At 43.3% G+C, this 57875-nt stretch overlaps 2 protein-coding genes across 2 annotated transcripts; one reads left to right on the plus strand and one right to left on the minus strand.

Annotated features, from left to right (window-relative positions):
- Window positions 1-9777: 9777 nt before the first annotated feature.
- Window positions 9778-43290, plus strand: ASB2 (ankyrin repeat and SOCS box containing 2). Its single transcript, XM_050336770.1, has 10 exons — window positions 9778-9888; window positions 15963-16227; window positions 17803-17907; window positions 22639-22805; window positions 23464-23619; window positions 25663-25908; window positions 28461-28632; window positions 33382-33943; window positions 37654-37807; window positions 38544-43290. Exons 2-10 carry the CDS (start codon window positions 15983-15985, stop codon window positions 38678-38680), a joined length of 1944 nt encoding a protein of 647 aa, XP_050192727.1. The 5' UTR covers window positions 9778-9888; window positions 15963-15982; the 3' UTR covers window positions 38681-43290.
- Window positions 43291-44148: 858 nt separating this feature from the next.
- Window positions 44149-46189, minus strand: FAM181A (family with sequence similarity 181 member A). Its single transcript, XM_050336769.1, has 2 exons — window positions 46055-46189; window positions 44149-45737 (listed from the first exon to the last, which is right to left on the minus strand). Exon 2 carries the CDS (start codon window positions 45664-45666, stop codon window positions 44797-44799), a length of 870 nt encoding a protein of 289 aa, XP_050192726.1. The 5' UTR covers window positions 45667-45737; window positions 46055-46189; the 3' UTR covers window positions 44149-44796.
- Window positions 46190-57875: the final 11686 nt, after the last annotated feature.

Consider the following 57875-nt stretch of genomic DNA (forward strand, 5'->3'; position numbering starts at 1 on the left):
AGCCCCATTTGTTTTAATTGTACCACACTATGATTTAGAGAAATATAAATTTCAAGATGGATGCAAATCTCCTGCCAATATCTGCAGAGCAGAGGGGAGCAGTGGAGGGCCGTGTTCCTGGCCACACCTGTAAACCCTGTTCCCCCAGAAGCCTTAGCCATGTCCAGGCAGAGGTGGTAGGCCAGGTTATCAGGCTTTCCCTGGCAGATATTTTTTCTGCTTGCCACTATTGCAGAGATCTGCCAAGTCATGTTAACAACCTTATTTGTGCAAACGTTCCTTCTTTGCCACATGTAACACCTTGGGGAAATTTTCAACCTGAAAGCTTCAAAATCAACTGCAAAAAATTCAGTATAAACAGTTCCCAGCATAGCGTCAAAATACAAATGTTACAAACAGAATTGGAGGGTTGGGATTAAATTTCTTTAATTTTTCAGAAGCTGTTAGGCTTTCTTGGTGCTGTCCTTTTTTCACATGGTTCCTAGTCCTCTCTTTGCCTCTGTGGTGCATCTGTGCATATTTACTGCAGAATGTGCAGAGGTACACAAATTTTATCTTTTCTTTTTAATCTTCCTCCAAATGGCAGTTTTCTCAGCAGTGTTTTCTTACGTTTGCACAGCAAAGTGTGGTTTTCCTCTATGAAACAAGCAAGAGGTGCAGATTCTCATGCTTATATCTGGGTTAAGCCATTTTAGTTATACGTAATTGCAGATTTATTTTTTCATAATTTCTTTTGGTTCTGTGCTAATATGCATCCTGTGCTGCTAACTTTCATAATGATTTTTTTCCAGAAGGATGTTTATCCAGTACAGAACTCTGACCTGTACACCCAGGATGGTAAAGACATCTATTTCCTACAATAAACTCTTTTTTCTGCTTACTCCAATTCAGCCTAACCACCTGCAGAATGCATACCCATTTTTTATGTTTTGTTGATGCTCTGCTCAGACAGAGTCGTAGACTCTGTTCATCAGATCCTTTCCAGGTCTATGTGCAATTGTGGTTGTCAGTAAATTACCCTGAACCCTGTGGAAACAGCGGAGACTTTTTCTTTCTCCATAGAGCTTGAAGTCTTACTCTCTGTTTCTATCAGACATAGGATATTGATCTGGAGCTCAAAAAGGATAAGTGTTCCTGTGCCATGAGAACTTCATGTAGGAAGTCAATGTGTGCCATTTGTGTATGACTTTGTTTCACAGATTTGAGGCAGAGTTCTAAAAATCTCTTGATGGAACATACCGCCTCTCCCTGAAGTGATTTTTGTGGTCCTACTTTGGAAACAATTAAGCATAGTTCCACTAAAATAATCATAAATGTACTGATTTACAGTACCTAAAAATCTGCTTGTTCTGGACATGAATAAATGCAAAAGTCTGCATTGCCTGTCCTCGTTTGTCAGTTTTCCTGCATTCAGTAGGAAAGTAAGGACAGATGGAAATTGTCTGCAAGTACCAAGTACACAAAATTTTCAGTAACATATCTGTTCATATGCACATATACATATGAAGAGAGAGACAGAGTCCTATTCATGAGTGTACTTTGCATGACAGGAGAGTCAGAAGAGAAAAACAAAGTTTTTCATAAGTAAAAAATATAATTTTGAAAGAAAAAGAAAGAAAGAAAAGTTATAATGCCTGGTTGATCTATTCTTTCTTTACATATTTATTTATTTCTAGTGTGTTATAAGACCCTAGGGTATTTTGACTCCTTACTTACTCCAGTGTGACTCCATCTTCTTCTCTGTTACTGAACCAATATACCAGAACATACCACCAAACTGATATTAGTTCCCATGCTTTGTTACACAGATGGGATGCAGAGCAGAAACAAAGCAATCCTGAGGCCAGACATGTGGTATGGATTGTGATTACAAAGATCAGTAATGAGGACAGCACCCTACACTTACTCCAGTGGTTTCTGGTAAATCTTCCCTTTTTTTCTCCCAAAAAAAAAAAAAAAAAAAATTAATAACATGATTATGAAACACTCCTTTCCTCCTCATATCCTGAGCAGCGAACCAATTGCCAGAAACATTTCATAGCACTGGTGAGAATATACACTATCAATCATTTTCTTTGAGATAGGAGAGTTTTGGCTCTTTCCAGACACAAATTGTGTCTCAAGCTCTGCTGCTGCCACGTGCTGCACAGACTGCCCCAGTGTGTCGCCTGACACATTCACTAAGAGCTGCTGCCTGCAAAAGCGAAGCCTTGGTGCGTGTATTAGGTTTTGGATTTCTTTTTCTTTGTGTTTTAAAGCTAGCCACAGTTTCCTGTGCAGCCTGAACTCTGTGTCTCCGGCATGCACCCCAGTGTCATTTCCGTGTGACTCAATGTGTCAAAGGTAGGTTGGTGCCTGCAGCCTGGATTTTCCTTGGAACCTGACTTACAGTGCCAGCATACACTGGGGAGTGAGGTCCCTGCTTCTGGTGGTCAAACCACTTGTGGGTCTTCGCTCATGCACAGTAAGAGGTTGTCAGAAGTTGAACAACATTAGCACAACAATGTGCTATTTGCAGCTCTGGTACACGTGGCTTCAAAATGTCATGGAGATAAAGACTTGAACAAGATTCAAATCTGGGTGCAGTGGTATATGAAAACGGAGGAGTAAATAATCAAAAAATGTTTTGAAAGATTGCAAAGTGCCAAGTTTTGAAGATTTAAACCAGTCATCATGAACTGGCAGAATGTCTCTGAGGGAAACTTTATTCTGACCAAAGTTTTTTGCAAATGCTCCTAAACTACCACTATCAGGGTCAACCTATGGGGTCAACCTAAGCTGACCATGATTGATTTTTAGGTGCCAAGCAACAGAAAATAAGATTATATCAGAGCTTAATCCATCATACTTAACAGTGACCACAACTAATGTGACAGACATGATGTACAATTGCAGCAGAGAAAGCAAAACCATTTTCATGAAAAATAGAATGTGCCAACCGAGAAATGACTCAGTCTTTGCAGCATTTCAAGAAAAATATCTTTGAAACTCTGTATGCACTAACCTCACTCATATATAGTGTGAATAGTTTGGCACGTTATCTTGTCTCACAATCTCAGGTCAAAAGGAAATCACTCGTTAGAGGAAAAACAGTAAACATGATTTAAGCACTTTTGAAAGGTGTTATGCTGGCATGCCCTCACAGCAAAGTGCTTTTGTATCTGAAGAGCAAGCACAAAGTAGATGGATACATTTCCTACACTGTCATGGTACTATGCCTTGCTCTCCTCCCAGAAGACTGTCCCACCTAAGGGTGAGATGTTTTTGCTGAGGGTACCCGGCAGTATCTGCTGTAGCCCATGATGTGATTGATCATCCTGCCCCCACAAGTGAGCCTGCACAGGCTCCCATCAGCCACGAGGCAACTCTCAGATACCAACCCCCTCCATTTGGGCTGGAACAGCTTTCCCCTAGTGACCCAGGGAACTGCTTGTATCCCATTTCTACTGCCTTGAAACAAAACCCTCTCCTTGCTCAGCCGCCACAGGCACTCCCCTAGTGCTTGCTCGGCAGCCCCGCAAGCTGCCCTGCTGCTCTCAGAGCACCTTGATAACTGACTGGTTTGCTCATTACACCTGTTGGCCCCTCCATTTGATGGTCATCAGTATTCAACACTTACTGTCTCATCTTGGTGACCTTCCCTCTGCCAGGCTGTAGCTCCAGGGACACAAGTGGAGCTGGAGAGCTATAAGGATGTTTTCACAGCAAGGAACCATGGAGGCTGCCAGCTCCTCTAACCCAAGAACTCGATATTGATGGCTATCACACCCACATGGCTGAAGCACCCACAACCCCACCATCCAAGGCCTGGTGAAAACACCCTGACCTTTCCTTATCAGCAAGGTGGGTCGAGATAAATGCCAAAGGACAGCAGCATGGCAGCAGCTCATATAGAGAAAATAAATTCTTCTTATTGTTACAGCTCTCAGTGACATCAAGGCAGCTTGGCTGAAGTTCAGCTCTTTACTCCATCATTAATCTGTGCTGTTCTCATCTTATCTGAAAAGGTGTTAAACAGATTTTCCATCTCCTTTTGTAGTTTTGACATTCGTACAACAGGTATGTTTTTCCTGTGCTTAGGTTTTTCCTGGAGCTATTATCTCCAAACACAGCTCAGGAAGCTAATGATGCTTAGTTTGGAGACCTGAGTCTCCCTGACTCAGCCACATTAATTGGTGTTATCTTGTAGCTGAGGAAACCAGGTAGTAGCAAGCTAATTCTTTACTGTGAAAGAATCTGTCCTCTTCTAGACTTAGAGTGGGAGCTTTAACAGCCATTTAACTCTGTCCTTAAGGAAGGAGATCTCTCTCTTCAATGGGAACAAACTCTTTTCTCAATTCCTCTTAAATTACTTATTCACATCAATTTTTAAGATAATGTGAATGTAATACTCCTATTACTATGGGACAGTACTTGTTACTTGACACACAAAAAAAGAGAGAACAGAAACAGAAGAATATTTTTTGTCTTCTTGCTTTTAGAGGTGTCTCTTCCCACAGTATACTTGTGACTCTTAATATTACCCTGTCTGCTTACCAGCTCAGTAGACAAAGTCCAGAAGTCTGCTGAATTAGGTAAGTGTATGGTTATTTTTAACTGAGTTGAACATTACATGTTCATATGGCATGTTGTGCAACAGATATACACTGGTGTCATGACATTCTGTCCAGACACTTGTCCTAAATTTAGCTCTGAATTTAACCTGAGATGTAGGGCAAATAATTAAATGTCAGTCCCACAAAACAAACCTGTTGCTTTCTGTTTTGAACTTAAAGGAGGCATAAACCTCTGATCCTCTCTCCTGCACGCTCAGTCAGTGCAGGATAATGAAGCTTTCTCCTTGGCAATAGAAAGGAGTTCATTTGACAAGGGCTTCAGATATGGTATCTATCACATATGAATTTGACCACACAGAAAACCAGCGCTGGTTAAATAGAGGTGGTGGTGCAGTGTCTTTTAGCACAGTCTGTTCTGGTTCCTCCACTGCTCTTGTCTGCGTAGCAACCAGCAACGTCCCAGGCCTGGATATCTCATAAGGGTAGTGGGCCAGCCTAACATGGCAGGAGTCAATGTAGATGACAGCTTGCCCCTCTGTTTTGAGCTTCTGAGCACCATGGCAGTGAACTCACTTCCATTGGGGTTGGTCAGAAGCTTGGAGGTTCACTCCAAGCATATAGAAAGTCATAATTCCTTGAACTTCCTTGTGTTAAAAGTTATGGACATTTCTGCAAGCTGCGGAATGAAGGTGTTTTGTTTTTCGAGGTCTGTTTGTCTGTGGCATGTAAAGCAAAGACAGATCCATACATAGTAAGCCTGTTGTTCTCACATCATTGCAGGAAGGGGAGCTGTGAAATAAGCCTTATTGCATACAGCAGACACAATAGTTAGAAACAAATCAGTCTTAATGGAATTAGAGAGTACCAGAGAAAAGCTTCAAAAGACACTTTGTTCATAAACTAGCCTAAGGGACCAAATGGAGAGGTAAAAAGCCATTGTATATTTCCAATGACTGCCTTAAAAAAACCCTATGGAAATGTTTTCCATAAAAATTAATTTCATCTTTCCATCAATGCTGGTTTGGAGTCACTGTTTTTTCCAGGACCTTTGCTATTCATGGCAGCCTGTGCCTTGGGCTGCCATTCTCATCCCCCTGTTCCCCTCCAGGAGCCTCAGAGCAATGGGGTTGCAGCAATATCTCTGAATTTTGTGGATTTTGTAAAGGTCAAGGAAAAGCGAGTCTTTCATCAGAATTCTTACTAACATGCATTATAACATAAGATAAATGATATTTGCACAGCAAAGAGAACTAAATGATAATGTTTATGATTTCCCTCTTCCTCCAAGGTTCATATATTTGTTTATATAGTCTTTGAGTTGTGCTCACTTCATATTAGCATTTCGTGTTCCCTCTGAGTGATTCTTCTTTCAGTTTGAGTCAGTGGATGTGACCTTATGGTGACATTTGCAGAGAGGCAGTGACTGTAGTAGCTGCACAGTCTTCCAAAGCTCACTGGCAGGGCTGAGTCATAAGATATCTGAAATGGGGCTTAGGACCCTGGATACTGGCTGTTCCCCTTGGTGTTCATGTCATATTTCCATAGGATTGAAGACTTCATTTTGGTTGCATTTGAAGGGGAAAAATTTTCTGTGAGGAGCCACTGTGCAGAAGTGGAAATTGTATACTGAGCCTAAGTCCACTCTGACATGGGGGATGTGTCAGCAGCCATTAAAGTGGGATAAATTCCTCATGAAAGGGGAATTATATTCTTAGTAGAGTGATCTCAAAACACCTACATCCTTCTAGCAATGAAGTATTTAGGCAGCAAAGTCAGCAAGGAATAATATCTATCATATTCATTCCCCCTGGGCACTTGTGTCATCCTGCACCTTTTCCCATACAAGTGCCTCTGGCTCCTCACCACTCTTGGGATACTGTGGCCAAAGCAATCATTAGTTCTTGCAAAGGAAACTGAAACCATCTTCCCCTGTGGGAGTTTCTATATTCTTGTAATTTGAATTGGACTTGTGTAGCAGGAGGCACAGGAGAGTTCCCTGTGGTTCTGGTGGTTGCATTTGAACTTTGGGAGTGTCAGATGGAAGCATAACATGGCAGCACTGAATGCAAAGCTCTGCTCACTGGAATACGATGGTAAAATATGTGTGCCCTAGCTCTACACTCTCAGTGAAATATGCCACTGAAAACATCTTGCTGTCTTTCTGTAATAAAAAAGTTTAGCCCAGATCTAAGTAACAAGGGAACAGTTCCAAGTAATTGGTGCACAAAGAGGTATGCTGTTCTGAGGCAAAGTATTATGAGGATTTTCTGTCTAGGAACTGTTACTGTCAAAACTAATCACCATTTTCTTACTTTCAGAACAGCCACACATGAGTGTTTGGATGCAGTTGAGTTAGTCACCACTGGCAGATACAGTCTATGGAATACAGTTTGTGGTAATGTCCATTTTCATATGCATTTCATCATCTGATGGCACATCTGTGGCAGCTCTGCACACAGCACAGATCGGTAAGAAGCTCACCAGTCCCCTGGGATGCACAAATCAACTTTGTTTTTTCTCAAGCCTCAGCTGCCTGATTCGGCTGTGTAGCTTAGTAGAGATCAAGCACTACTTAATTCAGCTAAAGGAGGAGAGACCCTGAACAAATCCAAAAATTAAAGAAGTGTTAAATGTGTTATGCTAACCTTACTTCTGCTGGCTGTTTTGAGGAAACATGAAGAATAAACTATCTTGCTGTTCATTTTGCTATTCATTTTGACATGGTCATCCTTTTCTTCTCACAGATTCAAATCTCTTCCACTGTTTGTGAGATCCTAGCTGACTCCCCCATCAGCATGAGTCAGCCATTTCCATCACTCCTATTTAAAGATAAAGCAAATGGATCTAATACGCAGTATCTGAGTCTGAAATTTGTCCCAGAAAATAGTGTAAATATACATATTTATTTTTGCAGGTGACATTTGTAATCTATTGGAACGTCTTGGGGTTAAGCTGAAAATGCAGATCTGTAACTTTGCATGCCCCAGGGGAAATATTAAATATGATGCAATGCTAATAAGTCATAATAATTGTTATTATTATGTTTTGGATGTGTTGTAATAAAGACACAACACAGTTTTATTGGAAAAAAAATCAGTCCCCAAATCAATGATTTCATTTCTGTATAGTATTATTTCTGTAATTAAAATTTCAAACTTCTATGAGGTCTTCCTCTGAGGATTTCACAGATACTAATTATATAAGGTCTTATTCAGCAAACTCTATCCATATAAGTAGTCCTCTTGGCTTCCCATCTGCAAGGAATTTTGGACTGTTGTCTGAAGTTAATGCATTTGGTTATTTACACTTCACTAATGTAGAAAATGATACCCAGAGGAGTTAAATGATTTACTCAAGACAAAAGGAAGAGTTAGTGGTATCTGAAAATAGATCTTCCGAAGCAGAGTCCTATGCTTTTATTGGAAAATTGTGCATCAGCATTTATAGCAGCTTTGAGAACATCAAGGGGGTGCACAGAGCTCTGCAAGGGAGCTGAGGAGTGTGCTTGCTTCGAATGACAAGGGAACCACCTGCAACGTTCATGGCCAATGGGACCTTGAGCCCCAGTATCTTTGTGCTAATCAGTAAGCCCATTCTGGAAGACACAGACACCCTTGCTTGCACAAAATGTGAATCTGCATCACAGTATCAGCATTTTTTCTTGAGTTCGGTGGTCAAGCAGACCGTAACAGGGGCATGAATTTGGTGAGAGATTGGACAAAAAGCCAGCAGAAGGGTTAAATGTGGGACATATTCAGTCTTGGTTTTAAGCCAAGGCTAGTTTCAATCTTGAAGTAGTATTAGGGTAAAAAAAGCACTGGGTATTGTTTAAAAGTCACAGAGGGTTGGCTGACATCTTGTCAAGGGCGTAAGAATTTCACACACTTTCGGTGATGACATCCAGGGCTCCTTTGCCTGTCCCAGTAACTGCTGAATGACCTTAACTTTGGACAAAACAACAGCCCCAGCTCTAGTTATGAGGGACAGATAGCTTTTTGGACAGCAGGGAAAGGAGATGTGTCATGTACTGGCCATCCTCTCATGCAGGAGCACAACAGATTGAGGAGCAAGCATGGAGAGGGAATGATGCTGGTCCTGAAAGCCTCTACAAAAGAAATAAATGAGTTGGAAGGACTTGCATATTATTGGATGATATGGTTTGGCTACATTTTTTTCCTTCAAGCTTGTTCCTGCTAAACTTTAGATGGGGTGTTTATGCATTGACTGGGAATGTACAGGTAGTCTGAGGCTTCACAAGGTATTCAGAAAGGATTGCAGACCCACTGCAATCTAGGCTTTATTCTATCTAGATGCAACATTTTGCCGTGGCAATCACTAAAACAGAAGCTGAAGGAAAAAGCATAGGCATCATTTTGATATTGTATTATCAAAATAGTTTCCCTTCATTCATTGCATTAGCTGGACAAACACATGGAAATGTTCCCAGACTGAGTATTATTATCCCAATGTTCCAGCTGATCCAAGTGTGAGTTCTCCTATATGTGCCTGACTCTTTTCTTCTAACTTGCCAGCTTGCCCTCTTCCAGATGTGGGGAAGATGGCTACCACTTTCCTTTTATGGTCTCAAGGACTCTGAGAGAGGGTCTGCTGTTCACATTTAGGTGGTACAAGAGCAGTTCTTTTCTGCTAGTATGCTCTTACAAATACTACTTGGAACAGATTCACAACTGCTTTTGTCATCTTTTGGAATCCTGAAGTCTCCAACTTGCAGTCTTAAAAATATATGAGCAACTCTAAAACATCAGTAAATACCCATGTAATGTTTGGCTAATTTGTTTAACAAGCACCAGCTAAAAGAAAAGTAAAGGGAGCTCACTCCCCCCCAAGTAAATAAAACTCTCCAGGACAGCATATTTTACTTCAAAGTTATATGGCAATTTTTTTTTTTCTTCTTTAAGTTCCAGAAACATGTCCATATATGGTCTACTTGTCAGGGACAATAAATAATGATGTAATAAAAAGGTCAGCTTTGTGTCATTTAGCTACAGGATGCTTAATTAAGTGAAGTTCATCAGATAATGCAATAAGGAAGAACTTCAGGATCAGTAAAAGTTTCTGCCGTGCATCTTCAAACAGGAAATCTGAGATTCAGAACAACTTATATTTTGGCTTGTATTCGCTGATCATGGGGTGATCCAGAAATAAACTCCAGGCTTCAAAGCGAGAGTGTTTCAAAGCTGTCCTGCAGTTGATCGAAACATCCAGGCAAAGCAGGGAGACAAATACCAGCAAGGATTTTCTGAATTAAGACTTATTCAAGGAGATAACCCATTTCAAGAGCATTTTTACCCTTTTATTTCAGAACAAAAAGGTAATGCAAATATGCATGTTTTGAACTTAATTAGTATTTTCAACTTCTTGGTTTACTATGTCTATGTAAATATTTATTCCTACAACAGTTTGTAACCTAACACCCTAATACAGTCTTGAAAAGTTTTGTGATTTGCTTTTGTTTGTTTTGGGGTTTGTTTTTTTCAAATATGCCCTAAAACATTGTCTGATATTAAACAGAACAGTAGCTCTGTCTTTTCCTTACTTTTTTTTTTACTTGCAGGTGATGCTTTGTCCCTAGAATATCTTGCTCAGAAATCAGTGCTGTAGATACAATATGCTAAGGGGGAATGTAGCATGCAAGGCACAGTTTGAAGGAGAAAAATGCCTTGGGCAAATGATTTCTTTAATTTATAAATTTTTAATTGGTTTGAAATGAAGCTAATATTGCTCTGATTGCTGTGTGAATTAGTGTGTTCTGAGAAGAAATAAAAGCTTGCAGGTGTATCATTTCCAGTAAAGAATTTGCACAGAACCATGATTTGGTGGCATCAGAGCATATGCCAGGCTGATAGGTGACCTGTTTTGACAGCTGGGGCTGAACAAGAGGATTTGTTTGCTCAGAGGATTCCTTCGGGAAGCCTGTCTTTGCTCCTTCAGCACTGGGCTAGAACTTGAGCCGTCTGCATAAGCTGTCACTACAGAGAATCCTTGCCTGTTGCTGCAGCCGGACAGCGTGAGGTGTCATTCTTCTGATGTTTCAGCTCTGGCAGACCTGATGGGCACTGAAATATTTCTGGTTTTAAAAATTCATTTGCTTTCCTGTAGTAGTTATCCAGCATAATATCCTTAGACAACTGCAAGGATTTATCTGGAAACTGACTAAAATGCACCAAAAATCTGAGTACTTTGAATGCTGCAAGTTGATCTGGTTTCCATTGCCCACAGAGGACCTGTCCTGAAAAGTGCCACAGTAAGAAATGAAGTGGAGGCTTGGTTTGCTGTGAAGACATCCAACCGTGTTAGCCTTCCCCCACGTGCTCCTGCTGCTTTCAGAAGTAATGAAAAACACGTGGAAAGGCAAACATATCTGCAGAGGATGGGGCTCAATCATTCCTTGCAAAAGGCAAAACTATGAAGCTGCTCTTCTCCTCTCTCTTTTTCAGCCTCCACAGACTTGGCTATGTTTTTAGAAATATGGTTTATCACGCCTTGAGCCATAAATACCAAGGTCCTGTATTGACTTACCAGCTGACTGGGATAAACTCAGCGCAAAGGCAGGCAAAGTCTGGCTCTGTTCCCTTAATGACCTTGTCAGTCACCTGCCACCCTCCTCTGACAGAAATAAGTAATTCTGCTAATTCTGCTGCCTGGAATCTATTAAGGGAGGACAGGCAGCCCCCCTAAGCTTTTCTTTAAGGAAGTGCTATCAATGGAGACCAGTTGTTTCAGATGCTAATGGTATTGAATTGCATGTTCAAAGCCAGCTGTAATCCTTGTTTATTTATGTTGCATCAGGGATAAGAGGCCCATTCTTTCAAACACTGTATGTTGACAGAGCTTGTCACCCAAATATAACAGCAACCTGTGTTTGTCTGTGGCTTTTGCCATCAAGCAGGTGGTTTGTAGTAGCCACCTTGGTGAGTTAATACCTTTGGTTTTAGAAAGCTGCCAGGTACAGCTGCCCATGAACCCAGGACAGAGTGCTGCAGCGTGGCCCTGGCACAGGCATTTCATTTCTAACCTTGCTTTCTGGTCACTGGATGCACCTTAGTTATCCCTGTATAGCACAGGTCTGGTTCCTACATCTAAATAAACAAACTCTCTCTGAAATCAGGACAGCAAAATTAAAAATAAGTATCAGACTCTATGTGGAAATGGTGGTAAGTCTAGATTCCAGAAGATCTTGTCAGACAGAACTACTAAGTGGTAGCATAGAGAGAAGCATCTTAAGACATGTCTCTGCCAAGAGAGATCACTAGTGAAGCCATCCAGACCTGAAGGCAAAGCATTCTCTAAGGAATAATAAGGGCACTACACCCACAGCTTTAAAAATCAGGTTCTTCTGTCCCAATAGATGCAATGCCATGTGCTACCTGCATGTGAGGATGGGGTCTTGGGCTGTCAGGGAAATGCAGGGTACAGCCAAGCATTAAAACATCCCCCCAAAACCTGAAGTTAGGCTGAACAGTAAACCCAGTATTTAACTTATAAATCTGATTCCAATACTGTAAACCTATGCTAAGCAGGTTTAGGACAAGCAAATAGATTCAAGCTGCATTTAGAAAGACCACTTTGGCCAGATCTCACTATTCCGAACCGGCTCAAACATTTCTAGCAACAGAGACTGATTTTTTTTTTTCACACCTTAGTTACAGGATGGGGAAAATATTTACCTTATAGTGCATTAATCTAGTGAGCTTTCATAAGACTGTGGTTGGCAGTTCACTGATGGCCTCAGAAGGGGTAACCTTAACCCTGCTGTGTCAGCTGAGCCAGGCCAGTGCCAGGCATTACCACCAAGCTCAACCACAGGGAAAGAAGGGTAAACTGAGCCAGGTCCCAGTGCATTTAGCCTCCAGCCAAGGGCATGTGATTGGCCTGTCATTGCAGCTCAGCTGGATCACTGTGACTTCTTACAGACATAACTTAGACCAGTGCTGGTGCCCTGTGGTCCCTCAACTTCAAACAAAAGCATCCCCAGGTGGAAGGTGAGGGTGGTAGCCCTGCTTTGCTCCACTCCACTCAGGGCCATCGCACAGGGAGCTGTGGGGAGAAGGCACGTGTTGTGCCTCCTGCCAAACTCAGTCACAGCACAGAGGTCAGTCTGAGCAAAGGGACACAGGCAGGGATGTGCAAGAACGGCTTCAAACCCAACTATAACAGTCTCTGCCAGGGTTCAGGGCAGCCAAGGCTGTCTCTGGCTCTCAGTAAGGGCCCAAAGGCTCCTGCAGCCCCAGGATATGACCCTCACACTGTCATCATATTTGTGCAGTTCAGCAAGCAGAAGTGAAAGCTTTATTTTGAGCCCTGCAAAGTTTCTCCCTGCAGGATGAGTCAGTGGCGTGAGCTGCAGCTCACAACACTGTTGTTTCTGCACTCTGTGGAACTCTTGTCAAAATATTTATATTAGTGAGGCTCACCAACATGCAGGAGACGTTCTCCCTTTGCTGTGCAAGTGGATTGGACCCAGCTAACCCCTACAAAGAATAAAAGGGTGAAATAGGAATCATCCCTGCAAACTTGAAATCTCCCTATCACTCTCTGTGCATTAACAAAGTGTGAAGCAAAAGGAGGGAGGGGAAGATGTACAGAAATGGCCTTTATACCTTGGTCCATTGGGAATTTAGAGAGGTAGCTAAATCAGTTAGCTCCTCTGTGCCAGGGTGTGACATCATGTTGGCAGTGGTCTCCTGCACACTCCTCAAAGCCCTGACTGCCCCTGAAAGTACTGCAACACCCAGCTCAGAAGCGCAGTGAGGATGGATTCACTGCCTGCCCTGCCTCCTGTGGCATAAGGATGCCAGTGATGGGATTGGGCAGGATACAGAGGAGGGATCTGTGTCCCAGGTTGCACTGGTGCAGGCTGCCCTCAGAGAGGAGCAGTTTCATCTCCATTCATGCCTCCTCCAAAGAGTCACTGTGCATCACCTCCATTAGGAGCTTAGGATCAGATCCTGCCCTCTCCAGTGACAGCTTTGTTAAGGTCTCTGAGTCACCACTGGGGCCAGGTCAGTACATTTAGGCATTGCAGTGCTGGATGCAGTGCTGGATGCTGCAGACAAGCCCTCTGACTCCAGCCCGTGGATTCCACACTCTGCCATTTACCAGTTACTACGTGAGTACCTACGTGAGTTACTACGTGAGGCTGGGCAGCTATGCAAGTGCTGCCCAGCATTTCAGGAGCTGAGAGAGCCAAACAGCAGCAGAAGCTGCTGGAAAAACAAAGTTGTGTCATGGTTCTTGGCCAGACACTTGCTGGAGAACAGCCAAAGACAGGTATTGGAGCAGCTGGGGTGCAGGACAGGTAGCAGCTCCATACAAGAGCTATCCGCGGCTTGATGTCTGGGCTTTTATCTTTGGGACAGCAAGGGTCATAGCAGACCTGAGGCATACCAGCTCCCAATGGAGAAGGGAACTACAACCATGAGAGATCTGGTTGAAAATAAAGATAAAAAATAAAATAAATTAAAAAAAAAAAAAAAAGAAAGAGAAAACCATCAAAATTGGGTAGCATTGTTTAGAGCCAATTGAAGGTTTTAATTTGGCATTTTCCATGGATGTAAAATACATCCTTTGTTATTAAATGTTATAATGTCAGTCTGAAATCTGCTAGGCTTCCCTTTACCCTGAAGTCTTCACATTTCACACTTCTTAGGTGGGCTTTGCTAGTCTGACCTGGCTGATGTGGGAGGTATCACCATGTCTGAAGTGAAAACCTTAAATTCAAGATTTTAAGTTACTTATGGCTTAATTCAAGCTCTTGCATTTCTTCAAACTGTATTAGTTTGTGAGGGGGGTGTTTTTTTAAATTAAAGAAACAAATACAAGAGTCTGTGCATGCATAGATATGGCCCTGTTGGCATTTGGGGATCTACCATTTCCTCCCTGTCAGGACTGTCTCTTGGCTGTGCACACAGCAGCAAGGGCTGCCACAGCAGGGTACTTTCCTGGTGGGATGCTTGTGTCATTCTGGACCTGTCTGCCATTGATGTAGGTGTGAGTGCCCAGGAAGCCAGGCTGTCCCAGGCATGTGGTGACCCAGGGGCAGAACCCCTGCCTGCTGTGAGAGAGCAGCTGCACAGGGAGAGAAGCTGATGGCTCCCCTGAGGCTCCTGCTGAAGCAGGTCCTGCACAGTGGTGCTCATGCACACGGCTCTGCCGGGTGGCCCAGATCAGTAGGACCTGAACCTGGGCACAGCCAGGCTGTGTGGAGCTGCAGACCAACCCTGCTGTGGCATCACTGGGACAGAGACTGGCTGACATAGGGTGGAGGTAGGCAGCTTTTTTTGGCAACCCCACAGGTGCACTCAGCCAGCCTTTCACCTCTCTGCACATGTGGGACATGCCTGCACAGTCCCCTCCTGCTGTGTTCCTGTCCTACCCTGTCATGCTCATGTCCTCCTGGGCAGCTTGTTCCCGTTGCTCCTCATCCCAGTGTTCTCCAAAATTTTACACAGTTCTCACTCAGTGCTTATAAAAAGTAAACTTATTCCATGTTTGCTGTCATTTTCTTAAATGAGGCAAGCTTTTCCATCTCCTCCCTCTTGAACACTGGTGGCCAGAGTGCTCTTTGGCATCCAAATGAGAACCCTCTAGAGCACTATGTACTCATACCATTAGTACTTCCCTATCACTGCTGGAAATTCTTCACTATTGTGGGTCATCTTGGTCTTTTAAGTCCATGCTCATTGGTGGTTCACAGCCATTCTGTGATTGCTGAGTGTGCCCCAATGTTTCCCCCTTCTCTCATTTCCAGCTCGCTCATGACCTTGTGAAAAAGCAAAAAATCAGAAGTGAAACAGAGCAATGTTGTGCTGCTTTCCTCACTGAGTGAAACAAAGTCACTTCAAAGCATAGCTTTGCATGTTGCTTGAGAGATTTCCAGATAAGGTGGAAAAAATTGCTCAACAGTTTCTTTATACTTCATGGTGGAGAACCTGTCCTTGTAGAAAACCAGCAAACAGATAAACCTGTTCCCTTGATTTCCTGCAATTAGAGCAAGAAATATAGCCAATTAAAAGAGACATCCATTGGCCTTCTCCTAAGTAAAATTCAAAACTGCAGCTCTTTAATCTTATGGGGATTTCCTTTACCTATTTTCTCTTGAGATTTGGAAACCAAAAGAAGTAGATAAAATCCTGCCTTGCTTGCAACAGCTCATTTCCTCTTTTTAAAACACCAGTTAAACCAGTTATTTCTGTGTGACAGAAAGGACTTAGTTCTTTAAGTTTACATGCAGATTTTAGCTGATAACTTTCTCTCCCTGGTAGAAGATTTCTGAAGGGTTTTCTGGTCAGTCTAATCAAGAGGTAGAGCTGAACGAAAGCACAAGACATTTGAGTTTCTTTCTTTCGTTTTCCAGATTTTGATGATCACAATTTCTTTTTATAGGAAAGCAAAGAATAATAAAAATGGCTACAACGGCAGCAAATACTCAAAGACAAACAATAGGCTGTGAGGAATACAGTCTGTACAGTAGCCTGAGTGAAGATGAGCTTATACAGATGGCCATCCGGCAGAGCTTGGAGGAGGACCCCACGGGTCAGTCAAGTGCCCAGAGCCACCAGAAGTCAATGGTGGCATGTGCTGGTGAGGCGGCCACCCCCAGCCGCGCCAGCCCCCACAACCCACCCTACCGCATCTACCCTTGGCAAAGGTAAGTGAGTGCTTGCCCGGGAAGGGAAAACAGCCTCCCCTGTCAGAGCACGTGCTCTCTAATTAGCTTTGCCAGGCGGCTCCTCCGCAAGCCTGTCATTAGTGTGAAAGCTGGAGTCTGCTATAAATCCAATGAGGTCAACAATTTATGTGCTCACTGCAAAAGGAGAATACGCTTATGTTGTCTGTTTTCAGCAGCAAATAAAAAAAAAAAAAAAGGGGCACAAGCTTTCCTGAACCACAGAAGCCCTCCTGAGGCTAGCTGCTCCTTTTCCCCTCAGGGACACACTATATGCCGAGTTTAGGTTTTACCGGAGAGGGAGGACAGCATTTGTTATGGGTTTGTAAGCTTACATTTGTAAGAGAGATGCGTAAAATAGGTACATAAAACAATATGAGCTGGCTACCTTTTAGATACTTCAGTTTTAAGAGGATGTGCCTATTTCGGATCAGTCAGAGACTTCAAACATGCCGCTCTCAGCCAAGAACAGCTCCAGACACCAAACTGTGGCACCATCCCCCTCCCCTGCAATGCTGAGTTGTCATCACAGAGACTTGCTGACAGTTTTGAACCCAGGCACTGTTCCCCTTTCATTTTATATAAGGCAGATTTTTCAAGGGAAAAGGGAATAGGTCCCAAAGTCACCTCCAAAACAAGGGAAAATACCCTTTTAAACTAATTTTTCCTTTTTAATAAACTGGGAGGAACAAAAGTTTTGCTTCTCCTTTTTAGTCCTAACTCCATCTTCTGACACCTTGCTCATTACCACCTGTAGTTGTTTGGTTTCCAAGAGTGGGAAACTGGGAACAATTCCATTACAATTTGATGTAAGCATATTCATAGCTGTGGAATCAGGATGCTGTACAGCCTGGAATCCTATTCCCCACCAAAGGCTGTGATTTTTCAGTGTTATTACCATACTCTTGAACTGTCATCTGTGCTGTGGGGACCTGATGCTGGGGAGAAGAAGGGCTTCTTTGGACATTTGGTCTTGTCCTCCTTGGGGGTCCTTTGACACCTGCTATTTTGGCAAAAGGCAGCATTATCATTTCTGTGCATTAACCTGTCCTGCCCTTGCCTCAGCCCAGCAGTGTTTGACCTCCGACTGGAGGGAAAATCTTTGCAACTTATATCACCAGGTTTGTAGCACTGCTGAACTCTTCTGCCACCTGGGAGAGCCGAGCTGAAATGGAGCTGACACCCAGACACCCTGGGTCCTCCTCTGCACTCATCTCTGACCTGCTTGCGTGGCACTTTGGAGGTGATGAATGTCACCTCACCTCGCCTCATGCCTGCTTCCTGTGTGGTGGTGGTAGGGTTAACCACACTGTTGTCTTATATGGTCATTTGAATCCCCTGACGCTTCCTCAGAGGGCCAAAAATAAACTCGAGCCGAGTGAGCAGCTGAATCCAGTGCAGTGCAAGCCGTGGCCATCTGCTTTTATTCAAAGCCCTGACCGGCAGGCTTTCTCGCTCCGTTTCTGTGGATGTGTGTCTGTGTTTCTGCCTCAGCATGACCTGTTTCTCCTATTCGGAGTATTTCTCCTTATTCCATTCATGTCATCGCCACTCCAGATTGGCGGCCCAGCAGACAGGCCATGCTCAGCCATCCAGCTCGGGGGCAGCCTCGGGGCTCAGGCGAAGGTACGACAGCAGCCTGTGCAGCACATCCCAGTCCGTGTAAGTGTCTCCCTCTTCCTCTCCTGCTTTACCCTGCAGTCAAAACAAGCCTTGCTGCCCACTCTATCCCTGAGACATCTCTTCTGGGTGGCGATGGTGGTGGGGGGAGATGGTGCTGTTCACCTGGAGGAGGTCTTGCTGACACCTTCACCGCACCCTCGCTGCACTCCTGCTCTTCCTTCCAACCTCCTAGCTGCCACAGACCATACCCAGGCTCTTGCAGTTGAGCCACCTCAAACCTCCTTTGTTCCCTTCTCCCTCTTCATCCCTCTGCATCCCTTCAGTGCACATATCCTGGGGATTCTGGATCAGTCAGTAGCTCTGAGGTGACAAGGACAGCAGGGAAGGTACAAATGCACTGTGATTTAAATAGACTGGCTCACTTATCACCATGCAGATGAGGCAGGCAGGTGCTGATAGTAATGGTATATTGCATTGGTATTAAGTTCAGGGTTCATCAGTGGGGAAGAGTGGGGAAAAAAATGTATCACCACATATAAATAAGGTGAGAAAGTGCAGTCCTTGAAACTAAATATTTCATAAATGCTCCCAAGATACTGTGCCTTTTCCCAGCCATACCTGTGCTGTTCTGCCACACTGAAGAGGGCTTACTTGCCCAAAAAGGAAACTACCTTTACTGACTCTGATTCTCCTGGTCATGTTTTGCTGTTGGGAAGGCTGCAGATAAGCTTAAGTGCACAGAGTCTTGGATGAGGAAAGCAGATGAGAAAGGGGGTGGCCCAAGCTCTGCCACAGTGCCTGTGTGTAGTGGAAATGTCTGGACCATGACGGGTTTATTACGGCTCTCTGCATGCAGAGTAGACACGTGCACCTGCCTTTAGCAATCAGATGAGAAAAGTGTTGTAGGCAGCACATCTCTGTATCCCTGCAGAAGAAAAATTCCGTGCCCTTTTTATCTACTCAGTTCAAATCTACTTTGCTTTATCTGTGTTAAAAGTATCTCCCTAGATGCCTGGTTGTAGGGACTACTCCTCCAAGACTCTTCTTCCCTTCATCCCTCACCCAGCTCTACAGTCTTCCTCACTTCCCCCCACATCCTGGCTGATGCAGGGTCTATTCCTGGCCCTCCGATACCATTGCCCTCCCTGACATTGTGAAAACCTCTTTCTGCTGCAACATGAAGCCTGCCTTATCCCTGTTACCTGCCAGCTCCCCTTGGCCACTCTGAAATCACATCCTCTCAGTAAGTGCTCTGCACTCCTTGCATGCCTCTGTGATGCTCTGGGTCCAGCAGCATGGTGGGGTGCAGGCTGTTCTTCTGCATCAAGTAGCTCGATAGAGTTCAGCCCACAGGAAGGCTGGGATAAGGCTGATAAACCAACCCTCCTCTGCTGCCAGGTAAAGGCAAAAATATAACTGGGAAGCCACAGGAGAGCATGATGGCATGATATTTTACTCTAGTCTCTGACCCAGGAAGGCATGATATTTGGCTTCACCTGGGGAAGTGCTGTTGCTTCAATGCTGCCTGCATCACTCCAGGCTGTTATGAAAAGAAAGAGCTTCCTGAACTTTTCCATACTCCACTGAACTTCTTCTGCAGCACTCCAAATTGACCTCACCATATATCTCATCTGCAATGAGTATTTATTGTCTTGGCTACTGGCCTTTGAAAAGCAGTAATTCTTTTGAGTTGCCCATAAGGTTAAGATTTCATCAGATATTAAGACTTACATCATAGTTTTATACTTGTTTTTTTGATATCTTATGAAATCCAGGCAGCAGAATATGTTGTGTTTTTATAACAACCAACTATAAGCCAGGCAGAAAACAAGGATTTCACATGGAGATTCATTAAACTTTCTGTTCTGATCTGGAATTTACTTGGCTAAAGCATATGCAGCCTCGTTCAGTAAACCCCCTCATCTTACTCAGGAATCATTTAAGGTCAAGGAACCCAACAGAAGTTTGCTTCATTCAAGATCTGAGGGCTTAAGCAGAATAGTAACTGATTCTTCACACATTTTTAACCCTACCACAGATCCAAGGTACCCTCCTGCTTTCACTGCAGTCTCAGATAACATGATTCACCTTGCATTTGCTGTGTGCCAACCCCATGCACTGACTCCTGCTGCAGCCACCTGGCATGCAGTAACTCGTTAAGCGCCGGTAACTCTACCATGTGCCCAAATCCTGAGGTCACAGTACATGTGTAACACGAACCTTTGCACAGAACAACAGATGGTTTCAGCAGCCTTGTGCCAGAGGCGTTGAAACATGAAGATCCCCCATCTCCGCCTCCTCTCCCAGACAGACATGCCAGTAGTTGCTGTCAGCTGACTTCAACAAAATGCTGTTTCTAACACCTGTATAAAAATTTTTTATCTGTAAAAATTTATCAGTTTTAGGTTTAGTCCCCAGGGTACTCCAAACAGCCTGGAGATACAGCAGTGTCCCTGGGACCTTAGCCTGGCAGTTATCAGAGGTCGGCTGATTCCTCTTGGGAGGGCTGTGGCCAGGAAGACAGCTGCCTGCTCTAGCTGCTATCTTCTCAGGCAAAATGCCTGACCTCGGTTCCCATATCTCTCTCCATTCCAGTCTTGCTATTTTTGTGACTCTACTATCTTGAAATCACTACTTCCAGCTGTAGAGAAGGAGCAAGAGGAACCAAGCACTTTTTCTCCTGGGAAATGGTGTTTTCTCTCATTCTCTGTCATAAGTGTTGAGTTCACCTGTTCCACTTCAAGGCCCTGAGTTTATCCTCAGAGAAGCAGATTGGTGACTTTTCTTTCAAGGCTAGTGTCAGTGTTTATGGCACAGACTGGGTACCTTTGGGCAAACTGAAATTAGTGATGCCACTGTGAGTCTCAGGCTGTTGGTCTGTCCATCCTCTGCAAGGCAATGGAATCCAGCACTGCTCCTGTAACTCGCACTAAATACAGAGGTTGCACCAGTAATCTGCTTTGTGAGGAGTCCTGTGCTAACCTGCCCATATTTTTACGTCTATGATCTCATTCTGTTGTGGTATTTTAGACTTTCATTCTGTCATAACTAGAGTTTAAGATTGTTCCTATAATCACTACCCTGCATAACCTTTAACACATGCTGTATTCTTACCCTGTCGATGCTAACAGTCTCTCTGAGACATGCACCTGTCTCCCACATCTCTCTGGCTTCAGGACTGCAAGTTTTTCTCCATAGAGTTAATTCAAACCACAAATGCTCCTATGTTTTCATGAACTTCTTCCTTTCTGAAAGTATAGCCCACATTCATTTTTTGCAAGTTCCCATTAGAACCAGAAAAGTACTTCATCCTTTGCAATGTTGGCTGTCCTAGAGCTTATTTATTTAGTGCATCAAAATAAGAAAGCCATGGCTGCCTTGTCCCAGCACAGCTGAGCAGGAGCCTGAGCAGATGCCAACACTGGAAGGTACAGCCCTTCAGCATGCACAGAGCTGCTGCCCACCATGGGCAGGGGTCCTGCCTGACTTGACTGTAGAATACCCACTTCCCAGCTTCCTGCCTCTACCACGCTCCCAGCAGCCTCAGATGAGGTGGAAGGAGGCCCTGCTGCAGACACTGCTGACTGGGGGAATGGTGACTGTCAGTCTGTGTTGTGACTCCTGCTATGTGGGGAGACTCCCAGTAGCTCTCACTGTTGCTCTGCAGGACGACTGATGTGCCTGGGTCAGCCCTGCTCTGCAACCACTCTTGCAGAGCTTGGAGAAATGGGTTGCTGCCCGGAGTGTGTGGAATGCATCCTTGGCAGAGGGAAGACTTGTGAGGGCAAAGAGCACTTGTAGGCTGCTCACTGTGCCTCATGCTGGGTGGCATGGAGCACACTTCATGCTTTTTGTAGATTTTCTCAGTGAGACTCTTCTTGAAAGTATCTGAACTAGGTAGCACCAAAAAAAACCAACCAACCAACAAACAACAACAACAAAAGGATTACTTACATGTTATTTATATATCCAGTGATTCTACACATTTCAATGACTTTGAACTCTGGAGAGACTTTTAAATATTCCCTTCCTCCCTAATATTTTTTCATTCCTTTTAATCCTTGTGTCTAGAAGTTATTTGGCCCTGTGGAGCCTGTCAGTGGTTTGTTGGGTTAGAATGGACTAAGTCACTTGACAGCTAACAACCAGATTTTCAGAAGTGTCCAGCATCTCATATGTCTTACTGAGACACTGAAGACATATTTTTTAAGGTCAATAATGTCTGAAGTAGTTACTATTTCTGAAAATCTGGTTTTTCAATGCTGAAATAACTATAGCTGTGGATCTCTGTAGTGACATCATGAAAGGCAGCTTAGAATTTCATTCAGGTGGATGTATTTCTTTTCAGTCGTCCCTGGATGAAGAAAGGAGAGCCAAGACAAACACCCTAAAGTTCAAGTGGACCCAAAGGAATAGCCTCAAGTTATGTCAGGGAAGGTTTAGGTTGGGTTCTTCAGCCAGGGAATGGCTGGGCACTGGAACAGGCTCCCCAGGGAAGTGGTGACAGCACCAAGCCTGACGGAGTTCAAGGAGTGAGGAGAGAGATCAGTTCCTCTATAGAACGATTCTTCTGATTTGCTGAGAATGGTAAAATGAGAGAAGACAAACATTACCTTTATAGGCCCTGTGGCAAGACACCTCAGGGTCACAAATGCTTGGTATATAGGCTGAAGGGGTTCACTATTTTGGACAAATTATACAGTAATGTTGCTCCAAAAAGCTTCTCAGTAATGAAGGAAGCAGTAATCAAGTTTTAATCTTGTTTTAAAGAGAACTTGACCCTGTAGTGGCAGCGATCAAGGATGGAGATGAAAAAGCAGTAAGCAACATGATGAAATCAGGAAAAAACCTTTCTAAACCTAATAAAGATGGCTGGATACCCCTCCATGAAGCTGCATACTATGGCCAAGTGGGTTGCCTGAGCCTGTTGCAAAAAGGTCAGTGAACTTAAAACTAATTAATTACAAAAGGGAGAAGAAGAATATGGATAAACTAAAAGGCAGTATTAGCAGCATCCCAATCCTGGCCTGGGACTGTGCGTGAAACTTTTTTCCAACCTCTCTGACTGTATGATAATTTCATCTTCTCTGGGAAAATAGGTTTCCAGACTGAAGCCTTAGAAGTTAGGATATTTGGGAGAAAGTGATATAAGGATAGATCCTGCCAAGCCATGGATTTCTCACACTAAAGCCTTGAAGCTGAGCTCTCTGCTGTTATGAGCTGCTCAGCTGCCAAAGCTGATAGGAATTACCCCACTTGCCACTGGAGATCCAACCCATCACCTCTTTGCTGGTGCTTGAAGGCAGTTAACTCCTGTAGTTTGTTTTCAGATTGCTGCTGAAGTTACTCAACAAATTTCTACATCCCTAGTGGCCATAGCTGAACATTTTAATCTAAACTGGTGACACATTTAGATACTCAATCTGAATTATAGTAACTTTATAGTATATTCCTAACTTACATTGACCATGGAAAAGGAAAAGAAACAGGCAGTAAAAACTTACTTGAAACTCCAAGGATTTTGGAAGGTGATGATGCAGTAGATACTTGTGCACTACATGCCCTAATGACTTTGGGCTCACCATTCCTCCACAGCGTATCCCGGCACCATTGACCAACGCACCCTCAATGAGGAGACAGCTCTCTACCTGGCCACGAGCCGGGGCAACCTGGACTGCCTGCTCACCCTGCTGCAGGCTGGGGCTGAGCCCGACATCTCCAACAAGGCCAGAGAAACGCCACTCTACAAAGGTGTGTAGCTGCTTTTCCAGGGATGCTGAACTCTTCTGGCTCCAGCAAGGCAGAACTGCAGGATCACTTGTGATGAGGGGCAGAAACTCAGCAATTAGCTCCTGTTTTCTACTTCCCTGCAGTAGTCCTCTATCTCCTATGTCTGACCTGCCATGCCATGGCCTTTTTTCTTATCTGCAGCAGAAACAGGATTAGCAGCTGCCCTGCAGGGTGCAGGCTTTGATGTGGTGCTGGGAGGGGGGTGTGAGAGGTTCAGTGGGGTCCTAAGCACGGGCTGTCTACACAATGTCCCAAACTTACAGAAAGCTGGAGAGTACTGGAATATGTATGCTTTTCTAAACAGTGGAATCTAAGTAGATGTTAGATGTGGGAGTAAAGTAATTGTAGGCATGCCAGTGGTTCATATACTATGTGGGTCAGGCCTAGCTGTGTCCTATGGGAGAGGCATAAAATTACAAATAATTCAGTGAGGTGGATAAAGTATTTAACATGGACATATGACTTTGCTGCTAGTTGGAGAGAACACTTTCTTTCTTTAGCAGAATAGCAATACATCCCTGATATCACAAAGATTCGTAGAAGGAGATGATCTCTCACACCTTCATGTCAATCCGCCTTCACTCCTGTCATGACAATTTTTAGCACTCTAAAACATTAAAAGCATATATTACTGGTTAAAACACCAATCTCACCTCCAAGTTTGGATGCCTGTCATTAGAGCTGCTCAGTTTAAAATGCTTTTGTTTTAAAATTCTGGCTTTTAGTTGGCTAAGGGAACGCTGTTCAGCTGTGCATTAAACACATCGTAGTGGTGGTAATAATAGTGCTCATAGTAATAATAGTAACAACAACAATGATATGAAAACACCCTTTAGCCAGAGAAAAACTCTTAGGAAGAATGTGCTAGCGGTGATGCAATATATTCTAGTTTATCTTCCAACAACAAAAAAAGAAAGGAAAAAACAAAACAAAACAAAAAAAATCCCCCCAACAAACAAACAAATAAAAATCTATCATAACAAAGTAGCCATTCCTCATATGGAAGCAAATTAAACTCTTCAGAGCTATAGATAGGTAATTACAGAAGCATCCAGTTACATAGTTACATTCAGTACATATGAGCGACACCTATTTATGGGAGAGGAAGCTGTGGAGATATCCCAAGGGAAGGATCAAAACCAAAAGGTGGGACCTCTGTGAAAAAAAGACACTACTATTTCAAAGAAAAAAACCCAATTGCTATGAAATGTCCTGGCTTCTCTTCTGTACATTGTACAACAAATTCTAATTGGAGTTTGTAAATGTAGCTGCTTGTCCTATGTACCTTTAGTTTGGGATCCCACCATAAAAGTGTGTGGGAAATCTGATGATTTGAGATTCAAAAAGCAATGGGACAAATTGGCAGAATAAAAATCAACAAAATGCTATTAATGATTAAGAACCTTTCTTTAGCTCAGGATGGTCTTTAACTAAAAATTGTTTCAGGCTGAAAAAGTGCTACTGACTCACACAATTACTGTTTTCTAAGGATCCTTTTCTGGGTACTGTTGGTTTGAGCTTTTGTTTTAATTTTCTTGTCTATATAGAGCTTTATCTGCAGTCCAGGACAGTAAGATAAAGAATCAGTTTGCACAGAATTTGGAAAGAAAGTGTTCAGGTCATGTGATTTATGTAACACATTTGTTCTTCATAAATTATTTCCTGCACATTTGTCACCTCACTTTGTCACTGTCGTGTCCGTTTGGTACAAATGTGCTGGACTGGGTTCCCCCCAGTACCAGGCTTGGCACAAGCCTTGCACAGGACACTTAGCTCCCACCAGCTCCCAGCTGAAGATTGGTTTCACTGTCACATCCTTTAGGAGTCCCACATTGCAACAGCATTGTTTGGCAGCAACCTTGGCCCTCGTATTGACCTGAATTGGTCCTTGGTCTTACTATGGCTTACTTGTGTTACACTGCCTTAGGCTACATGAAATGGACATACAACACCCAGAATATTTTCAAAGGCCTGTCCTAGTCTCTTCCCATTTTTCCAAAACAGCCTGTGAGCGTAAGAATGCAGAGGCTGCAAGACTCCTGGTGCAGTACAATGCAGATACCAACCATCGGTGCAATCGAGGATGGACTGCTCTCCATGAGGCTGTCTCCCGAAATGACCTGGAGATTATTGATATCCTGGTGAAAGGCGGTGCCAAGATTGAGTCGGCAAATGCCTACGGGATCACTTCTTTATTCGTGGCAGCTGAGAGTGGGCAGCTGGAAGCCTTGAGATACCTTGCAAAATGTGGTGAGTACAGCTGTGCCATTACATGCCTTTATTCATTTAATTCTTAATTAAATTCGGGAGCCCCTGGTGGTCTAGTGGTAAGGGCGCGGCGCTGTCACCGCCGAGACACGGGTTCGATTCCCGGTCAGGGCCACTCCCCGGGCCAGATGGAGCTCGTTAACCCTTAAAAAGGCAATCCATCTACGTCCTGAGGACCTCTCTGCCACCGTCCAAGCTCGCTTGGCCCCGGCAGATGAACCTTAGGATTAAAGGGTGGGCTCAGTTCCGCGCACACTGTGTCTCACCTAAAAAATCCAATGCGCAGGCTGGAAGGTGGAAAGACCTTCCCCGGATCTTCGCTCGTGAAGACTGGCCATTAAAAAATTAAAAATAATTCAAAGTTCCCAGTAACTCTCCCTGGCTCATTTTTTGTGTCTCTGGAGGCAAGATCTAGCCTGCAGAGGCACTAAAACCCTGTTGTTCCAGATGGTGGAACTGGGTAGGGTCTTTCAGAGAGCATGATCTAGACACGTGCGCTTCTTCAGCATTCATTCATGGCCACCTGCTCTGGAAAGTAATATGGTGCTGTCTAACTGCATTTCCTGAGCTTTCTAAACTCACATTGCTGAAACATGTAGCCCAAAATCCAATCAGTCATAAAAGACAGCTGTAGGTGGTAATAGGTGGCAGAAGTTGAACTTTAGCCTACCCCATCTGCTCATGGACATGTGCAGTGATGGGCAATGTTAGCTGCTCTCTTCTTAATGTATTCTGCTGAAAATAGATAAAGTACTATTGTAGAGGTAATGGGTTTACATCAAGTAGAAGCAGACTAGCTCTCCCTATGTGTAAATTTTCAACCCTATAAAGAGTGAATTTTAATCTAGCTAATATTAAACATACCTTTTAATGCTCCACTCATGTGAAACAGCTTTACACTAAGTACAACATACTTTAATACTATTATGAGGCATATTTTATTTTCACAGTGGGCTAACATCTTCAATGCAGATAAGATCTGGGTCCTGCACTTGTGAAACAAGAGCTTAACAGAGATAAAGTAAAACTTCTGAAACAGTTAGTATGGCTAAGAAAGATATGAGAGTCAAGGAAACAAAAAATGTGTTCTGCTGCCCAGCTACTCTTGTAAAAAAATTTTTACATGACCAGTTAGTCCATCATGCTGCCTACAATGTTAGAAACTAAGCTAGAATGTGATTTGTGTTCCAAACTAGATAGATATGAGGATTTCCTAAAGTTCAATTTTGAGAAAAATATACAGGAGAAAATCCAATAAAACTGCTCAATTGTTTCAAGCCTGAAAAGGTCCTCTGAAAATCCCCAGAATGATATCATTCATTGTGTATTATGAGCAATGTTCATCATAAAAAGGGTTTCTTTCTCATTAGGAATGTAGTCCCTCATTATCTTTTGTCACTGCAGTTCTCCTGATGTTTCCAGCTACAGCATCTTCAGAGGGCCAAACACAACACAGATGTTTCTGCTTAGGGTGAGAACACAGGGAAATGTTCTCTTTGGCAGAGACTTTTCATGATCAAACATGATTTCTTTTTTGGAATTTAGAAGCAAAACTCCAGTGAACTGTCATTCCCATTTAGGATACACACATAAAGCAGTATATGGTACAGTACATGACAGTCAAAACCTGGGCTTTTGGGCCTTGAATATCTACAACAGAAAAAGCTAGATTCCAAATTGCTCATGGCAAAAAAGTACTGTCTTGGTTTATACTTGCATGTTCTTTATTAAGCCAACCACACATTAGAGCTCAAGAAAGAAAAATTCTGACATAATCTAGTAGCTCATTAATTTTATATTTTGTTTTGGTAAAACCATTTGGAGCCAAACTTCAGCTCTCACGGAGTGAAGAGATATGACCTCAGGTGCTGAGTTTTGAAAAGCAATATTCATCGATTAAGACATGCCCAAATAAAGCCTGTTTAGAATTGTTGCTTGGCACTGTTCAGATGTCTTTTTATAGAGTATTATTTTAGCCTGGATATGTACTAAAATTAAAACATAGTATAAATACTATAAATGTAATTATAGTGTGAATATAGAGTATGAATGATATGTATAAACATGTATCATAAACACATATCCATAGTATTTTGGAAAGCATCTATCGAGATTGTCTAGTCCAAGCTCCTGATCAGGAATAGTTTATATACATAGCAAAACCACATAAATATTAATGGAATTATTGTGTTAGAAGGAAAGACCATGCTATATAAAGAACGGCCCATTTTAGAGGTTTTTTCTCCTTTGAGCTATAGCTGAATGGAGTCTGGATTCATGATTGGGACTTAATGGTTGCCACGCATGATGAACTCTTCCTCATAAAATTCCGATCATATTAAAAGCCAGTGTAAATCTATGATATAATGGTATATAACTGATATGAATATATCATCTCTGATATGACCTCATGCACATCCCTAGCCAGCACATTTTGTAGCTGTAGTGTTATGGAGATGTATGTGTTCATTCAAAGTACGTTCCTTCCACTTGATTTTAATGTTTTGGTGCTAAAAGGTTTTCTTCCTTCCCAGGTGCTGATATAAATACTCAAGCCAGTGATAATGCCTCTGCCCTTTATGAAGCCTGTAAAAATGGACATGTACATATTGTGGAGTTTCTTTTGTCCCAAGGAGCAGATGCTAACAAAGCCAATAAGGATGGCCTGTTACCTCTTCACATAGCAGCCAAAAAAGGGATTTGCGAGTAAGTTTTATTTATTTCATAGTTTCATCTTTTAGACAATAATCCAATATTCCTATGAAAAGGAAAATGTAATGTTTCAGATCTAATTCTTGGCATTATGAGCAAGGGAGCTACTAGTTGAGAATGGGGGTTTCTGCTAGCAGAGCTTGGGCCAGAAATTCTGAAGAGTGTGTTTGCAGGTTGAGATGGGATGGGGTGAGCAGGAATGCAGGGTAAAAGATTTCTTTAACTTTACCAAGACATCACCTGTCACAGCTAAATAACATCACGTATCTTGGAAGTAGATTAAACTGAGCTCCTCAAAACATTCTTGAGATGAAATTAAAAAAGTATTGGTGGAGAATGTTAGTCCTCAATAGTTTTTGCAGTGTAGTTTCCTACATGAGTCCATTGTGATTCTTCTGCACAAGAAGAAGATCTTGGATTCATCTCTGCTATGTTCAGGTTTTATTGACAATAATTCAGTTGCCTACAGCAGGAAGTGGTTAAGTGAATCTCTAGGGCATTAGTGAGATTGTTGCTAGAATATAGTGTTCAGTTCTGGTATCCTCCCTTTCAGAAACCTTTCAGGAAATTGGAATAGCTTCAGAAAAGAAGGACAAGAATTGCTCATGGTCTGGAAAATATATTTTATTACTGAGTGATTAAATAACTCCTAATTATAGCAGACACATGCATAAAAAGACCCGGTGGTTTCTATCTGAAATGAAACATGTTTGGGATAGAGCTGAGCACATTCTTTGAACAGTGAGAATAGTAATAGTAGAAAAAACAACTAGGAATCAGGTAGATTTTTACAGTCCTCTGAAATAGATGTGTTTCTGGGAAAGGGACAAACTCTACAGTCTGCGATAAAGGATATAATTTAGAAGATGCTGTCTAGGATGGGATTTTTGCACTGTCATGTAAATAGCGTTTACCCAGCTCTTTCAAAATTTGGGACATTTGCTTCTGAACCTGGACTCCATAGCATGTACTTCTGATCCTACAGCAAGTTTTAGTTCCTGCCTTTAACCCCTCACTGCTGGAAGGGTGAGCGACCCACACTTATTTTGCAAAACAAAGTCACATCTTGCAGTGACAAACCCCTTTTCTGACTGTAGAGGACTCTTCTGACTATGGCAGATTCTATTAAAATACTTCTAGGAACAGGCAAATGAGACAACAAGCAAATGAGAGAGTCTATCCAACTGCAATGACTGTTTCTGGGCAATACAGCTATCTTTGCAGACAACTGCTAGAGTGGATTCTTACATATTTCACAGTGTCTAAAGAATAAAAGCTTTTGACATCATTACACCCTCCCATAATGCTTTTCATCCTATCATATAGGTTTGCTTGGGATTGTCAGTTAAGCTTGTCAAAACACTTTGTTAGACCTCAGGATATTAATTTTCTGTAGTTGAAGTCGGTTTACTTGTGCAAGCTGTGTATTCTAGAGGGAAGCTCAATGTCAAATTATGTAACAGGTTTATACACTTCCAGCATGTTCAAGGACACCCCACACAGATTAATGCAAGTATCGTTCAAAATTTTCTCCAGGGTTTGATTTACAAAGACATTTCCTTGTGCCAGAGACAGAACCCAGTTCCAGTTGCTCACTTTTGAAAAAGTTTATCTTAAAGTACAGTAAGTTGGACTGTATCCAGTTTGTATAAGGAGTCCGACCCACCTCTCTTAATATTCTCCTCCCCTCAACAGTCCCACACCACAACCTGAAAAGAAATTTACGTGGAGACTCTGCAACGTGAGTCCACCCCCATGCACGAAAGCAAGAGCTTGATTCATATCTTATATCTGTTATTCCTGACAACCAGCAGCATAAATGAGACCAGAATTTAGGCCAAACTCTGTTTTCCTTCACTTGCAAAAGACTGAGCACAAATTTTTATGCACAACTGCTGCAAACTAAGTGCAAGAGAAAGACAAAAGAAAGAGATAGTCTCTTATAAATATTTATCTAAATGACAAAGCTTTAGCCCAATTGGCTGATTATTCTTAATTCCTTTGGTATTCAGTAAAATAACACCCTTCATGGTGACCTCTGTATTCATGCAGATCTAGTATGTAATTCTGCAGGAATTCCACACTTCAACTTTTTGCCAGAGCACGAAGGCTCCTTACCATCAAAAAGCCAAGAATGTGGTCCCAGGGCTCAACTGTCAACTCTTGTTGCTTGCTGTTTGTTTATTTTAAATGACACCTTGTCAATACTGACCTGAAATTCGTAACAGTCATCTCATGAGCTGTAGGACAATTGCAAGCAGTCATTTAACTCTTTCCTCCTCAGAACTGCGATGCTGAGAAGGGAAGACTTTGTGAAGTGTGACCAGACTTATTAAGTAAATAGAAATCAGTAAACTCTTGGCACACTCCTACTAAGGATGCTCCACTTCCTGCTCCATATAATTTCTAACAAATAGAAATCACAGAAGCAGGTGTCAGGGATAAGTAGAAACTTGGCACCATTTCAAAACTGTACACAAAGCTCAGCCCGGTGACAGATATGGGCTGTAGTCTGACTTCTCTGGTCTTGGCTGCCTTCACTTCAGCTGCATTCTCCCTATAGAGAGACAATAAAGGCTTCAGAAATAGAAGCACCATATTACTGAACCAATCCACTTTAAAGGGTGAGAAAAAGAGACAAGTTCAAGCTACACAATTAAATTGATACAAATTTGATATTTCCTGCTTATCATACCAAAACAAATGTGGAGTACAGGGACTGTACTGATCTCTAGGACACTCCAGAGTTTGGATGCAGAGCCTGAGTGTGGCACCCCTGCAGAGAGGTTCAGGTCCCCCTTGCAGACAGAAATGATGCAGTGCCTCTTTAACTCAGATGTGAAGAGCTGGCTGAACCGCATACGCTGGAGGGAAAGAACAAAACAGACGCTTAAATCTTCAAAACATTTGATCATGGGATGACTAATGCTGGTACTTGGCATGGTGTCCTCGCAGTGCTCTGTGCCCTTTTTGTTATTAGGCTCTTACAGAACATTTGCTGATGGTGGGAAGTTGCCAACTCACCAGCACCCAAACCTCTTGCTCCCTGGCGAGTGTCACAGTGCTGGAAAACTAGTGCGGCTGCTTAGAGAAAAAAAGTGCTTAATTTCCCAAGATATTTACATAATTTAGAAAGCCTTTTTGTTTAAAAATGAGATGTAGAAGTAACTTGGAGACATCAGTAGTCCACCATGTAAATAGGAACATAATCCTGTAAAGTGTAATGCATCTTCAACTCTTATTTAAGCTCCTGGGAGCGTTGGAGGCTCAGTCTTTCACAGGATCATTTCACAGGATCACAAGATTGTCACAGACAAAGATTTTACTGAGACTGGCACTTATGTTTGGATTAGTTCATTATGTAAATATATGTTTGAGGGCCCAGTGTTGGGACTAGCCACTGCAGTCAAGCTGAAGATTCGCAGCATTTTAAAAGAGACATACTACATGATAGGAAACTGAGCTTTGCATGGTTGTGTGTTACCAGAGCTATTGGCTGCTAGATAGAGGAGTCTGCACAGGAGGGAAAAAAAGAAGTTGTGCTTGGCTTGCTGACTCCCACTAGTTCCTATTTAGATATCCCTTTCTCCACAGGCATTATGTAGGGAGCATGGTCATCTCCAGAGACAGCAGGCAGACTCAAGCTGGATGGTCCCTAGTCTCTGTCTGAAAGAACTGTAAGGTGACTTGTCTGTATCAACCTAGCACCTTGGCTAAACTGCCCAACTTTAAGAGCAGGAAATGAAAGTTTAACCCATTGCGTTGGTCATGAAGCTCCAATGACACCTATGCAGACATAAAAATGATCACAAATTCACAACTGCAGGGCTCCTATACATCATATATTTGAAATTCACGTTACGTAATGAGAGCAGCTTGATTTATGGTGTTGTGTTTAAGGCCACATCATGCATTCCAATAGCAGTCCCTCACTACTGGGGTTTAGGACTTGGCTGTACATTTTTTCTCCCTTGGCTAAAACATGGAGACCAGTCTGGAGAATATTTTTATTTCTTTTTCTCCCCTTTACTAATTGTCCTTTAGGCTCTCCATGATCTGGGACGAACACTGACAGCCCCATGGATTTGCCACAGCCAAAAGCCACACAGTGAGGGCCTCCAAGATAGGGATCAATGTAGGGCAATAACTGAATTGTAAAATCTGCCAGGGGAGGCCTGAGAACCAAATACATATTTTAACCTATGCCTTTTTCTGTGTCTGTGAGCCACAAGACCTGCCAGCACTTCATGTTGGCACCCTTCTCTGCTGAGCAATAAAGCAACCCCTACAAAGGTGAGGAGATACAGCCTTTCTGCTGGCACCTCAGGCTGGAGGATGTGTGCCTTTTTCTCTAGTCCTACCCACAGCATGATGATGAAGGTGCAGGACATCTGGTAGATCCTGGCTGGTTGTCTGCCATTTGGGCTGTGGAACCTAGGAGAAGTTACATGAGGATAGATGAGTGCCAGAATGTCGCCCCTGTAGCTGCCATTACATCACAGAAACTGGGTGGTAATTAAAAAAAAAGTGTTCCTCAGTTAGAGAGGGGGTCACGCAACTCACATTTTTGGCAAGGTAGGAGCAGAGAGAGTTGTTGACAGGTTTAAAGTTTACATTCCGGTTTCTCTCCTGTGCCCAAGTTAGCAGGCTCTGTCTTACAGGTACAACCATAAAGCTATGATTTACTGTAGGATTGTAAATCCCCTCGAGCTCACCACTGTTCACTGACTCTCCTGCTGGCAGGATTGTCTCCATGCTGATCCCTGTGACCAGCCGCACCCGCGTCAAACGTAGTGGCATCAGCCCCCTGCACTTGGCAGCCGAACGGAACAATGATGACATCTTGGAGGAGCTGATAGATGCTGGCTACGAGGTCAACAGTGCCCTCTCCAATGAGCGGTCCTGCCTTTATGAGGACAGACGCACCACTCCCCTCTATTTTGCAGTTTTTAACAACAATATCTATGCCACAGAGCTCCTGCTGCAAGCCGGAGCCAACCCCAATGTTGACCTCATCAATCCATTACTCATCTCCATCCGTCACGGCTGCATGAAGACCATGAAACTGCTCCTTGACCATGGAGCAAACATTGATGCCTATATATCAACTCATCCCACCACATTTCCAGCTACCATCATGTTTTCAATGAAGTACCTCTCTGTGCTGAAATATCTCCTGGATCTGGGCTGTGATGCAAGTTCCTGTTTTGAGTGTCAGTATGGGAATGGCCCCCACCCTGCATTAAATTACAGACGGGAAAGACTTAATGATCCTCAGCTGACCAAGGAGCCAACTGTAGTACAGGTAAGCACTTCCTAGTCTACCTGTAGGACTGCTGAGGACAACTCCTACCCACAGATCTTTACAAATTTAGTTTATTTTTTCTCCCAACTTTCTGGTGAGAGAAGCTGCCACCATCCCTACTTTATTTACAGAAAAAAGGCTCGGTAAGTGTCTGTGAATGTTCCAAGTTCACATTCAATGACATCAGGAAGATAGGCAACAGCAGCTTGACTTCACAGTGAATTATAACCATCTTGACAGTCTTACCGGCAGTTCTACCATATTCTTTTTCTCTGGGCCTGAGGTGCAGGAGTGAGGCATATTTTCCTGACAGATGTATGGGTGGTAGCATACAGATAGTAGAAACCTGCTTTTTTTCATATGCCCTGTAAGATTTGTTTTGTCTGATACAGAATTTTAGCTACTGGTTACATTAAAATTGTCTAGTGCTTCACTTTATGAGGGTAGTGAATGTAAATATTTGCAACCTCTAAGTCTACTGGCTAAGCAGGCATGGAGAGAGAACATAAATTATTACATTAGCCATATGACTGTGAGTTATATTTGAAGTTTTCACAAGAGGTTAGGAGATTTAGATCCATAATTTCATATTTTCAAAGACACAGATTTTACATATGCACATTTTATACATGTATCTTTGCAGTACTTTCCAAAGTGCAGCTGGGCTCAGCTTCCATTGTGCTGGAATTGGACTCTCAGTCCCTTAAATGGACTTTGGAGAATCTCAGATTACTTTTTTTTTCTGATTTCTGTTTGTTCTCTCCTTCCAGTATATCTCAAATGAAGTCTGACCATCCACTCAAAATTTGCTATCCTTCAAAATGCTAAACAAAAAAAGAAATTTCAGCACATCAGTCTTTCTATTTTGCAAAGAATCGGGGAAGAAATAAATCAGGTTCTATCTAGCTTAAGTGTAGCTCTGAGGGGTTCAGAAGAATCTCAAAGACATGGTTACCAATAAATGTTCTTCAGTGGCAGAAAGAATAAAGGAAAACATTAAAAGATCCTAGGAAATCTTTACCTTATTATCAGTCCTGTCTTCCGAAAGATTTTACTCTCCAGTAACACATCTGGAGAAAAAAAAACCAACAAAAAAAATCTTATAAAGAAGATGGTAAGAGTCCATCACAATAATCTTTTATCCCAAACGGAGCTGATTTTTCCCTGAGAATGTTTGCCACAGCAAAATTCTTCCAGGATTCCACTTTTTTTCTCAAAGAAAAATTAATAAAATGTATCGTCTCCAGTCTTTGATCCATGATATGGTAACATGTAGAGTGAACAGAGAGATGGAATTCCAAGGCAGGGAGAGAGGGTTTGTATGTAGCCCTCTATGGTGTCCTAGCCACTCAAAAATTGTTCCCTCTGGATCTCACCTAAAACTATTGCCTAACAAAATATTTGGTCACTCACAGAATAGTCATCTCCTCAAAGGTCAGACCACATGAGCCAGAGGTAGCAAAAGCTATATAAAATTTTATCTGTGCCTAGAGAGAGAGCAGTAAGGGACAAATGCATACACAAAAAAAAGCAGTCCTTTCCCTCTAATATTTTTTTTAATTGCTTTTACTGCTAGGATTTTGGTTAACAAAAGTAAAGCATGTGTGGTGTAGCTTCAAGATATATAGTTATGCTATGGTTTGTGTTCTGAAATACAGAGAGTCTTACGAAACTATAGACTTCTCCACACAAAGGATGTGCATTTTCTATTTTCTTGTGTAAGATTATGTAAGGGCAATAAATCTGAATGATTAGTCTTTGTAAGACTGAGCTACTGTGAGTGGATTTGGAAAATGCATTACTATAAATCATTACTGATGCCAGTAAATTAATGTGTCCCGGAGAAAGTGAACGCAGAAAAATGGTTGCTGCCTCCCTCTACATTTCCAGAATTGCTGTCAAATCCATGAAGGTGGGGAGAGTGGTGCCGTACTGCTCTGAGACGGCATTCAGGTTTCTGCCTAGGGTGCAGGCTCAGAGCCACTTTGTCCCTGAGTTAATCCCACTGCCTGCAGTTGCAGGTTTGGATTATTTTCCTACAATTTTCTGTGTTTATTTTTCTGCAATGTCTTTTAAAACATGTTCATTCCAGAAAATGTTTTTGTAGATTGAGCTTGTGAATAGGGAAGAGAGAAAGAGGCAGGCAAGGTCTCTGAGAGAGACAAGAACAGAGCAAGTAAGATCCACTGCATTATTGCTCTAAGGGTCTTCATTTAAACTCTGATAAAGCAGTTGCTGCATGGAGGTGGCAGTGCAGATCCCCATCTGGCACATCCTATGGGTAACTGCATGGCAGTGGCATATGCACTGGAAAAGGACAGCCAGGTATACTAACTGCAATTCCTATAAGCAGTCCAGGTAGGAAACTGTGGGTTGTCCACTGTGATCCTTCTGACATCACTGTATCTAGTTTTTCTGGGAAACACTACACAGTAATGTTCATTGAAAAATAAGAGTCAGAAGAGTTGTAAACACCTCTGTGAATGCTCCCATCCTGAGTAAGATAGCCTTATTTTCTGCAACTTCATTCCTTACTGGGTGAGATAATATCATTTTATTTCTGAATAAGAGTATCCACACAACAGTTTAATGCATTTTGAGTTAGGACTCGTGGATGTATAATCAAATTTGATCTAGTTACAGGAGCTTAGACTGGAAGAGGTTTAAGCTGGTGCATTTTGTTTCCAATTTGGTGTGAGCTTGGAGGGTGTTTGCATACAGTCTCAGTGATGGATGGTGCTTAAGCCACCATAATTCAATTGGATTCAGCTGTGTGCCTGAGTTCTTATTCACACAGCATGATTTAATTCATGTTAAACTTCCTGACTGTTCACATGCAGATACGTCCACAAATATCTTCATCATATGCAGAACACTAGAAGAGACAGATGAGGCTGACTGGTGTAATATACATATTTAGGTTAAAGTGGGAAGAAAAGTCACTACTTTTTTGAAATAAAACTGCCTAAAGTCAGGTTCTTAAGTCTGTTCTGCAGTATCTCCATAAACAGCCCACCATGCAATGGCTCAGAGTGCTCTGCAGCTTGCACTGTGGGCAATAGAAAATTTGCCTGATCCAGGACTGAGTAAGGAAGATGCCTCTCTATTAGGCCCAGGATAGTTCTCCCATAGTGAGTAAAACTGCCTGGGATTCATCTGGGTAGAGACTTCTTCCATTCTCACAACTTATTTCTAATGAGGTGTTTGGTCACCAAAAGCTGCAGACACTAGTGGGTTCACAAGAAGCAGGAGATGCTGTGCTCTGCTGAATCTCCCTCTTTCCCTAAGCCTCCTTTTGCACAGTTGCCCCACAGAGCCCCTCTGAAGATGGGAAGCGACCCAGAATGCTTGGTCATAGTGCTCTGGGCTGCATGGACCTTTCAGCAGCCCCTCACTGACTTAGGACAACTTTCCCTTGCCCTCACACTTCTGTGGAAGTAGGACCTTTGGACTTGTAAACAATTCAGCATTCTTCCATGCTCCAGAGCTAAGACTTCACATGGGATTTGTGTCATCCTGGGATTGTAAAGAGCGGTTCTACTCTCAGTTGTCAAAGAATAGGCTTTTGTTTTCTGAAGGGAAACTGGTGATTTCCTCACAGCTGGTAGAAGGGTGGGACCATCAAAGTTGTCAGGGTTATTGCTATTGTTGATGTTTCCACAAGAGCATTCATATCCCACTGACTGTAGTTAATCTGTTTTTCCTTGAAGTTTTGTGAAATGGTGTCCACTCCAGAGATAAGTCGCTGGGCTGGGCCAATCATTGATGTTCTCCTGGATTATGTGGGTAACGTGCAGCTCTGTTCCCGGCTAAAGGAGCACATTGACAGCTATGAGGACTGGGCCATCATTAAAGAAAAAGCAGGTATGGTCACCCAGGAGAGAATCTGACACAACTAGTCCCATTGTTAGATTCAAAAGCTCAGTCACCATCTCCTCATTTCCATAAAATGGAAGGGATCTCCCTACTGTGACTGAATTATACTTTGGACCAGGTATTAGGCACTAGAAATTTCTGCAGTGTCACTGACTGTGATGTGAAATGTACATCAGGCATGGATTTGACTCACTGGGAATGAGCATTGCGATGCAGAAAGGCCCATTTGGCTGTAGCTGGGGTGCCGTCAGGTCAGGACAGGTGGGCAGCGTGACAATCCCCACAGCAGCCTCATGACCAGAGGCGTTTAAAACCTTTATTTCTACTGTGCTCTCCTAAATATCCTTTCCCTCAGGATATAAAGTCTTTCATAGATAGTATCAGAATTAGTTTTCTGGCACCAAGCTAAATTTGGTACCTACTGCATTTATTTTCAGTGGGAAGGCTGAATACTTTGAAGTGGCTTATATAGATCCTCCTAGAAAACCCATTACTAAGGCTGAGATGGGTACAGCACCCCACTCTCCAACCCCGCTTTCTTCCCTGTGTCATGTCCCAGAAAGATGATCTATCAGTCTCAGACACCTTATCCCTTCATTACAGAAAACCACTCCTTTTTATATTTCTTCTCCCATTTTCCTCTTCACACTGTTCTGGCCAAGCTGAGCTGTCCATTTGAAGTTAAAACTGTCCTGCTGATGTTTCTGACCTACCTGTCTTTCAGAACCTCCACGACCTCTTTCCCATCTTTGCCGCATCAAGGTACGAAGCCTGGTTGGAAGAAACCGCATTAAGCTTCTTGACACCTTGCCACTCCCAGACAGACTGATCCGATACTTACAGTACAATTACACACAGTGACCCCAGGCATGCTGGATATGCAATGGCTTCCCGGCATGGCACCCAGCATCACCAGCATGGCAAGGGCCCACAGCGGGGAGAAATTGCTGCTGGCTTGGTCAAGCACCCTCCAATGACTAATCTAAGAGAAATATGCTTTTGAAGCATGAGTGAGAAGAAAATGGAGGAGACAGAGCTAAACATAGGACTGTTGCTAGATTTTTCAAGAGCAAACACATATGATTCACCTCTGAGCTTGGTCTGCAAAGAACAAGAAATGAAAGCTGACAGTGACAAATAAGTAGTACCAATACTTGGTGAGGAATACAAAGGTATCCTGGGGTTGTGATGAAGCTTAGGGTCCTTGCTGTGATCACAATTAAGAAATTGTTGAGAGTCAACATATTTGGGAAGACAATCACAGTTCCTTCACTGACTGAGATTTTTATTGTACTTTCTATTCTATTGTTTGGATTTCTGTGAAGTGTGCTGATTGCTAATTCTCTGATACTTTTACACCACCTTGCTAACACTTTTACTTTCTTTTTTTGTACCTTTCTTATTGAGTAGAGTACTTGATTTCTGAACATTCAAATCTCAGAATTATTCAATAGACTAAAATCCAGAAATTATGAAGCCTTTAAAAATCAAGGCAAGGTTTGTTTAAGGAGAAAGTAAGAACTGTATTTGCACATAGTGAATGGAGTTCATTCTGTATTACATTTGCAATGTCATTCTGCTTGAAAGAATTTCCTAGACTGGGGATTTGAAAGCAAATCTGAGGGCTTTTTTTTTCCTTGGTATAAATGAGAAGTAGCTGCACTGTAAACAGTAGGTTTACACTGTCATGAATCTGGTGTCAGAACACAGCAAAGCCCTAGAGGACAGGGAACAGAGGGTTGTGTGAAGGAGAGAGGCAACACTATTAAACCAACTTAATCTGTTCCTCCCCTGGAAGATCTTATGTCTACAAACCCAGCCTTTCCTAACTCTCTGGACCTCTGTGGCTATAACAATACCATCAACGGAAGAAAGGGAAATTTCTTCAAAAATATGGAAGTCAGACTTCAAAATTTATGAAACTGAAACCCAGAATTAGGCTTCCAAATCCTTGTTTAGGTGCCTTAACAACGTCAAGTTGCTTATACCAGGTGTAGTTCCACTGAAGCCAGTGGGATCACATTTAATGTCAGATATTAGTGAGGCAGACTAAAAACCTTAGGATTTATCCCTGAATTTTCTGACTGTGGAAGTCTGAAATATTTGTTAACTCCTTTTGACACTGATAAAAGTTATTATCTTAGCTTCTTTGGAAATTAGGTCACCTATTTACAGCTCAGATCCTCAACTGATTTATGGCAGCTTAACAAGTTACCATCTATCTGCTGAACAACTATAATTGTCCGTGAAATTCTTTTATTGAAGTTTTTAACAAGTCACATTCCCTCACAGCTGGGGAGGCCAAGGAGCCCATGAGTGGTTACTGGCAGTGACTATGGCTCAGTTGACAGGTGTGACCTGCTGAACTGCTTTGATGAGTGCTTCATTCCTGACTAGGTACCTAAGGAAGAATGAAAGAACTGAAATTTGGAACGACGTCTATGCAGATCTTATGCTAGAAGCACACTCATTCTTACTTTAGGTGATAAAGGAGCTGTGCATCATGATCTGCTTGGAGTCCTCACCAGAGACATGGCAGATTTGGTTTTATTTGTTGGTCTGCATACCATACATGGAATCAGATAAAAATGTAAGTAAGGAAAATGCACTGCACTGACATTTATTTGTGTGGAGTTTTATACCTTAACACGGGACTAAAGTGTGTTGCACACATACAAGTCTGTCTGGGCACACTAGTTCAGATTCTGTGATGACTTTGTGGGAAATGTGCTCAGCACTTGTGGGACAGGATGTGAGCAGAAGAAAAATTGGTTACAGCTATGACATTCTGCCCATCGCTGTCCCCTACCCAAATGCAAAAGCTGAACAACCAACAGACTTCCAGTTTACACTGAACGATGATCTTCTTGCAAAGCTTTGGAAAGTCAGGTGATATTTCATCCAGTGACTTCCTTTACTGTCAATTTAGAATCTACCCCCTTGTCCTCCTTCACTGTGAACAGGGAATTGCTTTAGGTTAGAAAAATATTGGATGGAGAGAAAAGGGTGGGGTACAGGAAATCTCTAGACCAGTTCTGCCAGTGAAGGCCCTGTGTTGATAAGCAGTACCTTGAGATAGAAAATCACCTGTGGAGTTCATGCATCTCTCACTTTCTGGGGATGAACAGCGAAGGTCTAGGTCCTACTCACATTGATATAAATCAGAAGAAAAGTCCTTGAAATTAAATAAGTGTAACAAAGCAGAGTTGTAGAGGGTGATGGATACAAACACAGCTTGCTGGAGACCACTTTAATGTTTGTTTGGTGCACGGTGACAACCCTGGCTGATAGAAAGGATGCACAATCACCAACTGCATGTATAACCAGAGAGGTGGAATTTCATAAGCTATCCCAAAATGGCAACTTCCCCTGAGCCAACATTGTTGTGTCCACAACAGTCTAGCAAGTTGCAATTTCTTATGTTCTTGGAGAAGTTGAAACTAGGTTTGAATGGCACAAATATGGAAAGCCCATTTCTTCTTTCAGCCAAGAGATCTTCATTTCTATTGGGAGACCCAGGTCCTGGTTTGCTGTCAACCATCTGTCCTGAGCAGGAGTCACTAAGCTGGAGAGCACTGGTCTGATGGGAATGTAACACAACTGTGGGAAGGATAAGTGCATGCTGTGCACAGAAACTGAGGTGAGAAGAGTCTGTCTATTAGAGGGGGAATTTGGTAATTATAATGTTATTGAGTCCTTTCTGCTTGATCATTACAGCAAATCTTCACATACTCAGTTTACAATTATTTGCACTGAAATGGAGCCCACTACCTCTCCACTCCGTCATTGACATACTATTTTGTGCAAAATACTGAATCTGCAAGAATTCAATGTGCCTTTAATGCATCTACCTAGAAGTTACTGTGAAAAGAAAAATAGCCCAAAACCCAACCAAACCAGGCTTTATAAGCAGATCAGTAGTTCTAGTGCAAAGTAAAGTGGCTTGTTTTTACTGAGTGTGACAAACATACTCCTTCCAAGACAATGACTTTATGTGAAATGTTCTAGGAATATTTCATGACCAGGTTACTGTACTTTTTTTACTGCAAAATGTGCAATTCACTTGATGTTCTTGTGCACTTTTTTGATTTTTTTTTTAATTTCATTTTGTATGAAAGCTTTTTGATTTACCTTTCCCTTCCCACTATTTATAAAAGCTATCGTGGTTTTAGAAGTTTTAAATTGCATTGTTCTAGTAAATAGCAGCTCTCAAATGTTGTGTTTTCCTCTTTCAAACAAAGTATGAATAAACAAGTATATTCTGAAGAGTTATCAGCTGTCCTGAATAACAACAGCCAAACACAAAAATATCCAGGAACATTCTGAATCAATCCAAGCTTGAACAATTAATAATTCTGATGTTAATCTCAGGGATGAGAGAACAGTACATATTACTAGAGAGGAGACAGAGTTGCTATTCTTTGCAAACCTTTTAGAAAGTCTCACACATCCCCATTCAGAGATTCTGAATATACTTAACAATTGTCTTCTGTTCATTTATGTTTTACTTCACTGCTGCTCCAGTTCAAAGCCCCAGCAAGGGCCATCCATGTCACAAAGGATTTTAAAAAGTAACATTAGTTTAAATCTGAGAGTAAGAGCATAAATATCTGAGTCAGAAGTCATTTAGAATGATCTGGTTCAATCCTTTAAAAAATGCTATTCTATTACATTGAAAATGTACAGCAATATACATTCAAATAAGAAAGACTTTAAAAGAAGAAAAAGAAAACAAAGAATTTAATATTCAAAAGATAGAAACTTGATTTTAACTCTCTTCTTTCTCTGGATTTCTTCAGAAATAAAATTTATACAGAGGCTATCCACTTTGCCAAGTATTTTAATTTTGATAGAAATCCATTTTCTGGTGTGATGCACAGCACTTTGAAATTTCCCTTCTGAATTCAAGCAGGACCACTTGTGCATAGCAATCTCTGCAATACCTGTAGTTCATTCCATTACCTGCTCTGCTTACCCAAACCAATACCAAGGAGGTTGCTCTGCATTGATAGTACTGAGACAGAGTTCAACATCTCGCTTCATCTGGATTACAAAAGTGACATAGAGCTATTGATGGACCCCCATTTTCATGTAAAAAAATTCCTTGCCTACAGCTCTGTAAATTAAAAGCCACTGTTCTCCAATTAACTTCAGTGGGGGTGCTGCCTCTGTTTTCTGTTAGTCTCTTTGTGGAGTGGGACAGTTTCCTCACAGATTTTTTTTCCAAAAAGGGAAAGGCATCTATGTTCCTATCTTCTCTTCTGGATCAAGAGCTAACCTGATGTCTTTAACATCTAAATCAGCTCTTTACCACCTCACACCTTACATGCAGTTGCAGGTATGTGCTACCAAAGACAGTTCCTGCTCTCTCTCCTATAGGAATAGTCTGTGCAGGACTGATACATACATTAAGTACTGGTAGCAGGGAGAAAGCAATGAAAGCCATCTCCACTTCTACTTTTGCCTTGCTCTACTAACACATTACAGATGTTGTTTCCAACATATCCTAACGCAAGTTGCAACCTGGTTATGCAACACCAAGACCCATCAGAAGATCCAAAATGGCACTCAGATGATAATGTGCCTCAGATGATAATTTTCTCATGACTGCAATGTACTTGAACAAAGTGTTGCCTGTTTTTCCCCTTGCAGAGATACCAGGAGTCATAAAGAGCTACACTAGTCAGAGACCAAACTGATCAAGGTCACTTTTTATTAAATATGGGTGAAGTTCCCATTAGCTTCAGCAACAGTACAGGTTCAGGCCTTGGGATATCACAGGTGTCCATTCTCTGGCCCTTTTCCCCCTCAAAATATACTTCTCTTGACTTTGATGATATACTCCAGTATAACTGAATAGATACATATACCTGCAATATTAAACCTCTCAGATCTCATGTTCTGTGTCCCAGTACCACTTTTTCCATGGGTTTAAGAGAAACCTAACTTAAAAAAATTTTGTAATAAATTCTCCAATGCCAATTTGTTGAAATAATTAGGAAAATACTAGGCAAAACATTTACAACCAGGTCTTGTGATAGCGTCTAAAATCAGGTAAAATAAAAGACGTCTGTGAGCCAGAAATCAATGCAGGCTATTCTTTACAGGTTTTTCCTTCTATCATACTTCATGGTTTTGTATTAAACTAATATAATTCTTCATTTGTTCTGTTAGTGCAGAGCAATTCTTAATGTGGAAATTCATCCTGCTTCCATTTGCACCAGCTTAATGGTAGCTAATTTCCCAGCATCAGAATTACTTTTAAGTTTATATCAGTCTGCATAGGCAGAGATTTCAGCGTTCATAACTCCTCATCCGTTGCAAATAAAACCTGTGTCTACCCAGTGGAATAAATCACCAAAATAAAATTAACCTCCTCTCTTCCCTTGTTTTTTTCTTTTAATTCTTTCAGTATTTACATACAACAAGAGCTTAAATCAATCACAAGTGTGGTTTCTACATTAAATACTGTCCTTCCAGTCTCTTGCATGCAAAACAAAGTGACCTGAATATCTTGACTTCTCCGGAATAACTTTAAAGAACAAAAACTTTTTGAATGGGTTTAATTCATTTCATTTCACTGCTGCTGCTGCAGGGCAGCCCCAGAAAGATGTTCCCACATGGAGGAGGTCTCCTAGGTGTTACAAGTGCAGCTATGAATGGCCTGCAGCCCTGCTCACCGCGGATCAGACAATGCCCATCGATGCAAGAGCCCTGGTTTGCCTCATGCTCCATGCCACCAGCTTCATAAGGTTTATTCCCGATTTACACCTGCATACTGAGAGGAAAGTGGAGCCCAAGCAGCTTCCCAATAGTTACTAATTCCCCCCAGCCCACCCACGAGGAAGAGGGTATGATCACCGGTCTCCTTCCCCTGCCGCTTCATGCTGCCAGCAGCTCATGCCTGGTGGCTGACTGGGCATTTCAATTCACCCTCAGAAGCTGTCATGTTCAGCATGACTCCAACACCTGCCTCGCTAAAGATAGCCAAAAACATTGAAGATGGGTGGGGGGATGGCGGGCTTGGTGGGGATGGGTTTCAGAACCATGGGCCTGTACAGTTTCTGCCCTGTACCATCGGCCTCCTTGCAGAAGTGTGGCACCTCCGCCGGCAGTGTGGCTGCACTCTTCCTCCACAGTCCCAGCCCTGGGAAGGGCGATGGGGACATCGCTCCTGGGGGCTGGTACACTCCTGTCCCGGGGCAAGGGAAGGGGCAGCAGGTCCAGGCACCCACCCGGCCTGAGAGGACCCCGGCTGGGTCTTTCTCTCCAGCATGTGGTGCAGGGTCAGGAGGGCTCTCTGGGCCAGCAGCATCTGGGCTCCGTTTGCTTTTCTTCCCCTCATACGGAGGAGGGTCTCTGGGGGCTGGGAGCCCCTCAGGATTGGCAGGAAAGGCCCTGGTCGTCAGGGTCTGAGCTGGCCGTGGTTCTTCCCAGAAAGAGGCAGGGAGCTGTCGCTTTCTCATGGGCACCTGATCCGGCCGGATAGCCTCAGGCTTTTGGTCCTGCAAAACCCGTTCCCCAGTGAGGCTCTCCTCTGCCTCGGTTGTCTGCATCACCTTCTCAGTGGCAGCCCCACCATGGGGGTTGGGGTCAGGTGCCTCAGGCTGGGGGCCACGGCCCCGATCCTCTGCCCCCCTGCGCCAGCCACACTCAGGGGGTTTGCTGGGGTGACACCGTGGCATCCGTGAATACTTCTGAGAAAACCGCTTGAGCTGCTTCTGCAAGTATTTTCTGTGGTCAACTGACCGGCGACAAGGAGCTGATTTATCCAGAGCCGCTTTGATGTCGCTGGAGGCCAGGTTGACGAAGTTCAGTAGGGTTTTTACCTCACTGTCTGATGCCATCTCACTGGATGCACTGTGCAGAGTTTCTCATGAAAAGTTTATAATCCAGCTTTGGACAAACCTTGACAAACCTGCAAAACATGACGGGCAGACTTAAGAGAGAGAAGCTTTGATTCAAATAGCACCAAGCAAATGGAGGGAAGGTGGGGGTACATGTCAAACTTCTCAGCCACCCAAACAAGTTTCTGTCAGCTCTCCTCCATGCAGGCAAACTCCTGTTGGAGCCGACGCGTGCCCGCAGCCCACCGCCCCACACTGCTGCCCCAGCACACACCGGCACGGGGACTGGCTCATGAATGCCAGCCAGCTCAGCCCCTAATCTTGTTAGATAGCACTGAAGTGGGCAGAAGCCGGGGTGGCCTCCCTGTAAGCAAGCACGGACACTCACCCGGCGCGCGGCAGCTTTTCTCACTGGTGCTGGCGGCTGTGTCGCGGCAGAGAAGAGCCCCTTCCCTGCTAATCTCGTTAGGCAGGTTACACACCGCCAACCTCAGCGGAGGCAGCCAGGGCCCGCCAGTGTTTGGATGCAGTTTAGCAAGCACTTGAGCAAGCTGAATGAATATCGACTCCGGCGAGTTCGGGGCTCTCCCAGGCCAATCAGAAGCTACTTTGCCAAATACAAAGCATCCCAATCAGGCATCAGCCTCCCCTCCTTGCATTCTTTGCCATCACAAATTGTCTCCATGGGGACAGCCGCAGAAAGACAGCTAATAAATACAATCATTTCCCCACGATTTCTACCATTCTCCCCATCCTCTTCACCCGTATGGAAGCCTTTCTTTTAAAAACAACACAATCTGAAGTGAAAATGCTTCACGATGAGGACGAATTAGGAAAGTTTAGACACCCTTTTCCCTGCACTCCCCAAAGCTCTCTGGGGGTTGATACTAACCATGCTTCATTGGCACAGGACAATGTAATACGGGGGACTGGACTAGCCTACTTTTAACCGTTCCCCATCAGAGCCTTTTTTTTTTTTTAAGGGGAGGATGATGTCAGAAAAAGGTAGGAAAGGAACAAATCTCTAAAGAGATGTGCAGATATCCATGGAAAGGGAGCTTGAGCGCTCAAGAATCTTGTCTTTATGTTTGCCCCCTCAATTGAGTTACACAAAAGCTGAATTACCCATTCAAACTACCCGAACAAAAGGATGGAGTTGGATAGTACTCTTGCATCTGTAGTCAAACAGTTAGAGACTTAAATCGAGTCGTCATGATGGAGAAAGAGTTAGACAAAGCCCATAGAATTGCCATCAGCAAACATTTTCCTGTGTCATATTAGTGGGTCTCCATGACTCCCCCTGGCCTGGGGACAATAGCACAAGTTTGCACACTCGACTACTGTCACCCTGCCAACGCTGGCAAGGAGCAGAAACAGGACAATCCTTTAAGGGGAAAGCATGCCCACTGCAGGGAAGGTAAGAAGAGAGGGAAGAAAAGGCGTGTGAAATGCTAATTGAGCTGCTTCCTTTACTGATCCAGAGTTATGTGAGCCCTCTGCCTTCTCGAAGGTTTATCCCTAAGGGGTGGCAATTACTTAATAGCACAGTAAAACCTAGAGCTGAAGGAAGAGGAGAGCAGAAGAGCTGCCCTTGGTGTGCACCGGTCACAGTGATGACACAGAGCTGGCAGCAGCCTATATGCCAGCCAGGACTCATTGCCTTCCACAGCTGCCCCTGATCTCCAGTCCACAGTACCCTGTGGGGATGAGAAGACTGGAGGGGGGCACAGGACCTGTGCACCCACTGTCAGGGAGATGCTACCAGCTCTGAACCAAACACACACATACCGTGGGGAAAGCAGGGACTGAAGTCCAAGCCGTTTTGCAAGTAAAATCTACCTTATTGATGTGAGGCATCAAAAGCCTGAGCACTGAGTGTTGAAAACAGCTATATTTTACAATTATTTTACTGATAGTTATTTTATTTGATTCAATTTTCATCAGAGGAAGTCAAGATCCGGACTGTGCAATTATACGAAACTCTGTTCAGAGGCCTCAAGGCTGACTCTTCAGTGTCTCTGTACTGGTGCACACAGTACTGACATCCCTATTCACATAATTTCTCCCAGTGTGGCCTGAGCCACATGTGATGGTGCCCAGGTTCAGGTGTTTCAGGTCTAGGGAGACCCTAGAGTTAGCACATCCTGCAACAGAATGTGCTACACAGTTTATGGTACCACAGTGGGCTGTAAGAGGGTGGCTGATTTGCTACTTGCAGATGTGCCTATCTCCTCCAGTTTATATTTCAGAAGTAGTTCACTCCCTAGAAAACCTGGGGCAGCAAGCCCTGCCTACACCCTCTGTCATCTACTTAACAAGCACTCAAACCTCTGTTCTGTTTTCATATCATTTGTGGGGGGCAATTTCCAGTCATCTACTTGAGCATCTCTTTCAGGATTTGCTACCTGGAGCTTGGCCCCTCTGTGGCCTGACACAGACACTTCTGTGCCCTGAGACAGACACTTCTGTACCCCTGAGGCTACAGGGAGAGGTTTTATCTAGCTCACTGAAAGAGATGTACACCAAGGGATCATGTCTCTGTTTGCAGGAACAAACTGCCTCCTGTGCTTGAACTTCCAAACCCAGCCTGGACATCACAAAGCACAGTGCAGTCTCCCAGTAGAGATAGTTGATTTCCCAAGGGGGTAAGAGGGGGAGACAAAGAGACATGTGACAGATGCCTCCGAGTAAAGGATCATCTCAGCATGCTAATGAACTGTATCCTCAGAGACCTGATAAACTCATGCCATGTATTATGTGACCTGCATCCAATCACAGGGACTCAAGACCCCAGGTCTGCGCTCTGAGACTGACGGCTAAGGGATCAGCTAACTGAGGAGGCTGGATATGCCTTGCCTGCTTACTGGGGGATAATGAAATCCCAGCACCCCTCCAACATACTTACTGCAGAAGCCCATTCCAAGCTCCTAGACTACAGCCATGCCCGTCCTCTCCCAGAAGGATGCTTGTGCAGGATCTGGCTCCTTGGGCACCACATGGCAGGGCTGGAGGGACTCCCCATGCTTTGCTACGCTCAGTGCTCTGGCATCCCATTCTCCTGCAGCTGGGTAACAGTGGGGTGCCAGAGGGGAATGAACCAGCAAGTAGGATTTAAAAACCAGAGCAACCCACCCTTTCAAGGTCAGACTCAGGTTGAGCTGCACAGGGTTTTCTCTAAGAGGCCACCGGAGCCCTTTTGTTCCTCGCTGCTCTCACCATGTTCATCCCAATGTACATGTGAAAGGAACAATTAACAATAGGGCACTCCTCCACGAGGATCCAATGCACTTTGAAGTGTCCACCAACCAAAGGCTCAAGAATGATACATCATTTTCCACTGTGAACGTGTCAAACTAGTACAGCAATTGAAAAAATGTCTCCACATGCCTTCCCAGCATGCAGACAGGGACCAGCTGGAGAGCCACTTCATATCCAACATGTCACCCCCTGACAGCTGTCTTCTTTGGAATTTTTGGTATGTAAAGTTTTCTGGTTCATATTTTAAAGTAAAACGCAAGTATTAATCAATCCATTTGAAAATTGCAGCCAGGCCTCTCCTAAAATGCAGTATTTCCTTCAAGACTGAATGAAGATTTTCTTGCACAAAAATACCTGCAAAGTGTTTTTAAAGTGTCATTCATTGTAAGTGATGTCAACATTTAGTCACTTCTATATCAAAATCTCCCACGACTTTTTTCCAGGATGAGGGGCCCATTCAGCAAAGGTATTCCAGCACCAGGCTGTCCTGGACCATGTGAGCAGATGCACTAACCACAACACACACCATTAACTGGGGCAGGGATCCCTCTCTCCTAAGTGCCACAAGCATTTCAAAGAGCGGGAATACCCAAATCATGCTGGTAAAGTAAAAGGCAGCTCACTGAACAGCTGAAAGTACAGAAATGTCAGAGGTCACTGTTCTGACACTTCTGTTACCTAAAAATTCTTTTTCCTCCACTAAAACAAAGCTCTTTCTACACCCCAGGCAAAGAGGAGAGGAGAGAAGAGGGAGAGGAGAGGGAGAGGAGAGGGGATGGGTCACCAGTGCCCTACAGGCAGTTAAAAGCAAAGATATTTCAGTTGCATAATATCTTTTCACTCACCTGCTGCTTCCTAAGTCTTTACTTTGCCTCCACACTTGAGAAAGAGAGTCTAGAGCCTGATGTGGTTTGTGTGAAACCAGAAGTATTGGCTTGGAGAGGAGTAGTACTGGGATGGAAGAAGACAACTAATGCTCTTACTTAGGGATTCTGATTTTAGATTTCATGTTGACAGTGACTGAAGGGAAAATATGTTAATGACACACTGATAGCATAAAAATGGATGTTATTTAACATCATACTGCAAGAACTTGGTGACCTTAGGAGTAAATGCAATGAGAGAGGAAAGAATTGCAGTAACTCTGAGCCACGCACCTCAGGAACTGATAGCAGAAATTTCTGTCATGAGGAAAAATGTCACTGTCTGGAAATAAGAAGGAATAACAACTCATGGGATGAAAATAAATCTCCCTCCATCTAGTCTGACCTTCAAAGTAGCAGGGGGGAAAGGGGTGAGGGAGAGAGGTAGTGTGGTACTGATAGGGTTCAGGCCTCCAAACAGGTTGTTCTCTAGACTTAGAGCTTGGTCTCAGCCTGGGATGTGAACCTGGCCATCTCAGGACCTGTGGGTTCATATGAAAGGGATGCCTGACAGTGTGTGCATAGGGCTGCAGCCAAAGCCCTTGGCATCCCTTCCTACACCCCTACACAGGTGCTGCAGACAGCAGCAGGGATGTCTTGCCTTGGCACTGACCCTCATGCAGCCCGGTCCTGCCCCAGAGCTCAGGGAAGGAAAATATGAGTCCTCTAATCTCAGGGAAGGAGAATATGGAATTTCTTCCCAGATTCCTGCTGTCCAGTTGTCCAGTTTGCTCTCCTTCCTCATCTTCTTGTTGAAACTAACACCTCTGCTTCCAGGAGAAGAGTAACCTGGCTCTCCCAACAAATAAAACCTTGACTCTTTCGCCCCACTCCTTTTTTTTTTTTTTTCCTTCTTGAGAGTCTGCTTTGACCTGAGTGACATCCTCTCTTTGCTTTCAATCCCTGATTTTCTGCACTTGGGGACAGACTTTGAGCAGGCAGTAAGTGCTGAGGCCATGCAGACGGTGAGGGGGGGCTGCAGCTACCCCGCAGCCTGCCATTCAGGCAGATGGTGGAGAGGGCGGATATGAATAGCTCCTGTCAGTCTCATAGAGCGAACTTTACAATTGTGCTACGTGTTGGACTGCACGTGACTAATGCCATTCTTCTGCAGGCTGCAGGCAGGACACAGCTGTTTCTTTAAGGAGAATTTTGTTTTTCTGGGCAGAAAAAAAAAAAGCGCCCATGACAATGTTGTATTCATGTATCCAATATTACACTCCATAATTGGGCATGATCAAAACTCATCCTGCCTTTCACTGCCTCTCTTTCTGGTAAATAAGATAATGTTTAAAAAAGAGCATGGCCTTGGTTTGGTCCTTCTGGAGGTTTAAATTCTACCTCCCCACAGGGCAGGTATGCACTGAGAAGAAGCAGCAGGGCCAAATATAGGTTTCTTTATATAATTCTGAATTAATTAATTTCAAGATCAGTAATGAACTCCATGCCAAACACTACATGGAGCTTCTGTTGATGAGAAACAGTGCTGCAGAAAGTATTAAAAAAATACAGACATCAATATAAACATGTCAACAGGTGAAGACCTTCTCTTAAAAGCTGCAAAATAAGAAATGCACAGGGGACAGGGGATGAGTCTGGATCTTGAGCTAATAGTACAAAAAAACCACATGAGCCCAGAACGGTAGTATTCCTCCTGCCCACATTTTGGCCAGGCTTATAGCCCTTTTCTCTGCTCCACTCTCTTCAATGAGGCTTCTCCACATCAGTGTTTCTGCACTGAAATCAGTGCTGGGTGCAGCCAGAAACACACCTCTGACACTCCTGCACCTGCATGTCCTTATCCTGGGGCATGCCCTTGTCCCACAGCCCAGACAGGGCTGCACGTGCAGTTGGGCAGCCCTTGGCATTGGGACAAGGTGCAGATAGCCCCAGGCAGTGCTGCCCTGAGCTGGCCCCCACAGCAGTCCGGCCACAAGGCAGGCAGCTATCTATTTAGCAAGGCACAGTTATGTCCCTAACATTTCCTTCTGACTGCCTCCCTTTTTGTGTTTCCAGGCACAGCATCAGCACTGGTGAATCACCCCATGGAGCTGCACTATCTTTTATCCTATCTCATAACTTTAGCACAATTCATAATTTTGGGGAGTTCAGCCACCTTTGCTGTTGTCAGTAGTTCTCAAAGAAGTAGAACCAAGGTTGTACGAAGTTCAGTGTCATCCCTCCATTCCAGTTTTGGCAATGTCCTTCTCTAAAGCTGTCCTTTTTTACTTCAAAGGAGTGTGGAAAGGTGATGAGGCTGTAGCTGCTGCTGAGGGTTACCCTGGGAAGCCCTAGAAGGGTCCATGGGAGGTGAGTGTTGTGAAGTGCAAACAGCACACTGCATTTGCTGAGCAAGTTGGTCACAAGGAGCTTTGCAGGGCCTGCTTTTCTCCAAGGTGGGTAGAAGCTTCCACAGGAGAGGCAATTATCATAGAGATGGAGAAGCATGCACTTCTCTGGAGTGCTGGCTTCTGTCATCCTTACTGCCCTGATGGTGCCCAAATGTGCACCTTTGTGCTGAGCACCTTGTGACTAAGTGTGTATGCCAGGGTCTGCCTCTCAGCGTGCCGCATTTGATTCCCAGGCTGTGCTAGGGCAGGTACGTGGCCACCACCCGGGGAAAACGCCTGTCCGCGCCGCCGCTCCGCTGCAGGAGCAGCCACGAAAATCCACGCGCCCTTCCCCGGGACGCGCTGGAAGAGCCCGAGCCGGGGCCGTGGCGCGGCCGTGCCGCCAGGCGGCGCTGTGGGAGCCCGGCTGGGCCCGGCCCGCTCCCGCAGGATCGCGCCGTGGGTTTTCCTGCTCGCCGTGCTCCGTCCTCCTCCCTCTCTCTCTCCCTCCTTCCTTCCTTCCTGCTTTCCTGCCTTCTCTCTTGCCTTCCTCTCTCCCAGCGCTGCTCCCGGCCCCGGCAAGCCGCAGCCTTTACTCCGGCCAGAAGAGCCAGCATCAGGGGTTCATTGTTATTTATAACAAATCCCCTCCCTCTCTTCTCCCCTTTCGCACGGTGCTGAGGGGTGCGTGCGGGAGGGGCTCTCATTTCCCCAGACGGTGCTGCTGCTGCTGAGATGCTGCGCACCAGGAGAGCTGGAAAAACCATGGCAGGGAAACAAACGACTTTCTGTGTCCAGGAGTCCTTTGCACGGGCAAAAGGTTCAAAGATGCCTGAGCAAAACCCGGGACAGCCTCAGAGCTCCCTCAGTTCAGTGCTGCCTGAGCGTGCTCAGCTTCTTCCAGGCGCTTGAGTCCAAATCTTCAGGACCAATCCTGCATCCATAAACCTTTCTCTGAGAAAGATTTCCTGAGGAAAATAGGGTCTGCAGCACATACAGTAGTAAAGAAATCGAGCAAGTCACAAAGCCAATATTGATCGAGGCATTAGTGATCAGAATCAGTCTCTGCTGGAGCTCAGTATTTGCTCCAGAAGTTCTCAGCTTATTACTCCCACTGAAGCCAAATTTTAACTTGGTATGGATTTTTACAGGTGCCAAATTAGGTTCCACCATGAGTTTTCCATTAAAAACACAAAAGCTGGGTACTTGGAACACATTAGCACTCTGGGATATTACAGTGTTTATGTCTACTAGGGATTCTGTGGTGGGTGCTGACAGGACACAGCAGAGTTTGGTATGTGCTCCTGCAGAATGTAAACTACTTTGAACACCAATATGCTGAAGTTAAAAACAAACAAACAAAACACCAAAACAAACAAACAAACAAGAATGTTTATTTGCCTTAACACAATCTCTTCAATCCTGTTTTGCAGAGAGAATGCTAATAAAGAAAAAAATAATGTGTAATTGCTTATGACAAATAACAAGAATATATTGTCCAAATTGACTGGCCAAACCAAGTCTGATGCCAAGTCTGTAATTTTTCTTTTCTTTCTGTCCCCAGTGAATCTGGTACATAGGAAAGTCTGTCACTGTTGCACAAGCTAGATCTGTGCATCAAACTGCCAGGCATGAGCAGAGCTTCACATGAGAGACAGTGGTATTGGAGAGCCCAGTCTGATCCATCATGGGGGACTGGGGAAACTAATCCAGATGGATAATGCTTTTAAGTAGTGCTTCACTCACAAAATTCTCTAATCAGTGGCTCGTGGTGAATGAGAAGTATTTGTAGCTATTTCTGAGAGTAACTTAAATGTCTATTACTTGCAGCGTGAACTGCACTTTGGCAATGAAATTAATAGACTTTGATGAAACTTTTACATCTGAGGAGGCTTTTGTACCTAAAATACTTAGCAGAATTTGTATTATTTTCTTCATGAAAGTATACTGTGAAGGTAGGTTGAAGGACAGCTGAGAGTGTTACAAGCAATACTTTGGCATAGCTTTGGCAATCCTCAGCTTAGTGACTGCTGTTTGTTCTATCAGATAGGAGTGACACAAAGTAAATTAGAGGAGACTTACCAGTTTGCCAGCCTGACTAAAACAGAGCTCTGCATCTGCTTGTCTACAGAGAAAGATCTGTAGACTATAGAGCTACCTGCACTGAGAGTAAATGGGAAAAGGAAGGGTGAAAATGCCACTTGCTGTCCTGCTAGGAGTCTCTTTCTCACTGACAGGAAGAGGTATGAGCAAATACATGTGCTGCTGTAGATCCCAGTTCAGGGGAATACATGACCACAAGCTTATGTGCATTCTAAAGATGTCAACATATTCTTATTCATTTGGACTCTACTAAATTAACCTTTGATTAGCAGCAGTCAGTTCTCCCTAAACCACTTTTTTTGGACAATACAAAAGACACTACACTGTGTTCAATGCTCAACAGGATGCCAGTTCCAGCAGTCCAGGTTTACAATGTGATGTATTTGAAACAGTTGTCCCGTTGCAACTGATAGAATTTAAATGCTGGATACTGAGGGAGTCCCCAGGTATGAGCTGGTCGAGAAAAACCCTCAGTCTAAGAGCTTAACCTAGATGTACAGAATCCTGCTTTTAAGGATTAGTTTTGCTGGAAAATGCAAAAGGTTTACATTTTCTGATAAACAAGTGATTACATCTGCATTATTCCCAGAGCTGAAGCTTAGATGGTGAGGTGGAACATCTTTGGACAAAGAGAAGCATAACCGGCCTCTGAAAAGCAGACCTTTTTGGATAAATTGACCTGGATAAAACAACAAGGACAAGATAGCATTCAACTAAGTGTGCTGAAAGAGCAAATATGAAATTGCTGAGCTACCAAAGCAGAACTTACACCAGCCACCACCTCAAGGAACAAAGGTGAGTAATGTGATAGTGAGTTGTATGAATAACAGAATAAATAAAGCAACATTTCTTCTAGGTTAGTGGTAGGTTTACAAAAGGGATGTCCAAGGGCTTATGCTGGGATTGATGCTGTTCACCATCTCTATATGGAGCATGGCAAAGCGGGTGAATACTGGTGAAGTTTGCAGATGATACAAAATTATTCATAATAATCAAAGCTAAAGCTGACTTTTGCAGAAGGAGCTTATAATACCAACAGTGAAGTGCCAGATGAAATTCAATATTGACAAGTGCAAAGTAAGGCACTTAGGGAAAAAATAACTCTACTTATACATCTGCAGTGACAGTCTCTAGATAGCAACACTCAAGAAAGATCTTGGGTAACTGAAATTGAGGTTTCTGAAAACATCACTTACTGCCCTACAACAGTCAAAAGGCAAATTGAATAGCAGAAATTGCTAAATGAGAGAACACAATAAAACAGAACAGAAAATAGTGTTCCAGCACTGAGCTAATAACTTTAGAAAAGATATAGAACAGGTAACAAGGATGGTCAGAGTTTTGTAACAGTTTATTTTTCAAGAAAGACTAAATTAGACCTTTTCAACTTGGAAAGAAAACTACCTGAGGGGACTAGATGTAAGTGTATAAATTCACCAATGGCATGGAGAAGGTAAACAGACCAAAGTTAATTTGTATTTCTCTGATAAAAGAATTAGGGATAACAAATTGGATTATCCTACAGTAGAGCTAAACCATAAGGAAGAAATTTTCCACATGATGCATTAAACCATGGGACTTACTGCCAAAACAGCAACTTGTTGTTGTGATACCTTGGAGTTTTGATGTTTTGATTTTTTTTAATTTTTGTAGATCTTAGAAGTAGTTATGTAGTAAATGTAGATTTTAGAGTAGCAGCATATTATCCCTTTACCCTTTAACACACCAGCTCAAACCCCTGCTACCCATTCCCATATCAATTCCCCTAAATTCCACTGGCCTGTTTTGTCACTTTTTCAAGGTAGAATTATAGGGAACATCTTAACCCTACGGAAGAAGATATAGCCAAAGACTCAACAACCTTCAGGCCTAGAATTCTGGAAGGTCTCCAAGGACATTACGTGCTCTGAGGAAGATGAAGATGAGGAAGAGGGGGTCCCAAAAAGCCCCCAGACCCAGTTCCTAAGAGGTGTGGCAGGTGCAGAACCTGGGTGGTCGCTGGACGGGGATTGTGTGAAAATCATTATAAAAACTGTGAACATCTGTATTTCGGGAGCACGCGTTGAGGGTATTCCAGAAAGCCTGGGGGCTCATTAAAGCCTTTGTATCCTTATCTTATCTCCTACCTAATTTGGCTTGGAGTCTTTTTTCCCCACAGCCGTTTAGGCAACAGTTGCACAAATGTGTTTAAATGTGTTAGACAAAGTCATGCCATATAGGACCACTTTTAAGATTGAAAAAATTAACCTGTAGCTCAGGGACTCCTGAAACTATTGATTGTCAAAAACCAGAAGAGGGTATCAGGTGCAGATCACTGTGTACTGCCCCTGTCCCTGTGCCCTTCCTTAAATATCTACATGGGCTGACATCTGAGGTGAGATACTGGACTACAGAGACTTTTCATCTTATTCATTGGAGCATTTTTTATTTGAATGAATGGGAAAATACATCCTGGGTATGATTATGAAGTGAGAGGCAAGGAACAGGTGTACTGGAAACATGAAAAACAAGGTCCCATTTCCTTCCACCCGCTACGTACAAGTTTGTTTGGACTATTCTGCATTGATAGCCATTTTGTTTTGATCCTCATAAAAGGACGTCTGCAACTCAGAAAGAGCTATGATTTTTTTTAAAAGACGAGGTTGTTCTAGGGAGATAACATAATTCAAAATGTCATCCATCATGAAAAAAATACTTTTTTTTTTGTTAAGATTTTGTTTCAGTTGTTGTTGTATTACAGTCGCAGTCACAGCATTTTTTCTTACACCAGAATATACAATACTGAGCCCATCAAAACAAAAATCCCAGTCCAGTTCTCAAAGCAGCAACACACCTGCTTACCTCTGAAGCCTCTCTCCAGCATGGCTGGAAGTCAGGGTGGCCATTCACTTCTATACACTTGAGTGTGTGTGTGCTTGCAGATTTGTAGCACAGGAGAAAATCCAAGCGAGAGAGAAGTATATAAAATTATATTTCTTCTTATTTGCTTGTTTGCAGTCTCCACCAGGGGCTCAGTTGGCACAGTGTCTGTATCTAGGCTGACTGTGAGGTCTAAGACATAAACAAAGTAGGCAGTTGTTGAGGGCAGCATGCAACTGAGGGCAGCAACCAGATGTGGGCCTGACAGCAGGAGCAGACAAGCTCCTGGGGCAGCACAAATTAAATTTTGCTCAACTTGCTACTGAGTCTCACATTGCATTGCAAACACAGGGAGGCATTTTCCTACCGGAGCTAAAAACCACTGAGATGGGGATGTTTCTGCTGTCCCATTTTATCATACAGATTTCATGACCACATTTGAGGATGTATCTGACACAGAGACAGAAGCGAAAGACTTTGAGATTTCCCAGGAGTGAGACGAATACCCACCCTCAGCCCCATGAGCCTTCAGATACTGCAATGAACTGTCTTTGGTAAGAAAACTTTGGTTCCTTTCTGTTCCAAACAGCTCAGCTTTGATAAATGCAGCAGGATTGATCTGTGCTATGCGTCCCTTAACTGAGTTACCATGTATAATCCTCCCTGGAACAGAACATTTACATTCCACTGACCTAGTTGAAAAAATGCATTAATTTTAATTTATGCAAAATTCTCC

This window comes from Myiozetetes cayanensis, unplaced genomic scaffold (genome assembly GCF_022539395.1).
Source record: "Myiozetetes cayanensis isolate MyiCay16 unplaced genomic scaffold, myiCay2020 scf6-25, whole genome shotgun sequence".
NCBI lineage: Eukaryota > Metazoa > Chordata > Aves > Passeriformes > Tyrannidae > Myiozetetes > Myiozetetes cayanensis.

Coding starts and splice junctions, on each gene's coding strand:
- ASB2 (XM_050336770.1), top strand. CDS start 15,983: ATGGCTACAACGGCAGCAAATACTCAAAGACAAACAATAGGCTGTGAG. Junction 16,228..17,802: donor CGCATCTACCCTTGGCAAAG/GTAAGTGAGTGC, acceptor TCGCCACTCCAG/ATTGGCGGCCCAGCAGACAG. Junction 25,909..28,460: donor GAGATACCTTGCAAAATGTG/GTGAGTACAGCT, acceptor CTTCCTTCCCAG/GTGCTGATATAAATACTCAA.
- FAM181A (XM_050336769.1), bottom strand. CDS start 45,666: ATGGCATCAGACAGTGAGGTAAAAACCCTACTGAACTTCGTCAACCTG.